The 72,089-nt window shown below is 42.1% G+C and overlaps 2 protein-coding genes across 3 annotated transcripts in view; both read right to left on the bottom strand.

Annotated features, from left to right (window-relative positions):
- LOC112231477 (mannosyl-oligosaccharide 1,2-alpha-mannosidase IA) overlaps nucleotides 1–5,934 on the bottom strand; it is a 203,395-nt gene extending 197,461 nt beyond the window's left edge. Inside the window, exon 1 of one of the 2 annotated variants that reach the window (XM_024398233.2) lies at nucleotides 4,231–5,934. In XM_024398233.2, the coding sequence (XP_024254001.1) occupies nucleotides 4,231–4,800 (570 nt within the window). In that variant the 5' untranslated portion in view covers nucleotides 4,801–5,934. The remainder of the gene's footprint in view (nucleotides 1–4,230) is intronic. The other variant, XM_024398237.2, reaches the window with a different exon arrangement.
- A 13,299-nt stretch (nucleotides 5,935–19,233) lies between these two features.
- On the bottom strand, nucleotides 19,234–68,699 carry LOC112246138 (sodium/hydrogen exchanger 1). Its single transcript, XM_024414409.2, has 12 exons — nucleotides 67,562–68,699; nucleotides 45,411–45,874; nucleotides 39,766–40,016; nucleotides 35,366–35,583; nucleotides 34,442–34,644; nucleotides 32,181–32,270; nucleotides 30,163–30,233; nucleotides 29,235–29,411; nucleotides 28,782–28,905; nucleotides 28,115–28,216; nucleotides 26,918–26,999; nucleotides 19,234–25,778 (listed from the first exon to the last, which is right to left on the bottom strand). The coding sequence occupies exons 1-12, from the start codon at nucleotides 67,884–67,886 to the stop codon at nucleotides 25,465–25,467; spliced, it is 2,421 nt and encodes an 806-aa protein (XP_024270177.1). The 5' UTR covers nucleotides 67,887–68,699; the 3' UTR covers nucleotides 19,234–25,464.
- Nucleotides 68,700–72,089: the final 3,390 nt, after the last annotated feature.

Here is a 72,089-nt window from a genome sequence, read left to right as displayed (position 1 = left end):
TCACAACTCATGGGGGTTTTCATATGAAAGACAGTGAACATACTTTCAGAAATTGGCTGCCGGTGTTTCTTTGGGGGGAATTGAGGGGGTGGGTGACTGATAAGTGTTGGAAGTGAGTGACAACAAAACAATATGTTCTATGGTGTACAATTCTCCTGTGGTTCACCATGATGTTCCACTGGTTTCTCTGGTAGAGAACGAACTGTTGTGGGAATATTTCAGGAATGCCCTCAAAAGTACTCTCAAGAGTTTTCGTTCTGAAAAAGAGAACTGATTTGTCGTCTCCGAAAAGTCTGACAAAGCAGATGAAGCTTAAATGCTGGACTGGTGTTTGGATTTTCAGTTTGTTATGACAGTTGTGGCAACCCTTCAGTACGCAATTACCCAACATCTTATTCAAATGACAAGCAACATGGTCAAAACCCATGCAAGCAGAGATACGCACGCACACACAGACACACACACAGAGAGAGAGCCCTGGGGGAACTGTAGCCTTATCGCAACATTGGGAGGCTCTCTCTGCCACAGAAAGCCTGCAATGTGTCTGTCCCATTGCTGCAGTACTCTGAACAGCAAGCAGTGAAGCTGACCCCTTCACTGTGTTACAGTGTCCCCATACAAATATCTCTTACCGAGGCAAACCACACACACACATATACACACACATACACTGTGTCCTCACATTGCAGTCGTACGTTCAGCATACGCACATCCCCTGCCTGTATTTGCCTGTGCCGACACATCCAGCTCTAGAAAAATACATAGAGAGCAAGGAACAAATCTTTGGGAGGGAGACATTTTTAAAGGAGCTGCTTGATGTTTGGTGTGTGTGTTGTGCAGACATTACGATAAGACATATAAAAGAGGCTTCTGTGTGTGTGTGTGTGTGTGTGTGTGTGTGTGTGTGTGTGTGTGTGTGTGTGTGTGTGTGTGTGTGTGTGTGTGTGTGTGTGTGTGTGTGTGTGTGTGTGTGTGTGAGAGCCCCGCGAATGGGAGAAAAAGACGTGTGTTCCTCGATTCATGTCACGTGTTCTGTTTGCTCTGGCGATTGTGTTTGTTCTGATGTACCGCTGCACCAGCCCCTGCACCAGCCCCTGCACCAGCCCCCTGCACCAGCCCCCTCTACCAGCCCCATGCACCAGCCCCCTCTACCAGCCCCCCGCACCAGCCCCTGTACCAGCCCCTGCACCAGCCCCCTCTACCAGCCCCCTCTACCAGCCCCCTGCACCAGCCCCCTCTACCAGCCCCCTCCACCAGCCCCTTGCACCAGCCCCCTTTACCAGCCCCCTGCACCAGCCCCCTGCACCAGCCCCTACCAGCCCCCTGCACCAGCCCCCTCTACCAGCCCCCTCCACCAGCCCCCTGCACCAGCCCCCTTTACCAGCCCCTGCACCATCACTACACTGGACTTTTCTACACCGACTAATAACCTTGTCTGAAGGTAAAGTAAGAAAGATATTAACAATTTAAAAAGAGAAGAGAGGTCAACTTCCCGTTGATTCAGCAATGACTAGAACAGACTTGGGGTAATCTGCCAATGGCCCCCACCCTGATATCAGCTCTTCAAGAGCCAATGAGGCAGCAGCAAACCATGCAGGAACCCAATGAGGCAGCACCAAAACCATACAAGAACCCAATGAGGCAGAATATCAGATAGTTAGAAGAATACAGAGGGAGGAATTTCCAAATGGAGGCCATTTCCACCTGATGAGGACTAGCAAAGGAGGGGAGACTTGCTGGGATGTCTGTCCAAACAGAAACATGCACGCAAGCACACACACACCTGAACAATTGGCTTTGTTTAGAGGCATCATGTCCGTTTTGGCCAGGAAAGAGCCCTCGAACATTTACCTGCCATTGTCTCCTGTGCCATCCTGTGCCACCTTGTCTTGGCAGTTGGCACACACAGGGGGGTGCCACTTATCACCTCGGCAGTTTGTTGAGAAACTGAAGCCCATTCACATTTGGTACGATATGAGCTCAGCGGGAACATTGGGGCCATTGCTTTGGGCTGATCATAAGATCGCAAGGCAATCCTCTCGCTGCCTTCGCAAGTTATTTTCCCCTTGAATATCTAGTGTTTATAGCCCTAGCCCTGCTGTTGCAATGTCCGCCACAGCACAGTCAGACAGCAACACAATATAGCTCGTGGGGATAATTTGCTACAGCTCATTCTTCATCATACAGGAATAAGAAGGGTTTGGAGGCATGTTGTTTTTTGTGTTTATTCTTAAATCTCCATGACTATGAAGTCAGACAAACCACAGGCATGGTCTGCATCTGGAATGGCATCCTATTCCCTACACAGCACACTACTTTTGTCCGGGGCCCATTAGGTTTCTGGTCAAAAGTAGTGCACTGTGTAGGGAATAGGGTGCCATTTTGGGATACAGCCATGGGATTGGCATTGGGAATGTGAAGCACCAGGAATAGAGACGATGGTTCTGGAACTCTGCCAAATGGGCTGAAACTGTGGAATCTCATGTAACACTTGGAAACAGCAAGAACAGATACCACTCCAGGGTTCCCCAATAGGCGGCCCGCTGTCAGACATAAAAGACCATAAAATCACCAGAAGCTCAAAGTGATTTTAATTTAGGACATATGGTCCCAAGTATTCCCATGCAGAAATAGAGAGGCATATGTGATCGTATCCCAACGGAATCAAGGTTTTGTCAGATACTATATCTGTTTGGGATTCTTGTGGTCAATTTGCAGTGTACAAATGATTTATAACTGTGTTCCGGCCCAGCGACCAACAGCTCAAGGAAAAATTGGCCCATGGCTGAATATAATTGGGGATCCCTGCACTATGCTATACTGTAGATAGCCAACCACTAGAAGCAGCCAGATAGTTGTTAACCTCTATGCTTTTCTAAAACATCATTTTTTTTGGGGGGGGTGATTCATTCAGTGCTTGTTTCAAGGTTAGTGCAACGGAAACACACACTAGACTAGAGTGGACTTTCCCGCTGATTCAATACTAGGACAAAACGTTAGTGATGATGGTGTGGGACTGTTGGTGATCACTTAACAACACGACCACCAGATAGAAGAGAGGCATGTGAGGACATTGAGAGGGTGACAACAGAGTAAGTGGAAATGACAGCATGCCACATCCCTGTCACATGCAATGTCCCAAAGCCATCCATGCATACTGGACACTGCCTGTTTGTCCCAACACTATCCCCCGCCTCCTCTGCTCTCTCCCCCGCCTCCTCTGCTCTCTCCCCCGCCTCCTCTGCTCTCTCCCCCGCCTCCCCGTCTCCTCTGCTCTCCCCGTCTCCTCTGCTCTCTCCCCCGCCTCCTCTGCTCTCTCCCCCGCCTCCTCTGCTCTCTCCCCCGCCTCCTCTGCTCTCTCCCCCGCCTCCTCTGCTCTCTCCCCCGCCTCCTCTGCTCTCTCCCCGCCTCCTCTGCTCTCTCCCCCCGTCTCCTCTGCTCTCTCCCCCGTCTCCTCTGCTCTCTCCCCTGTCTCCTCTGCTCTCTCCCCCGTCTCCTCTGCTCTCTCCCCCGTCTCCTCTGCTCTCTCCCCCGTCTCCTCTGCTCTCTCCCCCGTCTCCTCTGCTCTCTCCCCTGTCTCCTCTGCCCTGAGTCAGTGAGGATGTGTGATACAGTACAGACATATGCTCTCACTCTCAGGCATTACTGAACTTCACTGAGCTGAACAGCAGGCTGATGCCATACCCCTGGAGGTAGTCCTGAGCAAGTTGGTTAGGCAAACATAATAGCAGTTGGTGTGTAGACAGTGCTGTCTGTGTGTGTGTGTGTGTGTGTGTGTGTGTGTGTGTGTGTGTGTGTGTGTGTGTGTGTGTGTGTGTGTGTGTGTGTTTGTTTGTGTGTGAGATAGCCATTAAAATCACATTCATTACCCTCAATGCCTCTATAACCATTGTTATGCACTAACAATGACGCATTCCATTTTGCATAGTCACTAACAATCTGTGTGACTAAGATGTCTAGCCTAAAACCTCATCAAAGACCACAGAGAGCAGGTACAGAACATCTTTTCCATGTTATTGGGAAGTGAACCCTCCTTCTGGCCAGGGGCCACATTAAAAACCCCTTAGGCAGCTTGATGCGTAATTACTGCACATGTTGATTACTTGTATTACATTGCAGTGGCATTTCGCATTGTGACAATTGGTCTGCAATGATTTGACAGCTTAGGACAGGGATCCCCCATCTGTTGTGTAGATAACTGTATTACACTGTGACTGCTTTTCATCTTACCTCCTTGACTTTCTCCCGACGCTGAAGGGTCTGAGGGTCGCTCGGCTTGCCATGTTCGATCCCCAAGGGCGGCTTTAGCAGACATTTTTTAAACTTGTTGTAATCGAAAGAAGTATCCGTGTTGGCACCCTGGTTAGAAGACGAGGTCACTTTCTCATCCTTAGAAGCCGAGTCCGTTTTAGACCTCGACAGCGTCATGTCCTCCAACGCTTCCCCGCCAGCGACTTTCTTATCCGTTTTAGCCTCATTGGTGACAGAGGGCTTGCGGCTCAAGGCTTTGAGTTTTGTGCTGGTCTCCCCTTTGGCCGAGGTGATGCCCCGGAGATGTTCTGGGTCCTTTGCGCCCTTCTTAAGATGCTCCCTTACATCATTCTCAGACCCTACCGTTACTGGTTGGCTCTCCGTCTTTGAGAGAAAAATACGTTTCAAACGGACAGAGTCAGGTAAGAAGAATAAGGCCCCGAAACACAGAGTTACCAAGCCCGAGAGAAAAAGTAGAAAGACGAATTTCTGGGATAGGCGAAGACCCATGCCCGATGCTGACACACCGGGCAACTTTCGGAAAACCATTGAAATTGTTTTTCTTTACGATTGCCTTAACTTATTCAGCAAGTAGTCTATAGGCTACAATGGTTGTACAACACTCCACTCTAACACTCTCTCTGCTGGTTAGTTTCCCTATGTGTCTTGTTTCATGTGTAAAAGTTGATATGAGGGGCTGAAAAAACACACCCCCGTGACAAACTGATCGCCACAACTCTCCTTATCGTGCAATCGATTGGATCTGCATAGGTAAAGTTTACCTTTCAAATTTTGCGATCACGTTTGGCTATGAAATCAATAACGCGTGGCTTACATTAGCAGGTATAGGTTATGACAGTCATAGCATAGGCATTTTAAGTTTTCTATTGTTCAATATCTCACATTCATAAAAGAAAAAGACAGGTTTATAATAACTGCCACTTGTGTTTCCGTAATCCGCACTCAAATCTATGGATGTAAAATAACGGAATATGCGGAATCTACGCTAAAATGACAGACGTTTCGTTACTTTACGTAGCCTATTGATCCTAAAATGCACCCATCACAAAGCCAAAGTAAAGTTGATCGTATCTTCATTATTCCAAGGCGTGCCCATCATTGAACAAAAACATCACCGGATGGTAAAAGCATGCGTGGAGCGTCTTTATTGGCAGGTTCGTTCATAGCGGTCCCCGTTGCTGGTGATGTGTAAAACCGAAGAAACCTAAGCATCTGGTCTTGTATCCTGTAAGGTAGGCGGATGCTGCTGCTGTATGAACGTGTATATTTATTCATGCCGCCACCGTCCGTTAGAAATAGGCACGTTCTTCAGTCTCTCATCATATCTGAATACGCAGCACACAACCCACACAGCGAAGGTGAACGAATACGGTGTCGCATACGCGCACGAATGAGTTTTAGCTTCCAAAAATCCGTCGAATGGAGACTAAAAGACAACAATCCAAGAGAAATAGTGCCGCTTGCAGTTCAATCCCATCAACACATCGTGTCTTCACGCGCTGTCTATGGCTTGTCTTCTCGTGCGCACCCTTGTTGTACAGTGTTCGCGCGCTTGCTCGCCATCAGCGCAGAGGGGGAGAAAGAATACATGAAATATAGGCTAGAGTGAAACGAATACTGTTGCTAAACCGAGTGGGTTGTTCGGTCTCTCTTGCTGGAGACACCGCAAAGGCATACGAATCCACAGTCGAAGGGAGGACCAGCAGCAGGGGGTTTATCGGGCTCTCTGGGCAGTCAATTATGAACCAAAGGGGCTGTGGGTCCTATTCCCAAAAATGCAGTATTGGATAATCTAATTTTAGCCTACCAATTGGGTGGGGCATATATATCAATACGATTGTAGATATTAACCTATTTTTTGCCATTTAGTTGTTTTTTTATTTAGGGACATAATAATTCATTGCACCGTCACCATTCCACGCATTAATAACTCAAAGTAGCCAAAAGTCTTTATAATGAATAGACTGCCAAAATGATGTTTACGTCTATAGACATTATAAGCCAACATCTAATATGAAAGATAATAACATTGACCAGATTCAACATGGGATGTGTAATGAAGAATTGTACTGCTTCTGTTGCATAGAAACAGTATGCTAATCACATGCTAAAAGTTTGGAAAGTTGTACCTCTGCATAGAAGAGAGGGAAGAGCAGATGATAAATTGCAGACATGCTGGTGTCCAGAGACAAAATAAGATAAATGGTCCCAATTAACATGGTGGTAGCTTTAACTAAAGAACTATGCACAGCACTATCAAACCAACTGGAAGATGGGGAGGGTGTGGGGAGCACCATCAGAGAGTTTACAGGACACCTATACTGCATGGAGAACAAAATTACATATTATAGTCTCTCTCTCTCTGGGCCTAATAATGCTTGGTTTGGAGAATCTTGGGTGCATCTGCTTAAGTGGCATTGGGCTCTGGATAGGGTTCAATTGTGTGTTGAGCAGTTGTTTACGTAATTCTCACACTCTATTTGACCCCAGAGTCTGACTGTCAACACATCCCACTGTAGGTGTAATTCAATCAGACTAGCTGCTTGTAATATACAGCGAGGAAAGCAAAAGAGGAGAATGAACTGTTAAATCACCCCATGTATTTCTTTGCAACGTGGTCTCAGAGCATTTCGTATTATTCTGTAGGTAAATCCGAGACACTCCATTTAGTATGATATATTATATTTTGTATGGTATGTATTAATTTGTGAATCTCATCATCCATTCCGTATGATATGTTACAAATTACAATTTGTATGATATGTTACAAATTTAAATTTGTATGATATGGTACAAATTTCAATTCGTACGATATGGTACAAATTTCAATTCGTACGATGTTTTACAAATTGCAATTCGTACATGTTACAAAGTGGGTTGTGGTACAATATGGTACAACATTTGCTAACGTACGATATGTTACAAATTCCAATTTGTTGTTGCTCATGTTGGCTAGGTGTCTAACGCTAATGAGAACTAGCTCTAAGTGTTAAGGTAAGGAGTTAAGTTAAAGGGTTGTTAGGGTTAGGGGAAGGGTTAGCTAACATGCAAAGTAGTTGCAAAGTATATTAAAAACAGTAGTAAGTAGTTACAAAGTTGCTAATTAACCAAAATGCTAAAGTTGTCCGTGATGAGATTCGAACACACAACCTTTGTGTTGCCAGACATTCATAAGGTGTCATAACCAGCCATAAATTAACACAATATGTCACAACAGGTGTAAATATAATGGTCATGACAGTGTTATGACCATATTATGACAGGTTATGACAAGTTATGACAGCTGTTATGACAATATGACATGGTTATTAAAATGTTATGACACTGGGAGTCAAGTAAAATGTTACCAATGTGTCTTAACGGTACGAGTTGCAGCTGACTTGGCATGGAGATCTGTACGTCAGCGGCAGGCTAGTTTATCATGAGGATAAACGAGATACATAACACACTCCCAGCTCTCTCATTGCAAGCAGATGTATCATTCAGTGTGTCCTTGGAAGTACATTTCTTTGTGCTTTGCTTTCTCTCATCGTTGAAACAGTACAGTTCTGAGTGGATGGGTTCGCTGCATGGATATCATGTCAAACATAGTGAATGTTGGTGATCCAGAAAACAGCCTTGACACATATGGAAACCAGTGTTATTGGCTCAATAAGGACCACATTGGATCACTAGTGCGCAGAAAATACATACTGGACATACATTCCTCACTTTAGAGGGGAGTCATATTGTCCTCTATAATCATTACCTACTGGGCACACAGTGGTTGAATCAACGTCGTTTCCACGTCTTTTCAATGAAATGACGTTGAGCCAACATGGAATAGACGTTGAATTGACGTCTGTGCCCAGTGGGTAAACAATTAAATAAACGTCATCAGGAAAGAAACCTCTTTATGATATAGAAAGAATAGAGTCTTCTGCTTGTTAACCTTCCTGTTCCTCTACATTTAGATCTATGATTTGGCATGCGGACATCACTTTACAATTGATGCTTATTTAATGATCCATCAATACGTCTATCCTCCAGAGTCGGGCTATTCTTCTGTTTGACTAGAAGACGTACGCCTTGTTCTCGTATTCAAACGTTCATCATTCCTTTACCAATGATGCAAGGTTTTAGTCATTGTTCAAGCGAGGCACAAATGAAAAAGTCCATCTCGGTGTTGTGTTCATTCTAATGCATCAAACAGTGTTGTTGTGGAGACGTATTGGCCTGTGCCAGTGTCCTCTGGATTAATAATATCACAGCCGCTGCTATTTCTTTTTTTAAGCACCCAGGCAAAATGAACCCTGACACTGGAACTGATGGATATAGAGCACGTCTGATGTTTGCAGCTCAACTACGCCAATCAATCCCGTGGGGAGTAAAAGAGGCCATTTTGACTTGTTGCACAGGGGACAGACAGAGATAGTAGTGCTGACGGCACAGTCTTAACGAGTGAGAGGAGCCAGCCAGGGCTGCACGTCAGGACAACTACAGAGGGTGAACTAAAGGAGATGGTTGGTGTAGGACAAACTGACCTAATGCAGATGTTGTGAGAGAGTCGGGAAGTCCTTCATCTCTCCAACATTGTGCGATTCATAACATGACTGTGGCTGCGCAGACATCTAACCGTTGTGTGTCCAGATGTTCCAAGGACAGGTCTTAAGTCAGGGGTTTGTAGGCCTACTGTATGTGTTGATAATTCATGACCATGTGCAAATCCCAACACGCTGAAACAAAATGGTCGGTTAGTTAGGATTTTCCTAAGTGGACAACGAATAGCAAATAGATGTTAGTCTACAGGCCTATTCATTCAGGTTACTACACGCTGGGCTATTAGATAACTGAGAAGCTGGGAACTCTGCTGAAGTCCAGTGTGTGTTTAGCGTGCTCAAATGAATTTCAAAACATTATTTTGAGGAGAATGGCTTACTGTTTTTAGTACCTAAACAACCATTAGCCAGCCACACATTACAGCAAGTATATGGACCATGGAAATGAAAAAATGGCCAAATGCAATTGCAAACCACTAATGCTATTCCCAACAGACCATTAAGCAAATGGAATGAACCGTATTACTTCTTAACTGCAGTGGTTATATATCCTTATGTGCTAGCCAGTCAGTTCTCAATCAAACAAACCAGTGGAATCTCATTTTAAAAGGTCTGCTCTGTGATACTAGGATAGGGCACAGCACCATCTTCTGGCTGCTCTTTGCCTATGTCTTTTGGAAATGTGGTCTCTTCCTGCCACGGCATTGAGCCGGTCTTGATGAATGCCATCTCATTGGACATCACTTTGTTGACCTGGCTTCCTCTAGAGACTCACTGACCTTGCAACCTCACTGCACATCAATGTGTATCATTCAGAGAATGTGCTTGCTCTGCCCCCGACTGCCCTACAAAAAGTTTATTTGTTTTTATGTCCAAAAGTACAATAAAACTTAACTGGTTCCAAAGTAGCACCCAGAGGGGTATTCCAGGAATGACAAATAAAACCCTGAAAATTATTTTCACTCCATCCCGTCGGCTATGTTTGGAAATGATGGGAAATAAAAATGACTTCAACAGCCTACGGTATTATTCCACATGAAGGACACCTACTCCCAACATTAAAAGGTGATCAAGAGGAAATAAACAGAAGTATTCATGCAAATGGTGCACATTTATCTTGTCCCACTATATTAGAGAGCATTGTGGATCCTCACGGCAAGCCGTTTGACAAGCAAATGAGTCACGGCGATTTAACTGCGGCATTATGAATGAACAGACTGATGGAGCCTAAATGAGTCGCTGCCTTCGTTCTAGGCCCCTTGTGCATATTTTGGTCATTCCACGAAATGAGTGCCTTTTGTGTCCCTTTGATATTTTAAGAAGAAATTGTGCACCAATATTTAATTTTAAAAGCCTGTTATATGGTCTATATGTTTCAAATAGACCACAAGGATAGTTCTATACATCTTATTTTCAATATGAATAAAGACTTGCCAAAATTTTTAAAAATGGCCCTCCATGAATTCTAGGAATATTTTAACCCACTTATTCCCAAAATGTCTCCAAGTTTTCACCATAATTGTAGAGCCGTGGTTATTTCGTTGCTTTCACAAAGTCATTTCTGGAGATTATTATTCCTTTGTGATTAGTGATTCATTTACGTCTGTCCCTCATTTTAAAGTCAAACCTGTTATGTGCACTGAACCGCCGTTTTAATAATGGTGAAACTATTCCTTTTAAAATATATTTATTTTTTTAAAGAATCATTGAACATCTAATAGTCAGATCATAGTGTAAGAGCAGGTGAGCTGGTTCTATTCTTTTTGGCCATTTTCTGGTGGAAAACAGAGGGAGGAGCATCACACGTCAACCCTGTCACCCATAGACATGCAAGAAATCTTTTAACAGTTAAAATTTTTTGGCTTGCATTCAATTACCCCTCGCTGTTGCACACAACACATCAAATCACATTTTATTTGTCACATACGCGGAATACAACAGGTGTATCCCTTATCGTCAAATGCTTACTTACAAGCCCTTAACCAACAATGCAGTTCAATAAATAGAATTGAGAATATATTTACTAAATAAACTAAAGTAAAAAATAAAAAGGCCATAAAGATCATCAAGGACAACAACCACCTGAGCCACTGCCTGTTCACCCCACTATCATCCAGAAGGCGAGGTCAGTACAGGTGCATCAAAGCTGGGACTGAGACTGAAAAACAGCTTCTATCTCAAGGCCATCAGACTGTTAAAAAGCCATCACTAACACAGAAGTTGCTACCCTATATATGTAATGGCCTGGGTGTAGCTGGTGCAGAGGGGTCAGGCACAGGTCAGCAGAGATGAGTAATAAAAGTAACTTTACTCAAAATGACCAAATACATGTAGTAATACCAAGCCCACACAATAGGACCGAAATACATAAAACAAACGCACAAAAACCATGGGGAAAACAGAGGGTTAAATAATGAACATGTAATTGGGGATTTGAAACCAGGTGTGTAAAACAAAGACGAAACAAATGGAAAATGAAAAGTGGATCGGCGATGGCTAGAAGGCTGGTGACGTCGACTGCCGCCCAACAAGGAGAGGGACAGACTTCGGCGGAGGTCGTGACAATATACATAGACTTGAAATCAGTGGCCACTTCAATAATATAACACTAGTCACTTTAATGTTTACATATTTTGCATTAGCCATCTCATATGTATATAGTGTATTCTATTCTATCTTATTCTGTGCCACGCTGACATTCCTCATCCAAATATTTATTTATTCTTAATTCCATTCCTTTACTTAGATGTGTGTGTGTGTATTGTTGTGAAATTGTTAGGTATTACTTATTAGATATTACTGCAGTTGGAGCTAGAAACGCAAACATTTCGCAATACCCGCAATAACATCTGCTAAATATGTGTATGTGACCAATACAATTTGATTTTGATTCCCTGTCATAAGGGAATTTTGGGCTGATTTAAGATGAGTTTATTTATTTTTGAGTTTATTTTATTTTTACAGGGACAGTGCACATTAATCAACGTTTCAGTAAAAGTGCCGGTTTTAGCCAACCGGCTCATTTTCAACCACAGTCCCTGGGCAGTTTATTAAAAACAATTACAATATAGACAATCATTGAGCAGTGAGCACACGCTGAGCAACATAGGACAAGCAAGACATAGCATATACACAGAGCAACATAGAACAAAAAGCAGCAATACAAAAGTAATAAAAGCAACAAAGTGTTTCCACGCCTCACAAGCTACAGACATGAAAATGGGAACACACAGCTAGGGATTATGTTCACAAATCTGATTGACCTTTAGCCATGTCTTCAAGCAATTTGTGAAAGTGTGATATGTGGTGCAGTTATGCATGTCTGATGGCAGTGTATTCCAGACATGGGAAGCACTCACAGAGACAGCGGATTTACTAAAGGTGCTTTTCCTTAAGGGAACTATACATTCACCTCTCATGGCAGACCTTGTGGATCTGCTGCCATGTGTTTGGGTTTTCTGTTTAACAAAAATTCTGAGTGGATTTTATTCGGCACTTACTGTAGTCCTTTTTTATTTAACCTCTTGTTGGGATTTTTTTTAATGAAGTTGAACATGAGCTCTTTATTATCACAGAATGTTAAATGTGAATTTTTTTTTTTTTTTTTCAAGTTACACTTCTCAAAAAAGCACAGAATCGGTGGAATGACCCATCTCACACTCCAAATGTGAATTGGCAGTGCTATGCCAGGATGCCAGTTCAATTTTAGCAAGGCAGTCAACACAATCTGGGTTTAATTCGGAGTGTCAAAAACAAATATAGGGTACATCAAATTAGACCAAGTCAAGCATCCACAGTTTGTTCCAAAAGTAGGAACTTGATTGAACTTTTCAAATGTTTCCTAAACTCAAAAAGTTCACAAAAGTCACTATGAGTGACTGGGCTATCACATCACATTCACCCCTTCTCTTTTTTACTGCTCCCTCTACACTCTCAAATATGAAGGGTTAAAAACAACACAACTTGGGTTATAGCCACAATCTCCATTGTGTATATTCCGTAAGAAATACACTCATTGACATTGCATCCCAGAAACACAATCCTTTTACAAAAGGTATTGTCCCTCCTTTGTAAAGCAAGTGCAGGCAACGCCATAGGGTTGAACATTCTCTATCATGATAGGTAGGCCCAGATAGTTCCTCCCAGCATGTTGTGCTGCCGTCTGTCCTGAGCTGTGTAGTAGCAGGCCTGTCTGTATTGCAGGTCTGAAGTGGACCAGCAGCCAGTTTATTAATGGCTGCCCTTTATTTTCATCTGGTCCAGGGGTAGTGGTTTACACACTGGGGGCTCGTTGTATTTCCTGCTGGTCAATACTCTGCTCTTTTAACCCTTTACAGCGGAGTGGCTTGTTGTGACCCAGGGGTTGATGTGTCGATGTTATAGGTTGCTGTATTTGACGCGTCAGGAAGAGTTATCTTCAGCTAGTTTGATGTGGAGTAGCTAATTTCTCCCAGAGCCTTTCGACAGAAGAGCCGACGGTTGCGAGGTCTCATTAACGGAAGGAAAACAAAAATGTCTGGAACGATTTTCTTTGCTCATCATGTTGTATTTGGTAAGATCAAAAGGAAGGGTGTTGTGTTTTTCCCTGGAGATTTCAATAGACTCCTATGTTGCTATAACTTGTAAATAGTCACTAAAATGCTCACTGTCGTTTGTTTTTCATCCTGGCAGTTGTCGTGCCTTGATCCTCGAGAGCCAGATTAGCAGCATTGACTTCTGACATCGGGGGATGGAATTTCCAAGTTGAATCATGATCGATCCCCGATTTGTTTTAACCGCTGGTAATAACTATGATATTGACCAATATTTGCGCCACGAACAGCTAATTAGATACAAAGAACATCCAATGGCATCCTGTTTAATTATACTTTATTTACCCCATCCTGTTCATTTAGATCTTATTTACCCCATCCTGTTTATTTAGATCTTATTTACCCAATCCTGTTTATTTAGATCTTATTTACCCCATCCTGTTTATTTAGATCTTACAGTGCCTTGCGAAAGTATTCGGCCCCCTTGAACTTTGCGACCTTTTGCCACATTTCAGGCTTCAAACATAAAGATATAAAACTGTATTTTTGTGTGAAGAATCAACAACAAGTGGGACACAATCATGAAGTGGAACGACATTTATTGGATATTTCAAACTTTTTTAACAAATCAAAAACTGAAAAATTGGGCGTGCAAAATTATTCAGCCCCCTTAAGTTAATACTTTGTAGTGCCACCTTTTGCTGCGATTACAGCTGTAAGTCGCTTGGGGTGTCTCTATCAGTTTTGCACATCGAGAGACTGACATTTTTTCCCATTCCTCCTTGCAAAACAGCTCGAGCTCAGTGAGGTTGGATGGAGAGCATTTGTGAACAGCAGTTTTCAGTTCTTTCCACAGATTCTCGATTGGATTCAGGTCTGGACTTTGACTTGGCCATTCTAACACCTGGATATGTTTATTTTTGAACCATTCCATTGTAGATTTTGCTTTATGTTTTGGATCTTTGTCTTGTTGGAAGACAAATCTCCGTCCCAGTCTCAGGTCTTTTGCAGACTCCATCAGGTTTTCTTCCAGAATGGTCCTTTATTTGGCTCCATCCATCTTCCCATCAATTTTAACCATCTTCCCTGTCCCTTGCTGAAGAAAAGCAGGCCCAAACCATGATGCTGCCACCACCATGTTTGACAGTGGGGATGGTGTGTTCAGGATGAGCTGTGTTGCTTTTACGCCAAACATAACATTTTGCATTGTTGCCAAAAAGTTCAATTTTGGTTTCATCTGACCAGAGCACCTTCTTCCACATGTTTGGTGTGTCTCCCAGGTGGCTTGTGGCAAACTTTAAACAACACTTTTTATGGATATCTTTAAGAAATGGCTTTCTTGCCACTCTTCCATAAAGGCCAGATTTGTGCAATATACGACTGATTGTTGTCCTATGGACAGAGTCTCCCACCTCAGCTGTAGATCTCTGCAGTTCATCCAGAGTGATCATGGGCCTCTTGGCTGCATCTCTGATCAGTCTTCTCCTTGTATGAGCTGAAAGTTTAGAGGGACGGCCAGGTCTTGGTAGATTTGCAGTGGTCTGATACTCCTTCCATTTCAATATTATCGCTTGCACAGTGCTCCTTGGGATGTTTAAAGCTTGGGAAATCTTTTTGTATCCAAATCCGGCTTTAAACTTCTTCACAACAGTATCTCGGACCTGCCTGGTGTGTTCCTTGTTCTTCATGATGCTCTCTGCGCTTTTAACGGACCTCTGAGACATTCACAGTGCAGGTGCATTTATACGGAGACTTGATTACACACAGGTGGATTGTATTTATCATCATTAGTCATTTAGGTCAACATTGGATCATTCAGAGATCCTCACTGAACTTCTGGAGAGAGTTTGCTGCACTGAAAGTAAAGGGGCTGAATAATTTTGCACGCCCAATTTTTCAGTTTTTGATTTGTTAAAAAAGTTTGAAATATTCAATAAATGTCATTCCACTTCATGATTGTGTCCCACTTGTTGTTGATTCTTCACAAAAAAATAGGTTTTATATCTTTATGTTTGAAGCCTGAAATGTGGCAAAAGGTCGCAAAGTTCAAGGGGGCCGAATACTTTCGCAAGGCACTGTATTTACCCCATCCTGTTTATTTAGATCTTATTTACCCCATCCTGTTTATTTATGTTTTATTTACCCCCGTGAGCACCCCCCATCTATTTCCACCCAAAGGTTGCCTCGGGGGTGGCGTGCTGGGGCTGTTGTGGCTGCCCTCGAATGGTGCCGTCTGTCTTCTGTGCATTGGTGATGACTGAAGGGGCATTACTCCTGTGATCCTTGAACTCTCATGGTTTCTAATGATCATGACTAACTTCTTACGGACTAGAACTGGTAAAGCATGCGTCTATTGCCCCCTTCTCTTTGTCATGGTCCTTCGAGATGGATATGAAAAACTACCCCAGAACAACGACCGACTGACATGAGTCTCAGTCCATTCTCCCATTAGCAGATTATCCAACTCTTCTTTTTCAATGGAATCCATTTCAATTAAGAACGTTGAGTTTTCCAAAGGGATGGTGAACCTTCTGGCACAAAATCTATTTAGCAGGGGCAGTTGGGGGATTCTGAATCCCATTGTTTAGATGTGTGGCTTATGTGTGACAATTGCATGCTTGTAAATGTAATCCACAGCAAATCAATAATCCATCCCTGACATTGGCGTCTACCCCAGTCCAATTTAATTACGGTCATTGTTGGAACCAGAAGGGCATTAAAGCAGGATCAATTAGTTAGTCAGCTAACTTTGATAAACAACCAGGAATAACAGTTGATTTTCTGCTTCATTTAAAAAGCTAAAACATAGGTATTTTAATAAATTAGACCATACCCATTTCAAGCTTATGATTCTAAAAACAAAAAAGTTATTATTTCAGAATATTCAGGCACATTAGATGGCTAACTGCTTTGTTGCAGGGCGTCAGTTTAGTGCCCTGTTCCTTCGCTTCTGGTCTTCATTTCGGATGCACAACTGACCAAGGCAATCATTTTGGCTGAGTGATGGTTATCGACCAGGGGCTAACAGCCCCCCACAGCTTTCTCTCAGCCTTCTCTAATGTTTAGTCCTCATGCGTTGGAATAAAATAACCGAGGAAATAATCCTCTCATATTGGAGAAGAGACATTTTACACCCACACAACTTCTTTAGTAGACCTCTAGAGGCTGTTTGGTTCGCTCAATTCAATTCCAAAACACTCTTGATAGGAACATTCAAGCAATGGCTTTTTAACGGCTAAAACAACAATTAGCCATACTTTGCAGCAGGTATATGGACCATAGAAATTAGAATAGAATGCAGTAAACAGACCATTACCCCGATGGAATTTGAACACTGTAAACCGTATTCCCTATCAACTGCAGTGATGAAATGTCCGTGTTTGCTAGGTAGTTCTAAAATACCAAATGGGATACAATCTAAAAAATGGTAAACGCCTGCTCTGTGATACTAGGATAGGGCTCACCCATCAGCAAAACACAAGTCCATTTTTGGTTGCACAGCTCCATCTTCTGGCTGTTCCTGCCTTTGTCTCCCAGGCAGGACAGATAAACCCTGCCTTTAAAAACTCATTTTCCCTGGCTCTTCTTCTGAATGTAAAAAATTATCAAATATATGACAAACAGTCAAATGTATTATTCCACCTACTCCAACATTAAAAGGTGATCGAGAGAAAATAAACAGGATGTATTCATGGTAACCGAGCACATTTGATCTTGTCCCACCATATTCGGGAGAGTATTGTGGGTCCTCACGCAAGCCGTTTGGGCAAGCAAGAGTCACACGAATTTAACTGCGGTATAAATCAGTGAACAGGATCAAACAGACGGGATAAATCGACAGAGTCAAATGTGTTGCTAGTATTGCATATTTAGCAGTCTCGATGACTGCGAATTCGCTGCAACACCAGAGAATGTAAGCTCATTTAAATCTCGTCAGGGCAGCCAATTCATTCTAGGAGGGTCAAAAACAAATAGAGCACATCAAATTAGAGTAGGGCAAGCATCCAGTGCTGTATTGTGTTCCAAAAGTAAGAAATGATTGACAAAAATGGTCAAAACCCTAGAGAGAAAATGCATAAAAGTGCTGTGTTTACTTTGTCTAAAGTTATTGTACAGGTTTGCTGTAATATGATGGTACATCACTCCCCCTTCTGCAAAGATTAAGAATGACATGTTAATAATGTACTGGGAAAGTATACAGAAGTGAAGTGGGAGTAAAAGGTATGTGAACCCTTTGGAATTACCTGGATTTCTGCATGAATTGGTCATAAGATTTGATCTGATCTTCATCTAAGTCACAACAATAGACAAACGGTGTGCTTAAACTAATAACACACAAATTATTGTATTTTTCTTGTCTATATTGAATACATCATTTAAACATTCACAGTGTAGGTTGGAAAAAAGTATGTGAACTCCTAAGCTAATGACTTCTCCAAAAGCTAATTGGAGTCAGGAGTCAGCTAACCTGGAGTCCAATCAATGAGACCGGATTGGAGATGTTGGTTGCTACCTTGCCTTAGATTTTTTTTTTTTAAACTCACAAAATTTGAGTTTGCTATTCACAAGAAGCATTGCCTAATGTGAACCATGCCTCAAACAAAAAGAGATCTCAGAAGACCTAAGATTAAGAATTGTTGACTTCCATAAAGCTGGAAAAGGTTACAAAAGTATCTCTAAAAGCCTTGATGTTCATCAGTCCATGGTAAGACAAATTGTCTACAACTGGAGAAAGTTCAGCATTGTTGCTACTCTCCCTATTATTGTATAAATAAAGAAAAACATTGAATGAGTAGGTGTGTCCAAACTTTTGACTGGTACTGTAGTTGTAGCGTACGTTGGCCGGGATTCAATGCAAGGCGCGTCAACAACTTTAGTCCGCAATTTACGCTTGAGAGGAAATGGGCAGCGTTTACCATAAATGTGATCTCCGCAAATGTTATGGAAATGACTTTAAAAAAACATTGTTGGCTGTATATTGCTACACGCTATAACACCTCTTGCAGCCAGCCTTTTTCTTTGTAGCTGACCTTTGAAGCAAATTAGGCCTACTTTTACTGGAGAATCAATAGTAATTGTATTGCAGAAAGAAAAAAACATTGTGTCAGAGAAACATATATTTTGATAAATTACAACTTTAATTTGGTATAGTTTCATTTCAACATTACTGCATTAGTTTGTTTTCGTAATCCAAGGTTTGGAATGCTTAAGCTAGGCTAACCAACAATACAGTGCACAGTTGTCACTAGTGTCATTTTTCCATACAGTTTGATATTTTACAGTAACATTATATATTTATATAACATATTGACTTATAGATTTGAATTCACTTGTATAGAAAATTAAATATTTGTATTATTGCGAAGTACACATTGCAAATCACTGGAGATCAATTAGCCGACATTAAAACAGATCTACGAGAGGAAGAAAAAAACACAAAAAAAAGATGAGTGGCTGGTGGGAAATACAATCGCCATGCTGTGGACGCCATCTGTAGTAGAGCAAGGGAATTCATGAAGAAAAGCATTCATCCTAGTCTTATTTAAGTCAACGTTAGACTGCATCCCTGCATCTGTCTTGCATGTGGCATAGACAGATCCAAATTTGTACCGGACCTTACCGTAAACTATTAATGCCACACATACATCCCGTGTTACACTAGCCATGCAAAGCCTGTGTGAACAAAATACCCGTTCTTATTGCTCCTTGCTTTAACGTGAGTGATTTGAGTTAAAGGTATCAGTTAAAGTGCTTTTATCAATATGGTGTAGCAAATTGTTAGACTCAGAGGTAAGAAAAGGAAGTCGACATACATTGCTCTGCTTTGTTGATCGCTTATAATGTTCCAGGCTGCAGTATGTTTAATTAAGATGTTATATCCACATGTGCACGTCAGGAGTGAGATCACTCTGAGATGTTTTTTTTTTTTTGGACAATCAAATTCCTTTGGACATATGCAAATGATGACTGTGGAATAATTATTCAAGTCCAACCACCTGTCCATTCTCAGCAGGAGAAAAGAAAACAAGCTCTTTTACAGTACAGCCAGTAACAGGTCAGGCCATAATAAACATGACCTTCTGACAGATCGTCAACCATCATAGTCCTATAGAGGTTGTTTTTATACCCATGATCTAGTGCTCCGGCAGGGTAGCCTAGTGGTTAGAGCGTTGGACTAGTAACTGGAAGGTTACAAGTTCAAATCCCCGAGCTGACAAGGTACAAATCTGTTGTTCTGCCCCTGAACAGGCAGTTAAACCACTGTTCCTAGGCCGTCATTGAAAATAAGAATTTGTTCTTAACTGACTTGCCTAGTTAAATAAAGGTTTAAAAAAAATATATATAAAAAAATGCAAGGAGAACAATCATTTTGTAACGACACTAGTTCAGATGAAAGAAGCGTTTGGTCTCTTAATGTCAGTCTGGTTCGGTTCCAGTAAGGTAGCCAACCATAAGATGGAGTGACTTTAAAAAGCACATGGAGCAATATAATGCACATGGAGCCAATGTAAAAAAAAGTGTATGAAACCAAATAAAGCATGTGAACCAAATATAAAGTACTAGAAGCAATATAAAGCAAATTAACCCAAATGAAGCACATTAACACATCGTAGAACACATGAAGAAATACAAAGCAACGGATCCCAAATAAAGCATGTGAACCGAATGGAGAAGAAGAAAAAAATCACATGTAGCAGCAATTATACAAATACAAATAAACACATGTAAAGCACACATAATGCAGACAGAACCACAAGCATGGCCAAACTTAGTCCTGGGTAACCCTCCTCCTTGCGATTCCTGAACCCACTTCCAAACGAGGCCAGAGAATTTATACAGACATAGCTTCAACAATCCATTAAATGTGAAAAATTATTCAGCGTGGAGCTGAGAAAGGAAACAAAAATTAATTTGCATTTGAACAATTAAGGAAGTCAGTGAAGCAAGACATTGAAGCCACTTATAAATGTTCACCTTCCTTCCCTACAGGAAATATTGAACAAAGGCTGCTGCAACGTGACAGACATAGCATTGTCACACACCAATTAATATTAAAGTCCCTAGACAGGTTGTATGGCTTGAGATTTAGTTGTCTGCAAGGAACGAAAACATAACGATGCCGAGAGTGTTACAAACACACTGCATGATTTTCAGACACCAACCAGGGCTTCAATACAAAAACTGTTTGGATGGAAAAATCTGTGTTTAAACCATTGGTGCACAATATGGTTGGGTGAGAAACACCCTGACTATGATTTTAAGATTAAGCCTACATGCACCGGGCAACTAGACTGAACAAAAATATAAACGCAACATGTAAAGTGTTGGTCCAATGTCTTATGAGCTGAAATAAAAGATCCCAGAAATGTTATATACGCACAAAAAGGTTATTTCGCCAAAGATTGTGCACATATTAGTTTTACATCCCTGTTAGTGAGCATTTCTCCTTTGCCAAGATAATCCATCCACCTGATAGGTATGGCATATCAAGAAGGTGATTAAACAGCATGATCATTACACAAGTGCACCTTGTGCGGGGGACAATAAAAGGCCACTCTAAAAAATGTGCAGTTGTGTCACACAACAATGCCACAGATGTCTCAAGTTGAGGGAGTGTGCAATTGTCATGCTGACTGCAGGAATGTCCACCAGAGCCTTTGCCAGAGAATTGAATGTTCATTTCTCTACCATAGCCCACCTCCAATGTCGTTTTAGAGAATTTGTCAGTACGTCCAACCAGCCTCACAACCACACATCATATGTAGGGTGTTGTGTGGGCGAGTGGTTTGCTGACGACAATGTTGTGAACAGAATGTCCCATGGTGTTGGTGGGGTTCTGATATGGGCAGGCATAAGCTACGGATAACGAACACAATTGCATTTTATCAATGGCATTTTGAATGCTCAAAAACAAATACGGTGACAAATTCGTGAGGCCCATTTATTTTTTATTTTTTTAAGTTATCTGTGACCAACAGATGTATATCTGTATTCCCAGTCATGTGAAATCCATAGATTAGAGCCTAATGAATTGCTTTCAATTGACTGATTTCCTTATGTGAACTGTAACTCTGTAAAATCTTTGAAATTGTTGCATGTTGCACTTATATTTTTGTTCAGTATACATTTAAAGATCGGTCTTCTGAACACTCATGATAACAGTAGTTCCTCCTTTCCAGCAGGAAACCATTGAAGGTCTTTAAGTGGTGGCCAAATAAAAGAGCGATTGGAAAGCGTTGAGGTAAACTGCTCTTCCACTAGCATGAAGGCTAATAAAAAAAAAAAGGGGGCTTAGAAACAATCTCCAAGGCTAGTTGCCAAGCTAACGTTGAGTTTCTATGGCTGCACTTACAGAACCTGTTTTGGAAACCTTGTAAATGTCATGTTCATACTATACTACATTTCTGGTCGTTTAAATAACAATACAATGGAGAGAAAAATCTGCCAGGGAAGTATCAAATGTCAATCATTACGTAAAGCTTCATTTTAAACCCCTCTCTGATCAATAAGACCTTGTCCTCGTCTAACTCTCACAGCCGAAGCAGCCTGTCCTTGACAACAAGCTCTGACATTTCAACATATCATTCATTCAATTTGGTTTCAAGTGAAGATCTATTTTACCTTCCTGGACTCAACCTACAAGAATCCGCCACTGCAATGCCCATGTGAGGGAATGGGGACATGAAAGGAGAACACCACGCACACACACACACGATGTAGTACTTTATGTGCACGAGTGGCCACAGTTTCTTAGAAGCACACCATTACGTCGTCACCCCGTCCTCATGTTCGCCTCACCGTAACCTCAGTAACCACCGTGCACCTCTCCCTCCCTCTCGCTCTCCTCCCCTAAGCTGTAAGGAGACCCCTCTCTCTCCTCAGCTGTAACAAGACTCTCTCGCTCGCTCTCTTTATGGGCGTAAAGTGACAATACACAGAGGTCAGAGAGGAAGGTGACAACCAGCAAACTAGGCCACGGTCTTGGACATCTTAGGCTTCTCTAGTTGAGACAGTTACAGACTCCAGCTAAAGTAGTCACTCACGCTACAAATCTAAGATGGTTGTACAGTAGATGGGTTGAGGGGTTGCTATGCTATTGAATCAATGTTAGGTGCAATGTACTTTGCACCTAAAAGTGGTTGAATGTCCCCTTGAGATGTTCAGATCGATGAGCGACTGTAATCACATTGACAATATAGCAAGCAGTCTTTTGAATCAAAATCAAATCAATTATTCAATTGTTCCTTTTGATCTTATGGCTTTGTGTAGAAAAGAGAAGCAATGTACTGTATACATAATACCTATACAACCATATACTGTACACGTCAAGGTTTTCATAGTCTTACGCAAACCCTAGATTAGCTTTACGCTGTCGTGCGAGCAGAATAGGTGTTGGCTCTTGGTGTGAATTTGCTTACAACTAGCTAGCGCACTGCCCGTGATGGTTATAGACCTCAATGTTAGCAGAGGAGCGATGACCTCTTCGTTTGCGTCGACATTACAGCATGGCATTTGCTTTAAAGGGCATCGTTCAATTAAAAAATGGTTATAATCAAAATAATCACTATGCACATTTTACACCAATATACTGCATTGAATAGTTTTGCCCATGTCCTCAAGCCTGTATCTCCAGGCCATCATTCACCGGCCATGTGGTGCTCGCTCGTGTGACGAAGGGTCTGCGTAGCCAAGAGCTAAAATACAACTTTGTTCTATTAGAGTCGCGCGCTGCAAGTCCCCTCCTCATTGGATATCAGGAAGACACAAACCCACGCAAAGCTTGAGACAAAACGAGGAGAGATTCACTAAAGATAACGAACTAGGTTTCTCTTTTTCATCTACGGATTAGACGTCAGAGTAGAGAAACACTCCGGGTCAAAAGTTCTACAAAGAACCAGCTAATAATAGGACCATATGCATGTCGGGTAAAATAACAACCCGATGTCCATCTCCTAGGACAAACTACCTAGCAAGAGCTAGCTGGCTAAATGTCCATCTCCTAGGACAAACTACCTAGCAAGAGCTAGCTGGCTAAATGTCCATCTCCTAGGACAAACTACCTAGCAAGAGCTAGCTGGCTAAATGTCCATCTCCTAGGACAAACTACCTAGCAAGAGCTAGCTGGCTAAATGTCCATGAATGTTTCTTGTTTCGACTTGCCCCAAATGAACATAGTTGGTTTTGATATTTTAACCTGCGTGTCATGATCACGTCTGGTGTGGATCGACAAAAACTCAACATACGCACGATGGTGGACGCATGCACAGCCGGTGTAGTCCGAGTGTAAGAATTTGTTTTCAGTAGACTCGCCTGGATAAATGAAGGTTAAATTAATTATATATTATTGGCCATTGAGGTGGTTGGACGATAAACATCCATAGTCCCCTCACACCTCATATCCTTTACAGCGATGCCTAAAACCCCAAATGTCTATGGAACACTAGATTTTCAAAAGGGGAGTGCTAAGAACCAATGGGGAACGTTAAACTGGCAACAGGGTCTTTTAAAAATGTCAAAAACAGCTGATGTAAATAAGGTGCAAGAGAGTAAAGAATAGATCAAACCCGTAAGATGAATTGTAAGATGCGACTACCGGCAAGCGAATATGGAGAAAACACCACAAAATGGTTCTGAAATGGTACTAGAGCATTTTCTTAAAGGGAACATATCCTCCTGAGACCCACCAATTCATTTTTGTACACTCTCTTTAACATGCCACTGCATTAAGTCCTATTGTACCTGAGAGGACATTCTGTGTTTTTCAATGATATCACATGAGTGGATAACTTTCTCTTCCTGGGGTTTTAAAATGGCTGCCAACACAATTAGCATGTGTTGTGGTAAGAAGATAAGTGTGCGTAATTATAATCTTTGTGAGTTTGATATTCAAATTGCTTCGAGTAAATATCTTAGAAATAATTTGGTGAGTTTTCAGAGCAGTGTAATCATTTTCCCACGTTTAAATAAGAGCTGGATTATAAATGTCCTCTGTAGAGGACCACATGATGTGACAAATATGTTTACCTACTGTACCCATTTACTGTAATAAACATTTTTCATATTTATTATCAACCGTTTCTTTTTGTCCACTACAGCGCACGTACAAATTTGTCTTTGTCAATTATTTGAACTCAAAACACAAAATTAAGACATTACAAAACCTTTTTTGGCTGGGTGTCAGGAGGAGAACAGTATTTGGTGTGATTTTAGGGATTGGCTTATATATAGGGGAGTTAAGTACACTCAAGATCAACAAATCTCTTGGTGTTGCATCACAATCCTTCTTTTATTTAAATGAGCTAATACTGCACAGCATACACGTCTCGGTGATGCTGCCGATTTCGTACGTTCGATTAAAATAGAGGCGGCGCTTGAAGCGGCGATGCCAGGTTTGCATCTCAACATTTCCAAGCCTGCGCTTGCCTTAGGGTCTCCATAGGCGAGGATGTGAAGAGAGAGGTCCGTCGAGATTAGCACAGTGAAAACATCCAGTGTGAAGTACATCCAGTGTACAGCACCGAGTACACCAAGTAGAACTCTGACCAACTGAATGACAAACGATGACAAAAGACAGCCACATAAACAACAGTCTCATATTAACCCTGAAATTCAAAACAAGCAGTTAATTGCGTGATCAAATGCACCAAGTGAAAAGGAGTTTGTGTCTGACAAAAAGAATAAGGCTAACTTTTCTTGAAAGTAGAAGAACAATCGTAAACGTTATGAAAACAAATGTGAAACTTTGTCACCAGTCCAAAACTTTGGTAACGCATAATTATGTTCCCCCGTCATTCGGGCTAATTCCCACTAAACCAAAGATCACCCAAGGCGGCGATCTTCCTTCCTATCACTTAAAAAATGAAAAAAGAGCAATGACAACTATTGAAAAAAGATGGCTATTTAGTCTCATTTTCTCTTTTGGTTCATAAAACAAGTTATGTCCTAAGTCCTTAACAGTTTTGGCTTTATTGGTTCCTCAACCAATGGGATAGCAAACTCAAATGAGGTGGTGGTGGAGTGAAAGGAGGAGGACCTTTCCCCTGTAGTGCCCCGCTCAGGGGGAGGAGCTGTTGCAACCAGGCCCCTCCCTATTCCTCACAATGGGAGGAGCTAGTTGTTTTTTAGGGAAGGAATGGTTCATCCTCCTCATCCTCATTACTAGGGCCCGGGTCACTCAGACACCTCATCAGCCCTGGGTTCTTGTTTCCCCCCTCTTCCTTCTCCTCTTTCCCGGCTGAGGACAGCTTCATCATCAGGCCTTGGTCCTCATCCCGGGTGGCCCCCTCCCTCTGACCCAGGCCCTGGTCCGTGGCACCCCGCTTGGAGAACTCGTTCAGCATGTTGACAGAGTCCGGGGACTGGGGGGAGGCTAGGTCCACCTGGATGGTGGGGACGCCGTCTGAAGACGCCTTGATGTTGTAGAAGGCGTTGGGGTCTGCGCGGGGCAGGCAAGGAAGGGGTTAGCACACGGTACATTACTCCAAACAGGGGAGGCCAACCCGAGCACACGTTGAGTAGGCAAACGCTGTGTAACGTCGCAGATAGAAATGTCATGAATAGAGTTTAACTAATTCCTATTCTACACGTCAGGTGTATGTTTGTTCCATATATCTGTATTTGTGAACGTTCCACAGTCATGGCATGGCTTGTTTAGTAGAAGCAGGTGTGCTAGTGTTGAGCTGGGCTAGAACAGCAGCTCACACTGTGCCTCTCTACGACTAGGGTTGGCCAACCCTGACTAGAACAAATACTTAAACTGTTCCCCAAACAAAAATAGATGTACAATACACATTCACAAAGTCACAAAAACACATGTATATATACACACAATCACACACAATCACACCACAACTGTGGTGCTGGATCATTCCGTAACCTGATCGTGTCAACCACATGAAAAATGCAGGCTAGAATCATGCATATTGCATTTATAAATGGAAACAAGCAACAGTTACATGCATATACAGTAAGTTTGTAGTCAAGGCTATTGGCCGCCACAGCCCATCACCTTCTACACTCACTAGAACTGTACTACATACCTGGAATGACTTTGGCCCCTGCCTTTTCAGCTTTGAAATCACTGTCTAAAATAAAAACCAAGCGCAATGCTGCTTTACATGCCAACTTACACATGCAAACCTATTTCCAGTAGAAATACAATAAAAGGGGGAGCGGCCTACTGCATAACAGAGTAATGTAATCGTGCATTCTGTAGATAGCATCACTGTCAGCCATTTCAACGTTATTAACTGGAACAATCTTGCCAAACTAAGTATACTACATTTGAAGCAAATTGCATTCCTTTCGACTCATAACTCCCCCAAATAATTTGAAGTGATAAAGTGCAAAGGTGCCCAAAAAGGTCTGAGATGGAACAAGTCCGTTTCCATCATCTTTCCTGTTGATTCACACTACCAAGCCAACCTGCTTACACAACCACCATAGTTCCTGGAACCATGCGGGAAAAGACCATTTGAATAGAAATATCAGCGCCAGACCAGTAATGGTAGAGGTCGGCACGAAAGTGTAAAAAAGGGAGTGTCAGGGTGTGATGTGGGTGTAGGATGGACTCACCCGAGGCCAGTCTGGCTCTGCACATGGTGGGGGAGTCGGGAGGTGCGGCAGGGACCGTGAGGTAGTTACTCATCTCTGTCATCTGTTCACACGCACACACAAGCAACCCTTTCAATATACAAGGGTTGTGGGTTCGATTCCCGCATCAGACATACAGTATTCACTACGTGCATGAGTTGTCGGCGACTGCCAGTCACTTTAGATGAAAGCATAGTGCCATACAGCCATATTATTTACAATACAATAGGGATACTTTATTGTCCGTTTTAATGGAAATTCTTTTAGTGAGGTCAGCAATACAGAAATCAATGCATTACAGCAATACTTCCAAACACTAGATAGGCCAATATCATAAAACCCAACCAAAACACATCTTGAATACAAAAGTGCTATTAAAGTTTGACAGGTCAGTAAATTGTGTTTAACCGGTCTGTTGGGATCAGCGTTTTCCTCCACTCTACAGTGTCCTTTTAAAAAGTTATAATCAATTCAAATGTTACTTCATTTCCAAAATTAACTATTCTGCTAGGATCCGCATAGTCCTCAGTCTAGTGTCCTCAGTCTACAGTGTCCTCGGCCCACAGTGTCCTTTTTAATCAAACAGTTCTATTTAATCAAGATGTTGCTTCCATTTTCATTACATAATTAGAGACGGATTAAATGCAAGTTGGCCTTCGGCCACAAAGCTGCATAAATTAATCAGGATCTGATTGTGTCAGGCAAATTCATTGAGTGGGGGGGGCAATTTATGGAACACTGACTAAATCCATAATAGTTAGGCTAAATTAATGCGATTGTTTAAAAAAAAGTTTACAACTGAGTAATGAGAGAACTTTGTGTCTGGTTGTCTGTTGAAGTTCTGTCTATGTCTGGGGGAGGCTTAGCATGGCTTCCAAAACTGATTTTGCTACATTTTGTTGTTTCATCCAGTAGAATAACTGTTTTGACCAAATCCAAAAGAGCAGAGTTTGGCCATGTGGGCTTCCATCCTTAATCCACCCTCTTTCAGAAAATAGGCTGTTTGTTATTTTGGGGAGGATCCCTTGTATCTGTCTATTTATGTTTTGTTTGCCCTTGAGGCGATAAATATAGTTCTATTGAACTGAATTAGTGGAATTCCAGACTAAGTGAGCACAACAATGGTGAACACAGTGTTCAATCTGGTTTAACCAGGCCAGGAGAGTCTGCTAGTCTTACCTTCTTCTCTAGCTCGATCATCCTCTGCTTCTTCAGGAGGAAGTCGTTCCATCCATCCTCGAAAGGATCAGCCACGAGAGTGTGTCGGTTGTAGGAGCGCAGCTGGAGGGAGAGACGACACACACAACACACACTATGGGACAGGAATGCTATAGAGCTAGGATCACACAATAATAATAATAATAATAATACACTTTTCAGGCACCAGAGTGGATCTGTTGTAGGAGCGCATCTGGGAGGAAGGAGAGACTAAACACATTCATTCAACTCGCACCACGGGACAGGGAGGTCTAAGCTAGGACCACACAGCAACAATGCACACTTGTATTCATGATGATGCAGGCTTATGTCTACTTTAGTACTATAATCTTAAGAGATTTAACGTTTGACAATACTAATGAGGAAATGTCAAACAAAGCAATGTAAAATGTATGCAAGCATGACTGAGACGCTATGGATAAAAGCATCTGCTAAATGGCATAATTATAATATGTAAAACTGTCTTCTCTCTTCACAAACAGAGTGAGCATCTGAATTCCTACATTAGTAGCTGAGAGCAAACCCCAAATCGAGAACAAACAGATCTGAGATCAGCTTTGCAGTTGCCCTCCTAATGTCACCCCTCAGATTAGCGGAGGGGGAAATCTGATCCTATATCAGCGCTCACCCTCTGGCGGGTCTTCTGCAGGTTACTCCTGAGGATCTTCCTGATCTCCTCCTCACGGCCCTTGGTGAACTGAGGCAGGGCCCGCTCTGCTACAGCGGGCGGCAGCTTCTTGGGCTGGATGTTCCTGGGAGAGAGGAAGGAGAAAAACAAGAGACATGTTGACTGTGGCTCTACGGATAACTATGGTTGATTTTGGCCATTACCAAGCATTACCAAGCACTTAGAAATTACTTCCTGTAACACCCACGAGAAAGATTTCAGGCACTTTCTCCCATACCAGTTATTTACAGGAAGTAATTGCTAGTTCAGCCTCTTGACCTTCAGACCTCTCTGGCACTCGACACACACACGGGCTTACGAGGATATAGGCTAACGCAACAATGTGGAAATTGGCTATCAAGTGTAGAGCTGGTGAGCTAAAAGGAGCTGGAGGGGGAAAGAGGGAGCACTCACTGCATGGAGACCTGCGAGGGCATGGCGGAGGGCAGCTTGACGCCCCCGCCGCTCTCCACCAGCTCGATGGCCTGCTTGAACTCCATCTTGTGGTAGAAGGCGATGAGCTGCGGCTCCTTGTAGCGTTCGCCCGCTATCAGGCACTTCTTTATGTACTTCTTGTTGAAGCGGTTTAGCCTGCGGGGAGAGAGGGAGATCGGGAGAGACAAGAAAACAAGTCAACCTTGGAGCCTTTTTATCCCATTGCCTCCATTTCTTGCCCCTCTATATTACACAGCCATTACCAGCCTCATTAAACCCTTATAAAGGTTAATTGATGAAAAGCTCTTGAATATGAGTAGAGCACACACACACACACACACACAACATTGGAGACAGTGCTGTCACTGGCAGGAACACACATTGTGAAAACAGACCGCTGTAGGATGAGCCCAGTGTTTTCATCATAATGCTCTAAATCCATGGAGGGACTCTACACTAGAGATCGATCCAGTTATCGCAAAGCTCTAAAGTCTGTCTGGGAACTGGATCTGAAGGTGAAATATGACAACTCTCGGGTGATACAAAAAAATAAATACAAAAAAATAAAAAAACGGCTTACAGAGCTGTCTGAACAAATCTTACACGTGGTTCTCTTTCATTGAAGGACAACCATCGGTTCTGAAAGATAATCCACTTAAGGTGCTACTGCCAACGCCTGGTGGATCGCAGCTTCACCGCCACGTTGCGGAGTTAGCCTTGGGATCTTTGTTAAAGTCAAACAGAAGGCAATAGACCACAAACAGAGATGACTGGACTGTGTAATAGAAAGTTGTCATGGTTAAGGATCTTCAACCTAAGAGGTAATCAAATGTTTTTTAATACAGTGAAAAATATAAATACAGCGCTCGTCACCGCGACCTTTTAAGTCCATCCTTTTGCTACGTACTTGTCTTTCCAGTGATGATGGCCGTAGTGTCCACAGATGTCCTCAATGCCAGTCAGCAGATGGTCCAGGAACTAGAAGGGGAGAAAACAACGTTTACGTCCAAATATTGTATCTACGCTAACCAACAAGAGAAGCAGATATTTGAAATGCTTTTTAAAAAGGTGAAGTGAAAAGTGTAACCAAGCCTAATCCGTTACTACTTTTTGTGTTTCTATTACATGTAAATACTATATTTTCCACATCACACAGGCCACCATTTTGTCATTTTTGGATTATCCCTTAAGTAGCCTTTTCCCCAAGGAGATTCTGTTGCATTGCAACAGGAATTGGCCACAATCTGGCCAATAGAGAGAGCATTAGCCCTAGATGATGTCCATCACACTCACAGATTAAAGCAGAGAAATAGGCACTGACAGAGGACGTTCAGTCGGTGGTCAGTTTTGTTCCTGTATTTTGATTATGGCCACCGCTGTGACAGTTCTGCACAGGGACAGTTTGACATGCAGAGTTGCTATGGGAACACGCAGTTTGGTCGTGCCACTGAATTTATTTCAATTCGCATCGAAAATCGACATGCATAGCAATATTTTCGGGCAGCGAAGGGACTTTCCTGACAGTCGTTTCTGCATTAGTTCTTCTTGTGAGAAACTTCACAATTTCTCACAATAGATGGTAATATTATAATGAAAGCCTCAGGCAAGGTGACACACAGTGCGTCAGGGTCAGCCCCTGGTGCCAACTAGGCAAGAGATAAGACTTTCTAAAGTAAAACAACTGCAACCTCAAATATCCATTCATCAAAACAACCTACTGAGCAATTTGTGAGAAGACAAACACAATAGTTCTGACATTAAAGCCCTGAGGGACTCCACCGGGCTCTTAAGACACCCTCATCCACTCCCGGTGCACTCCAGGAGTCCTAGAACCGCTCTGTTTATTTTCATCACTGCCATTTACATTGGAGAAGAAGCTATAAGCGGCTAACCAGGGCATCTAGCCTAGAGCGCCGGTGACTCATCGCTCCTCTGTGCACCAGAGAACCAACAGAGCCCCGTAGAGAGACACTGTGTGTGTGTGTGTACAGTACGTGCTGTTATTCTGTGGCTATTATTAGCAACAGGAGCTGCCGAGTGACGGTGTGCCGTGCTGCTCAGAGGTCACTCCAGGGCAGAGCGAGAATGATCAGTAGCATCAGAGGAAGCTCGGCCTACGCAGGGGGATTTCACTTGCCAATCTGGCACCCATGGTGGATGAGTCAGTGGAGACAGTGGAGAATGAGAGGATGGTCCATTGGGAGCCACGGAGCAATGCAGGACGTTTAATTAGTCGGAGTTAAGAGGAAGCAGGGGAATGCTGCGTTCCATTATTAAAACCACCCAGCAAGGCAATGTCAGCAAGACAAAATACATTAGAAGATCATTCCATTAATGGCAGACAGGGGGGGAAGTGCAGAGAAATATTTTGCACTCAACATTTATTTATTTTATTTTACCTTTATTTAACTAGGCAAGTCAGTTAAGAACAAATTCTTATTTTCAATGATGGCCTAGGAACAGTGGGTTAACTGCCTGTTCAGGGGCAGAACGACAGATTTGTACATGTAATGACAGTACTGTAATCTGGACAGATACTTAATTTCAAAGTCAAATGGACATCCCTCAGATTGAAATAACCAAATCATTCATTTAACCACAGCCATTAATGCAATAGCCCATTTTACAGGGCAAGCTGGTTAGACAATTACAGTGAACAACACCATCCTTGCAGTGCAGCTTCAGTTTCTTGCTCTTGTACTGAAAATGTCATAACCTGACCAGGGCCCGTGGGCCTGTATTTATAAAGTGTCTCAGAGTAGCAGTGCAGATATAGGATCAGTTTTGCCATGTGGATCCTAAAATATCAGCACTCTTACTATATCCTAGGAGGAAATGAACTTGTCTGATGGGTGGTCCGGCTAGAGGAGCGGTTAGAGAAGGAGAGGCCAGGATGTGAGGGGGTTGACAGGGTTTAAAGGTCACCTGGGTGTGGATCTCCTCATTGATGGAGCGCTTGGCCTCCTGCTTCTTCTTCACGGCCAACAGGTCCACCAGGGGTTTGATAGTCATGCCCTGCGAGGGTGAGGAGGAGGAGAGAAAGAGAGAAGGGAGAGGTTACTAAGGTAACATTTGTGATCCTGAAGCACAAATGATCAAATGTCCATCTTTAAAATCTACGCGACACCAGTGACCCAAGAGAAGCCTGTAATGTCCATTTCAACACCTTCCATTCGTGTGCATGGTGTTTACTCTGTCCCTTTCCTCAAAGTCACTGCACAGAGAAGCACTGGCTGAGGGGCGACTTTCATGTTGTTTATTTCCACAGCTACTGTATTCTGTATCCATTTTGTGTATTTAGACAGTCAAGCAACATTTGCATTTAAATGAAGTTATGCGCAGGCGGTTGGTGGTTTGTGCATAAGGCCGTTCCATCCACGACTGAGGCATGCTGGGAAAAGGATTTCTCAGTGCTGGTTACAATACCATTTGGCATACTGGTTCTATCAATCTCTTTCATCCTGTTCCACTGTGTGTGTCCGTGTGTGTGTCTGTGTGTGTGTCCGTGTGTGTAGGCTTTAGCGTATCATTCTCTCTCTCATAAGGAGATTAAGTATATCTGGTTAACTATTATACCCTAAGTGGATGACAACAGACTCTGGCCCTTAAATAATACCCCTGCCAGCACGCACGCACACACCCAATCCATCCCAGACTGCCAGCGCTGAGTGAAAAATGAAGAAGTCATTTACTGAAGACATTTGTTTCACAAAAGGCTTATAGAAGGCTTTATTTTAGTAGCTGCCATTTTGGGGATATTCTGCCAGATGACGAGTGTCCTACTGCTTCAGCATGCATCAACAGCTTCACTGTAAGATGAGTTTGCTCTGCAGGACTGGGGAATATCTGACGCGCAGAGCTTCAAACGGACTACGTGTGTGTGTGTGTGTGTGTGTGTGTGTGTGTGTGTGTGTGTTTCAAAGTAGTAGCTCCAGTGACCTTTTGTCACACTAGCATACAGTAGCAATGGGTACCAACAAACCATGAAAATCTTTGAACACTTTAGGCCTTAAAATATACTAGGGACAAGAGAGCAACAGCACAATGTAGCAGCAAAGCAACCCATTTTGACCCAAAAGCACTCTGTAATATAGTCAACTTCCTATTAGGGCTGGGTGATATATATCGTGTGACGATAGAAAAACATCTGTCGTTTAATATTATGCTCTATCGTTTATTTCGTTGTGTCGGAAATCACACTCTTCACGGCAATATTTTTCATCAATTGGACGTCACTTTGCGTGTGGAAGGAAATTTGCAACACAAAAAAATGTGGAGGGGAGTGAACGTGACACAGAGCACGGAGTTCGTACCTAAGAGAGGGGCTACTTCGGTCACATGGACGTGGTTTGGGTATGAAAAGTCTGGTACGGAATAGAAAACTGTCCCCTGCAAAATATGCCGCAGGCCGGTCCCGACGACAGGCTCAAACACCACTAACCTCTAACCACCTGCGTAAGAATCATGTGAAACAGTGCGGAGAGAGTCTACCGATGAGACCCAGAAAAGTACAGTCAAGTGCTCAAACAAACCCCCGACTCAGACATTGCAAGAGGCTTTTGCCCGCGGCACACCATATGGTAAAGAACCACGAAGATGGAAGGAGATAACAGCTGCCGTTACAACTTACATCTGCAAAGACACGGCCCCAATATACACGGTTGAGAAACGGGGGTACCGTGAGTTGGTGCTAACGCTCGACCCAGGGTACCAAATACCTTTTATTTGTGGAGTATAATTCAAAATGTAATACGAAATAGGCCTTTAGATGTGGTCATTGTATATAAACTATTTATTCATCAAAATGTATTAAAAAAATGTGCTATATCGTCATATTATCGTTATGGGTATTTGAAATTACCTATATCAGGATATGAGATTTTGGCCAGATCGCCGAGCCCTACTTCCTATATTTAGTGTTCACTCAGTGACACATTTTATCTGATAGTCTTTAACTTGCCATAATTTAAAGAGTGCCTTCGATTTCATTATAAATCTGAAGACATAAGCAGAATTCGAGGGTTGCTAGCCAGGTACCAGCTCTTTTTGTGCCGTCTTGCCAACTCCTATGGTCATTGGCGTGGCAACCATGGCCGGCATGACAACTGTGGTCATTGGCGTGACAAGGTGCTTAGACAGCACAAATCAGATCAGGGACAAGGCTAAAGGACTGGCCCAGTACCCACCTGTACAAACACGGTGAAGAAGATTTCGGTGATGATGGCGGTGAGGAACATGGTCCTCATGGGGAAGAGGTCCTTGTCTAGCAGGTAGCCCAGGGAGAAGGCAATGGCCCCTCGCAGGCCACCGTAGGCCACAATGAACTGGTCCTTGGTGGTCAGCTTGACGATGCGGAACTTGTTGATGATAAAGGTAAGGCCCACCACGCCTTAGAGAGAGAAGGAGAGGGGGAGGGAGAGAGCAGAAGCGAGTCAACCTTCAAGGCCTTTTATCTGACTGACTCCATGTTTGCTCCCTCCTTACACACAGACAATACCAGCCTCATTAGAACCTAAGAAAGGTTAAGGATTCCCTTTCCAAATTGATCAAAAGCTTCTGAGAAAGAGGAGTAGAGCCCACACACTACATTGGAAACATTGGAACACACATTGTGAAACTAGCATATTATAGGAATCAGAAAACTATAGGATGTTTGGTGAGAATAGAGAATGGTCAATGGGGATATAGTGCAATGTCAAGTCACCAGGTTTCAAACTAGGCTAAAGTCAGATGAAGGTCTGCTTTGGGTCTATCTATAACTGCAGAAATGACATAATACTTGAAGAAATATTTACGCTTCCTTTTTTTAGGGACGTGTATCTGACAAGTTTTGAAACCTGGGCTTCCTCGATGTGAGGACTAAGCAGAGGTTGGTCTCATTACCTAACAAATGTAGTGACTGGTATTTCAGTCTGGCTCCAAGAATTACTTGCCCGTGTCAAATTGAGGATGTTAAAAATCTGTATCGCATCCTCTACTGAAACAACTTAATCAAATTATAACTAACTATGAGAAAGTTGGGCCGGTCACGTCATTTCTCTCACTATCTTTTGGAATCTGATGTAGAGACTGGTACAGTACAGTGAAGAAGGTGTCCGTGTCCGACTCACCAATGACACGTGACACCAGACAAAGGATGACGGTGACTGAGACAAAGGTCCAGTTCCAGGCGTGCGGCCCGGCCACCGTGGCCACGCCCAGGAAGATGAAGATGAGGGTCTCGCTCACGCTGCTCCACATCTTCAGGAAGTACTTGACAGTGGTGTGGGACTTGTGGGATATGTTGGCCTCCACGTAGGGTCGCATCACAGCGCCGCATGCAATCAGCCTGGGGGAAGAGAGAGAGAGGATGATTATAAATTTGTTCTCTGAGAAAGAAACCTTTTCTCGTTTTCCATCATTTAATGTCTATTCTGAATTGTAGCATCTTAGAATGAAAACTCCAGACACAAGTACATTTTAGTATTTAATTGGAACTTAAACTATTAATTTACTGGCTGCACCTGGCGTAAGCTACCCGAGGTTCCCTGAGCCAGGAAATATGGCAGATATTTAAAGGGCTACGGATATCAGGAAGCAAACTCTATATAGTAACATGCGCATTTTGCTACACCTGCTATAAGACGTGCTTAAGTGTCTACGTGACCAATACATTTTGATTGGATTTGATATTGATGCAATATAGTGATGGGGGGGGATCGTTACAGTTAGACGTCGCAATATTATTTCTGGATGATATTACATCGATATTTGACTCCGAGTATCGATTTTTGCTACTGTAGGTAGCGTTAGATGGCGCTAGTCAGTTGTACTTGCACCAAATAGTGGGCCAACATGTTTTTAAAAAACTTTTATGTCCCTGATGTGTTCAAAACTAGTTGTTTTCTCATGCCCTCACTTGTCTCTCTGCAGCCGACGTATAGTGAGCAATATGTTTGGGAACATCCAATTGCCGTACCGGAAAGCAATACATATAGAATCGTGAGAATCGCAAGACATATCCTATCAATACGTGATTATGTTTACATCTCTTGCCTTGGTATAGGTTCAGATTATATAGGCTGTCGTCGCACTGCTATCGCACAGCACTGTAGCCTACACATACTGTCAAATAGGTGACCGGTCTATTTACTTTCGAGCATTCTTGGCTATTGAATGAGCAGTTGGTAAATGGTAGTCTACTATTTGTTGTGTGGCGGGAATAAACCAGATGTCAGAAAAGGAGAGACATGTCCTGCCATAGGATTATGACTTAGACCTATATGACAAATGTAAAAGAAATAGGTTAAGACTACACAATGCTATTTGATCGCCTTAGCAACGGCAAAGGAATCCGTTTTATCATTAGGCCTACATTTTACCGATTTCTACGAGCCTACCAGTAAAATAATTCCTGTGCATCAAACACTTCCCTTTCCTCCAAACGATAAAACTACATTTGCTTGCAGTACAATTAATCAACCACGAGAAGTTGTGCATAAGTAATGTCTGAGCTGTACGTGGAGAAACATACACTTTCCCTTCAACCTTTGTGGGACAACTGAGCACGAAATGTGTCTTTTTTGTGCGCACACACTTTTGGTAAATGAGGCCCCATGTTACTACATGAATCCAACTACCTACATTGTAAATATAGGCTATAGTCTCGTACTTCATTGACATGGCATAGAAAGTAGTCACATCAATTAAATTGGTTAAAAAAACCAATACAGTATAGATCAGTATTTACATGCTAAGAGAGCAAGTATTTCACGTATAGTAGAACCATTGCAACAAGGATACACAGTTTCCAAAACAAACTGATGTAAGAGCTTATGAACCAAGGGCTCCATTTCCTCAGCTTGTTCCACGAGTTTGTTCCACGTGTGAACCAATGACTCAGTGTGATTGGACATACGGAACCAGAGTTAAGATGTCCACATCCACTCCCCTGTATAGCATTGCAACCACTTCTCTATTCCTCATGTCTAGCGTGAGGCAACCCTCCTCAGTGACTAAGGGCAGCTAGCTACAGTGCCTTGCGAAAGTATTCGGCCCCCTTGAACTTTGCGACCTTTTGCCACATTTCAGGCTTCAAACAAAGATATAAAACTGTATTTTTTTGTGAAGAATCAACAACAAGTGGGACACAATCATGAAGTGGAACGACATTTATTGGATATTTCAAACTTTTTTAACAAATCAAAAACTGAAAAATTGGGCGTGCAAAATTATTCAGCCCCTTTACTTTCAGTGCAGCAAACCCTCTCCAGAAGTTCAGTGAGGACCTCTGAATGATCCAATGTTGACCTAAATGACTAATGATGATAAATACAATCCACCTGTGTGTAATCAAGTCTCCGTATAAATGCACCTGCACTGTGATAGTCTCAGAGGTCCGTTAAAAGCGCAGAGAGCATCATGAAGAACAAGGAACACACCAGACAGGTCCGAGATACTGTTGTGAAGAAGTTTAAAGCCGGATTTGGATACAAAAAGATTTCCCAAGCTTTAAACATCCCAAGGAGCACTGTGCAAGCGATAATATTGAAATGGAAGGAGTATCAGACCACTGCAAATCTACCAAGACCTGGCCGTCCCTCTAAACATTCAGCTCATACAAGGAGAAGACTGATCAGAGATGCAGCCAAGAGGCCCATGATCACTCTGGATGAACTGCAGAGATCTACAGCTGAGGTGGGAGACTCTGTCCATAGGACAACAATCAGTCGTATATTGCACAAATCTGGCCTTTATGGAAGAGTGGCAAGAAAAAGCCATTTCTTAAAGATATCCATAAAAGTGTTGTTTAAAGTTTGCCACAAGCCACCTGGGAGACACACCAAACATGTGGAAGAAGGTGCTCTGGTCAGATGAAACCAAAATTGAACTTTTTGGCAACAATGCAAAACGTTATGTTTGGCGTAAAAGCAACACAGCTCATCATCCTGAACACACCACATCCCCACTGTCAAACATGGTGGTGGCAGCATCATGGTTTGGGCCTGCTTTTCTTCAGCAGGGACAGGGAAGATGGTTAAAATTGATGGGAAGATGGATGGAGCCAAATACAGGACCATTCTGGAAGAAAACCTGATGGAGTCTGCAAAAGACCTGAGACTGGGACGGAGATTTGTCTTCCAACAAGACAATGATCCAAAACATAAAGCAAAATCTACAATGGAATGGTTCAAAAATAAACATATCCAGGTGTTAGAATGGCCAAGTCAAAGTCCAGACCTGAATCCAATCGAGAATCTGTGGAAAGAACTGAAAACTGCTGTTCACAAATGCTCTCCATCCAACCTCACTGAGCTCGAGCTGTTTTGCAAGGAGGAATGGGAAAAAATTTCAGTCTCTCGATGTGCAAAACTGATAAAGACATACCCCAAGCGACTTACAGCTGTAATCGCAGCAAAAGGTGGCGCTACAAAGTATTACCTTAAGGGGGCTGAATAATTTTGCACGCCCAATATTTCAGTTTTTGATTTGTTAAAAAAAGTTTGAAATATCCAATAAATGTCGTTCCACTTCATGATTGTGTCCCACTTGTTGTTGATTCTTCACAAAAAAATACAGTTTTATATCTTTGTGTTTGAAGCCTGAAATGTCGCAAAGTTCAAGGGGGCCGAATACTTTCGCAAGGCACTGTACCTCATTCCCTTACACAACACACTGCAGCTGTCCATCATTCCGCTCAATTTCACTCCGGGGGGGCGAGATCTCATATACAAGCACTGGACAAAAAGCACCATATACTAATCCAAATCCTATTTAGGATGGAAGGCACGGACAGAGTGCCAACAGGCCTGGGAACAGACTGTCCTACAGTCCTACCATCGCTCCTGTAAAACCCGCCGACAGGTAACTCAATTCATCAGCAGCACCGATGTTTATGATCCATATTCCATACCTCACCACCTTTTAGGAGACGAAAGCGGAAGAGAGGAGAGGAAGGGAGATGAGAATGATATGTATCACAGGAGGTGTTCGGGCCAGAGGCGTGACAGGGGGCTGTAAATTGAGCGTTGTGTATCCCTGCTCTGGGCTGCACATCCATGTCGTGACAGGCCAACGGAAGTGAGTTACTGATGTTTTGATAGAATTCGCATAGACGTCCTTGGCTGGGACAGACCCGGTACCATTTGATTTATTTGACCATTTAGTCAGGAATATTGCTAAGAAGCTAATTCAGTGTACACTTTATAAGTGAGATCTTTTTCCAAGGAAACGTAGAAGATAATGCAGGAATTAAACATGGTCATACTTTTCCGTTAGCTAAACACAGAATCAATGGTGTTGCTGGACCAGCCGGACAGGTTCAAAAGGTCATGTATCACAGACACTCTGTCAATGCATTATAAACACTAAACCAGCCTAAGCAGAACTCTCATAAAAACCTTTTTTATTCTAAACAATATCTATGATTCATGACAGAGAAACTCATAAAACCTTGGCCACTAGAAAGATTGTGTGTATGTGTGCGTGTGTCTGTCTGTGAGCGTGTGTGTGCCCCACACTCCCTACTTACGCCATAATTCCAGACAGGTGGAACATCTCGGCCGAGAGGTAGGCCATGTAGCTGTAAACGAACACGAAGAGGGGCTCGATGACGCGGGTGTGCGAGGTGAACCGGGAGGTGAAGGCCGCCAGGATACCGTAGATGGCGCCCACGGCGATGCCGCCCAGCGACACAATCAGGAAGCAGATGACCCCAAGGATCACGTCCGTTGGCGTTACCTCACCAGCACCAGAGTACTCCTCAAACAGGTGGTATAAGACCTGGAGTAGAGAAAGAGAGTGAGTGAGTGAGTGAGTGAGTGAGTGAGTGAGTGAGTGAGTGAGTGAGTGAGTGAGTGAGTGAGTGAGTGAGTGAGTGAGACCTTCGAGACATGGCTCAAGTGTACAGAGAATAACAGAGCCCACGCCCGAGTGCTCCTCAAACAGGCAGTATAAGACCTACAGAGAATGGAGGGGGGTTTGAAAATAAACAACTGGTTTGGATTCCGTTGGTAAAAGCATGGTGCTAGCACGCCAGGGTCATGGGTTTGATACCCGCTGGGGCCCCAATAAAATGCATACACTCCCTGTACTGTGGATAAAAGTGTCTACTGAGTGGCATAAAAACCAGTGATATTATCTGGCCTAACGTGTCGGTATAATCACTGCAGAAAAGATAAATAAATGTTCCCAATCTCTCGTGGACAGATGCACTTAACAGAAATGGTATCATAGCAACAGACTGGGATGCGACAACTAACAAGGAACTTTATTCGGGGGGCCCTGATTTGTCTTCACTGATCATTTGGACAAATCACAATTTCACAGGTGGTTGCATTTTTTTTTTGGGGGGGCATATGGCACATAGACTTGCCCAAAACCTGCAGAGAGAGGGGGTGGAGCAACTGCCCTACTTCCACTCTTCCATGATCTTTTCCAACACATCTGCCCTCAGAACTTAAGCATATGATGCAAAAAGGTGAGGTTTTAGTTCTGGGTTTCCGAGAAGAATGTTTTTACAACATGTTGTCCTGGTATTGCAAACAACCTGAAGATAGCAGAACAATTCTGCACACGGGTGCCTGTCTGCCCCACAATATTAAAATGGTTCAGCTGAACTATCGTTCATTTAAGTCTCATGACTCCAAGGCTATTTTAAGTGAACTGGTCCTATCAAAACAGTCAGTGTGTGGGGACAGTATAATCACTAAATATAGCAACAGGAACCACTGTGCCTCACAATATATTCAGAATATATGCCACACTTAACCAAAGCTACTTACAGAACAGTAGTGTATTTTTAGTAGGCCTATGTGATGCCTGCTTCATGCAAGGACGCAAACAGTAAAAGAAAAGATATATTTTCAATGACCAACCCATAAGAGAGAGATGGTCCATCTCTAAACTGTTACAGCAGAGGAAAGAGAAGGAAGTCATGAGAGAAAACATTGGAAATAGATTTGGCCCACTAAACTGGGTCAGCTTTCACACAAAAGGTCACAAAAATCACCAAAAACCTAACCAATCAATCACTGGTGAGGAGCTAAATATGTTAGCTAGAAGGTATGAATTCAATATCTAGTGACAGAAGTATGGTGGGATTTGCCTAAAAAGACTAGGACCAATTCAAAATCAGGCTAATTTGGTAGTAGGCTATTCTGATTTCTTGTGGCAGTCCAAACCAATATCCTGTCCACAGAAAGAAGAACACGATCAACTAACTGAGTCCTCTTCATATGGAGGATGAATGTAGCCTACTTCTGAAAATATAGTTTGGTTTTATTATATTGTACTGCATGGCATAGTGCTGTACAGTATTGTACTGCATGGCATAGTGCTGTACAGTATTGTACTGCATGGCATAGTGCTGTATAGTATTGTACTGCATGGCATAGTGCTGTATAGTATTGTACTGCATGGCATAGTGCTGTATAGTATTGTACTGCATGGCATAGTGCTGTATAGTATTGTACTGCATGTTTGCATAGCATAGTGCATGTATAGTATTGTGCTGTACTGCTGCATGGCATAGTGCTGTATAGTATTGTACTGCATGGCATAGTGCTGTACAGTATTGTACTGCATGGCATAGTGCTGTATAGTATTGTACTGCATGGCATAGTGCTGTACAGTATTGTACTGCATGGCATAGTGCTGTACAGTTTGTACTGCATGGCATAGTGCTGTATTGTACTGTGCATGCTGTATAGTATTGTACTGCATGGCATAGTGCTGTATATATTGGCATAGTGCTGCATGGCATAGTATAGTATTGTACTGCATAGCGCTGTATAGTATTGTACTGCATGGCATAGTGCTGTATAGTATTGTACTGCATGGCATAGTGCTGTATAGTATTGTACTGCATGGCATAGTGCTGTATAGTATTGTACTGCATATAGCTGCTGTATAGTATTGTACTGCATGGCATAGTGCTGTATAGTATTGTACTGCATAGCGCTGTATAGTATTGTACTGCATGGCATAGTGCTGTATATAGTATTGTACTGCATGGCATAGTGCATGTATAGTATTGTACTGCATGGCATAGTGCTGTATAGTATTGTACTGCATGGCATAGTGCTGTACAGTATTGTACTGCATGGCATAGTGCTGTACAGTATTGTACTGCATGGCATAGTGCTGTACAGTATTGTACTGCATGGCATAGTGCTGTACAGTATTGTACTGCATGGCATAGTGCTGTATAGTATTGTACTGCATGGCATAGTGCTGTATAGTATTGTACTGCATGGCATAGTGCTGTATAGTATTGTACTGCATGGCATAGTGCTGTATAGTATTGTACTGCATGGCATAGTGCTGTATAGTATTGTACTGCACTGCATGGCATAGTGCTGTAGTGCTGTATAGTATTGTACTGCATGGCATAGTGCTGTATAGTATTGTACTGCATGGCATAGTGCTGTATAGTATTGTACTGCATGGCATAGTGCTGTATAGTATTGTACTGCATGGCATAGTGCTGTATAGTATTGTACTGCATGGCATAGTGCTGTAGTGCTGTGGCATAGTGCTGTAGTATTGCATAGCATAGTGCTGTATAGTATTGTACTGCTGTATAGTATTGTACTGCATGGCATAGTGCTGTATAGTATTGTACTGCATGGCATAGTGCTGTATAGTATTGTACTGCATGGCTGTAGTGCTGTATAGTATTGTACTGCACTGCATAGTGCTGTATAGTATTGTACTGCATAGCATAGTGCTGTATAGTATTGTACTGCATAGTATTGTACTGCATAGTGCTGTATAGTATTGTACTGCATGGCATAGTGCTGTACAGTATTGTACTGCATGGCATAGTGCTGTACAGTATTGTACTGCATGGCATAGTGCTGTACAGTATTGTACAGTGCTGTATAGTATTGTACTGCATGGCATAGTGCTGTATAGTATTGAACTGCATAGCGCTGTATAGTATTGTACTGCATAGCGCTGTATAGTATTGTACTGCATAGCGCTGTATAGTATTGTACTGAATGGCTGTATAGTGCTGTACAGTATTGTACATAGTGCTGTATAGTATTGTACTGCATGGCATAGTGCTGTATAGTATTGAATGGCTGCATAGTATTGTACGCTGTAGTATAGTATTGTACTGCATAGCGCTGTATAGTATTGTACTGCATGGCATAGTGCTGTATAGTATTGTACTGCATAGCGCTGCTATAGTATTGTACTGAATGGCATAGTGCTGTATTGTATTGTACAGCATAGTGCTGTATAGTATTGTACTGCATGGCATAGTGCTGTATAGTATTGTACTGCATGGCATAGTGCCGTATAGTATTGTACTGCATAGTGCTGTATAGTGCATAGCATAGTGCTGTATAGTATTGTACTGCATGGCATAGTGCATAGCATAGTATAGTATTGTACTGCATGGCATAGTGCTGTATAGTATTGTACTGCATAGCATAGTGCTGTATAGTATTGTACTGCATGGCATAGTGCTGCTGTATAGTATTGTACTGCATGGCATAGTGCTGTATAGTATTGTACTGCATAGCGCTGTATAGTATTGTACTGCATAGTGCTGTATAGTGCTGTATAGTATTGTACTGCATGGCATAGTGCTGCTGTATAGTATTGTACTGCATGGCATAGTGCTGTATAGTATTGTACTGCATAGCGCTGTATAGTATTGTACTGAATGGCATAGTGCTGTATAGTATTGTACTGCATAGCGCTGTATAGTATTGTACTGAATGGCATAGTGCTGTATAGTATTGTACTGCATAGCGCTGTATAGTATTGTACTGCATGGCATAGTGCTGTATAGTATTGTACTGCATAGCGCTGTATAGTATTGTACTGAATGGCATAGTGCTGTATAGTATTGTACTGCATAGCGCTGTATAGTATTGTACTGCATGGCATAGTGCTGTATAGTATTGTACTGCATGGCATAGTGCTGTATAGTATTGTACTGCATGGCATAGTGCTGTATAGTATTGTACTGCATGGCATAGTGCTGTATAGTATTGTACTGCATAGCATAGTGCTGTATAGTATTGTACTGCATAGCGCTGTATAGTATTGTACTGAATGGCATAGTGCTGTATAGTATTGTACAGTGCTGTATAGTATTGTACTGCATGGCATAGTGCTGTATAGTATTGTACTGAATGGCATAGTGCATAGTGCTGTATGTAGTATTGTACTGCATAGTGCTGTAGTGCTGTATAGTATTGTACTGCATGGCATAGTGCCGTATAGTATTGCATGGCATAGTGCCGTATAGGATTGTACTGCATGGCATAGTGCCGTATAGTATTGTACTGCATAGCATAGTGCTGTATAGTATTGTACTGCATAGCGCTGTATAGTATTGTACTGAATGGCACAGTGCTGTATAGTATTGTACAGTGCTGTATAGTATTGTACTGAATGGCACAGTGCTGTATAGTATTGTACTGCATGGCATAGTGCTGTATAGTATTGTATTGCATAGCATAGTGCTGTATAGTATTGTATTGCATAGCATAGTGCTGTATAGTATTGTATTGCATAGCATAGTGCTGTATAGTATTGTATTGCATAGCATAGTGCTGTATAGTATTGTATTGCATAGCATAGTGCTGTATAGTATTGTATTGCATAGCATAGTGCTGTATAGTATTGTACTGCATAGCATAGTGCTGTATAGTATTGTATTGCATAGCATAGTGCTGTATAGTATTGTACTGCATGGCATAGTGCTGTATAGTATTGTACTGCATGGCATAGTGCTGTATAGTATTGTATTGCATAGCATAGCATAGTGCTGTATAGTATTGTATTGCATAGCATAGTGCTGTATAGTATTGTATTGCATAGCATAGTGCTGTATAGTATTGTATTGCATAGCATAGTGCTGTATAGTATTGTATTGCATGGCATAGTGCTGTATAGTATTGTACTGCATGGCATAGTGCTGTATAGTATTGTACTGCATGGCATAGTGCTGTATAGTATTGTACTGCATGGCATAGTGCTGTATAGTATTGTACTGCATGGCATAGTGCTGTATAGTATTGTACTGCATGGCCTTATCTATTATTGGGGGAAACCCTGAGGTGATTGTACTGTAATTCATTCATTGACTGTCTAGAAATGCATTGTACTGTATTGCCCTGCATAACACTGCATACCACCCCATCCACCACTCACCACAGTGACGGCATCATTGAGCAGCGACTCTCCGAACACCAGAATGTGCAGCAGCTCGTTGATGTGGATCTCCTCAAACACAGCCAGCACGGCCACCGGGTCCACGGCCGAGATGATGCTCCCGAACAGCAGGCAGGGCAGCAGCTCCACCTGGCTCAGGTATGTGCCCTCGATCTGGCACACGGCGTAGAGGAGACCCCCTACAAAGAAGGCGTTCCACAGGGTGCCGACCACGGCGAACATCAGGATGGTGCCGATGTTCTCCATGAATGGCCGGATGGGCAGGAAGTAGCCCGCATCCAGGATGATCGGGGGGAGGAGGCACAGGAAGAAGAGGTTGGAGTCCAGCACGGGGGGTACCTCCTCGCCCGCCAGCTTGATGAGGCCGCCGACCAGAAGGCCCACCACAATGAGCAGACAGGACTCGGGCACGATGCTGGACAGCCGGGGGATCAGGTGGAACCCTGAGGGAGGGAGAAGGTGATTAGATGCATTGTTCTCGTTCATTGTTCTCAAGGTTTACACTTTCTAGGCGGGATCTGGAATGTACCAGTCACTTGAAGCTACAAACTCATTGAAGATAAGGACCAGAAAACAAACACCAGTGACTCACTGAACCGGTTTGAGTTGAAAGCCCCACCAAATGCATATTCAGAATAGACTTAAGTGGAACAGAATCACATTATTTGTTCTCTTTTTCAGAGCTAATTTAACATGCCAGTGCTTGCTTGCACAAGTGCCATTTCAACAGACCAGAACATATCTAGGCCTCGTAGATATGGCTGGTGGGTGTGAAAACGCACAGAGGAAACAAACTTGATATCTGGCCAGAATCTGCAAGTCAGAACACGAGAAGAATGGGCCGCATTTTCAATGTCACACAACCACAGTAATCACATGTATTTTGTCAGAGGTGGAAATAGTTATGCAAAGCAAATTCCTCATAATATGAATCATGTGACTCCATTCAGAGAGAAACCACACACAAACCATTCTCGTTGTGACCATATGACATTATCACTGAAGAATACTTGACTGAAAAAGGTTAACTTCAACTTCACATTAACTAGACCTAGTATGGGGCCTCCCGAGTGGCGCAGTGGTCTAAGGCACTGCATTGCCGTGCTAGCTGTGTCACTAGAGATTCTGGGTTCGAGTCCAGGCTCTGCCGCACAATTGGCCCAGCGTCGTCCGGGTTAGGGGAGGGTTTGGCCGGCAGGGATGTCCTTGTCCCATCACGCTCTAGCGATTCCTGTGGCGGAGCGCAGTGCACGCTGACACGTACACCAGGTGTACGGTTTTTCCCCGACACACGGCTGGCATCCGGGTTAGGTGGGCATTGTGTCAAGAAGCAGTGCGGATTGGTTGGGTTGTGCTTTGGAGGACGCACACCTCTCCTGAGTCCATACGGGAGATGCAGCAATGAGACAAGACTAAATACCAATTGAATACCACGAAAAAGGGTTAGATATATATATATATATATATATATATATATAACTAGTCCTAGTATAACAGAAAAAGATGGTCCTTTTTCTCTGATAGTTTATTTCCTAATCCGATTTCCTTATTTCAACAAAGCTATTACAATTAGCTGCCATGGCAACACAGTTTGGTTGTCTCAACATTGGCTAATGCAGGCTCAGACAGGCTAGCTTAGTCCCAGGGCCCAGTTTTTCAAAACGCTTAATCTGGATCAGAATGAATGATCCTGTAATCCTATTTTCTTGCTATCCAGGATCAGATTGATCTGGCTGTTTTTGAGACAATAAATCAGATAGGATCTTTCTGATCCGGATACCACAATATCATGGTCACAGAATCAGGATTTTCAGTGCTTTGAACAGGCCTACACCTTGCCATCTACTAGACAGGTTGTGGTATTACCTCTAAACTGTCATAAGGGGAAAACAGAGATGAGTAAACCACATTAATAATAAAAGTGACCTTGAGTGACCTAAAGTGACCTTTGACACTTCTCAATAACAAAATGACCACTTAGGCCAACCCAAACTGTGGTCAATTTAACACAATGAAACTTTGGTTTTCAGATATAAGAATGTTTTTTAAAACATCCTTACTTTAGTTACATTGAAATGTCTTGAAATGTCTGGGCCCGGGAAACTGCTAAACGAATGCCTTTTCAAGCCTTAAGTGGAAACTACCTGACAAATGTTTTCAAGGGGGGGCAATAGAACGAGACATTTGAACTGACAGGCTAGCCCATCAATGGAGGGCATCTGAAACTATGACCCATCAAATCCCATTACTCCTAAAGCCTTTCTGTAGTCTGACCACGAAAACCTGACACAGAATCAACACAGTGTATATTTACATTGCTGCCGCATGAGGGTAAGGGTGGCACGTTGGCAGCACCATCTGGCCTGGCTAACACAGGGTGTGATCCCACTGGGACATAGAGAGGAGATGAGAGGCAGGCAGTCAAGTAAGTAAACTGCCCTTCAACGCTCACACCCTGAGCATAGCTAATTAGCATGTCATCATTTGCAGACTGTACTGTTAGTTACGTAATGGTCCGTGTTCTTCATCACTGTCAGAGGTTTTCAAGGATAAGGGGTCGGGAGAGGAAGGTGTAAAACAGCAGGAGTCTAGCGCTTACGGTGGAAAACAGTAAAGAGTCTGCAAATTATAGAAACAATGAACTTTGTCAATGTCTTCACAGATGATGCCTTCTTGAACGTACAAAAAAAAACTGCAATCTCCCGGGTATACAGGGAATCTGATGTTTTTCCATCAACTCAGTCAGCTGGAAGGCACTCTCAGTCAGTTGGACACACTCTTTCACGGGCTAAACAAATCCATCAATGGAGTCCAGAACACTTCCACGCACTGCTGCCGTTTTAAAGCACTACTGCTCTAGCGCAGAGGAAAGTCCAGTGAGAAACGGCCAAAAGAGGCCTAATCTTCACAGAAAGAGATGTGTGGTGCTAGGGGCACTCTTCGCCTTTCAACCGGCCTCGTCAGGAAACTGGCACCATTCCACAATTCCCAGGAAGCATCTCCATGTGGGAAAACAAAGGAGTTAAGATAACACTGACTAATTGGAAGACACTACAAAAGGCTCAGGCCACCTGGCTCAGCCTTTTTTGTGGAGATATGAGCATCCCTCTTGCGAAGAGGGGTTTGTGAGCTTGACGTGTAGCCTACCGTGTTCTCTCAGAGACTTGTGTTTATGCACAATATGCAGAGAAAATAATTAACCCCTAACCGATTTGATAGAGTGCGGGCTGTTTTAATTAGACAGACATTAGCTTACATCTCAGCCCCAGCCAACCACATTACACAGTTAGGCTTAAGCAAGTGGTGACTGAATAGAAGCTTGAGAAACAACCTGTACCAAACTACTTCTGAGGAGCTGTCAGAATTCCTAAGTCATGCTGGTACTAGTACATAAGACAGTGTGGTATTCAAACAGGGGACCCTGTTTTTTTTTTTTGTTTTTTTTAACCCAATAATTTCCCATGACTAAAAGACACATTTCGATTTTCACATCAACAAATAGCCTTGAATTCATAGCATTTTCATTCATTTTCAATACAATCAATCAATATTTTTTCTGTTTATCTTTCTCAAACTTTTGTATATTGCCCCATACAACAATTGGTACTCCCCCAAAAAATAAGGAACAAAAAATATGTTAACAAAAGATAAATAAATAGGTGACCCCACAGCAGTTCCCCCCTTGCAACCCCGACATAAGAGCTTGTTGGATGTGTTGCCGGGTGAAAGAAAACAGTGGGACACAGCGTTTCCTCTGGAAATGTCCTAAAAAGCAATAACGAGAATTGGAATGTGTGTCCTTCCAGAATTGACTAACATTGAAGTGGAATTGACCCCAACCCTGATGCATATCCTGCAAAACATAGCTTCGGTCCCTAAGGGAAGTGCGCCTTCTATTTCCTTTGAGTAGTGACTCTGATCCAGAGAGACTTCGGGTTCCCAGACTTCCAAATTCTGAATCACAATCCATAAATAACCTGGCTGCAGCAAGTTGTCAAATCCCAGAGCATCGACAGGGAACGGGACACCAAGGTTGTATGCGTGTCAGTTACTGCACGTGTTTGGAAAGGTTTGAGCTGTCAGCACTAGGTCTGACGCATCTCCTCAATGCATTCTCTCCTATCTAAAGTTGTCACTATATCATGACATTTTTCAATGCAATGTTTATTTCAGTCTATGGCGTCAGTGAAAAGACTGTTTGAGAATACAAGTCTGTTCTTTGACAGCAAGGTTTCCCATCTGAGGTCACACATCTAGTTTTAAACACATTGTTCAAATATAGGCAGAGTTGGAGAGTAATTGATTACATGTAACGGATTACAAAAAACTAACTGTAATCCGTTTCCAGCTAAAATATTGTACTAAGATTAGAGATACTTTTGAAAAACATTACTTCTAGGATTACTTTTAAATTCAGACAGGATGTTGGTGAAAGAAATCATTGACACCTTTGTTTTCTCAAAGACATTCCAATTAGCATTGACAAATGGCGCAAGTTTAAGTTTGTTCCGCCTGAGCGAGTCTGACTAAAAGTCGGACCACTCTGATGACACACCAAATGCATTTGATGGATCGCTGGAAAAGAGCAGGAATAGGCTTTTGTAGGCTACAGTCCAAGCTATGTCTTCCAATGTTGCGACTGGTGTCGGCATTCAAAGCTTGATATCTACTCGATGTGACTCACACTGTCGCTCTCTCATTTAGCTATTTGCGCCTTATGGATTGTGGTTGATGTGGATGGCGGTTCACAAATGTGTGTGTAATGTCAGTGTCACCAATAAAAGGTCAATAATAATAGGTCTATAGCAAATGCAACATATGGTATTCATTTTTCACATGCAAATTGCACTTTTCAGTAGTGCTCAAAGCACGCCATTCCATAAGAGCAGAATTTATTTTTCAACTGGAATCAATGAGCCCAATCAGTCCTCCAAAACAACAATATCATAAACAAAGAAGCAGGCTAATAAGTCCGTCGTTTCTGGGTTATACTCAGGTAAAACAATTTGGCTAATCTATTCTTACATCATTTCAAATCCTATTCTTGAAGATCAAGGGGTATTACATTATTTTTAAATGACTGGAAATCTGACAGACTGGTTTTTAATCGAAATAGAAAGATAACCTAATCACACCTAATCATATTATAAGTAGTAGAGAGCAATGGACTAGAAGAAGCCTACATAACTGACCCATAAAGTAAAATGTAACATCCATTTATGGCCAGCAATGTGAACTTTAACATTGATTTATCCTGAAATAGATGTCGTTCAATTGGTAAAATTAATTTTTGTCTTCTTCTAATGCCTCTTAAGGGGAAACGTATCTGTGAAAGTAACCTGATTACCTACCATTACTGATTACAATTCTAAGGTAGCAGATTACATTTAAAAAGTAACCTACCCAACCCTGAATATAGGCATACAGTATATATATTACAAAAAGAGCAGCAGGTTCCTGTTGCCAGGCTATTCTAACCTCTTGCAATGACATTGCAAATATTTTATCTCAAGGAAAAATGCCACAATGTCTTGAGAGAAATTAATTACAGATACTTTCAAGGAAATAAAAGCTCAGACACACAGGTAGAATTGTCAAATGTTTACCTGAGTGTCGGCCATCAGTCTCTTGTGTTCAAACAGCAAAGACCTTGGAAGTCGTCAGCCACTCAACCTTGATAAAATAGTCCAAACCAGAAGGTGAACGTAGCGTTGCTTGGCAATGTTATACAGTTGAAGTCAGAAGTTTACATACACCTTAGCCAAATACATTTAAACTCAGATTCACAATTCCTGACATTTAATCCTAGTAAAATTTCCCTGTCTTAGGTCAGCTAGGATCACCACTTTATTTTAAGAATGTGAAATGTCAGAATAGTAGTAGAGAGAATGATTTATTCCTTTCCTCACATTCCCAGTGGATCAGAAGTTTACATACACTCAATTAGTATTTGGTAGCATTGCCTTTAAATTGTTTAACTTGGGTCAAACGTTTCAGGTAGCCTTCCACAAGCTTCACACAATAAGTTGATTGAGTTTTGGCCCATTCCTCCTGATAGAGCTGGTGTAACGGAGTCAGGGTTGTAGGCCTCCTTGCTTTTTCAGTTCTGCCAACATATTTTCTATAGGATTGAGGTCAGGGCTTTGTGATGGCCACTCCATTAACTTGCCTTTGTCGTCCTTAAGCCATTTTGCCACAACTGTGGAAGTATGCTTGGGGTCATTGTCCATTTGCGACCAAGCTTTAACTTTCTGACTGTCTTGAGATGTTGCTTCAATATATCCACATCATTTTTCTTCATGATGCCATCTATTTTGTGAAGTGCACCAGTCCCTCCTGGAGCAAAGCACACCCACAACATGATACTGCCACCCCCGTGCTTCATGGATGGTGTTCTTCAGCTTGCAAGACCCACCCTTTTTCCTCCAAACATAACAGTGGACATTATGGCCAAACAGTTCTATTTTTGTTTCATCAGACCAACGGACATTTCTCCAAAAAGTACGATCTTTGTCCACATGTGCAGTTGCAAACCGTAGTCTGGCTTTTTTAAATGGCAGTTTTGGAGCAGTGGCTTCTTCCTTGGTGAGCAGCCTTTCAGGTTATGTCGATATTTATTTTACCTTTATTTAACCAGGCAAGTCAGTTAAGAACAAATTCTTATTTTCAATGACGGCCTAGGAACAGTGGGTTAACTGCCTGTTCAGGGGCAGAACGACAGATTTGTACCTTGTCAGCTCGGGGGTTTGAACTTGCAACCTTCCGGTTACTAGTCCAACGCTCTAACCACTAGGCTACCCTTGATATAGGACTCGTTTTACTGTGGATATAGATATTTTTGTACCGGTTTCTTCCAGCATCTTCACAAGGTCCTGTGCTGCCGTTCTGGGATTGAATTGCACTTTTCGCACCAAAGTAAATGAATCTCTAGGAGACAGAACACGTCTCCTTCCTGAGCGGTATGACGGCTGCGTGGTCCCATGGTGTTTATACTTGGAATTGTCCAAGCTGTTTAAAAGGCACAGTCAACTTAGTGTATGTAAACTTCTGACCCACTGGAATTGTGATACAGTGAATTATATGTGAACTAATCTGTCTGTAAACAATTGTTGGAAAAATTACTGGTATCCTGCACAAATTAGATGTCTTAACTGACTTGCCAAAACTATAGTTTGTTAACAAGAAATTTGTGGAGTGGTTGAAAAACAAGTTAATGGCTCCAACCTAAGTGTATGTTAACTTCTGACTTCAACTGTACGTGCGTATTGCTTATGGTCTAGATGCCAAGCCATCTGCGCAAATGTTCCTATTTAGTAGAAACCCCTTGTAGGTACTAGGCAGATGGCCACAGCTAGATAACTACCTTGCAAGACAACGAAGAAACAATTTAATTCACTCTCCATAATCCCATACTGCCAGTGCCAGCCTAAAGCCAAATGTTTAGCTAGCTAGCTAACATTAGCATATTCGCTGGCTAGCACAACATAGCAGCTGTTTCATGGAAACTAGCTAATCCATTGTGATTTAAGTATAATGTGAAAACTAGCTAGAGGTTAGCTAGCTTGGAGGAAGCATTTACTGTTGTGTGCATTGCGTCTGTGCACTTAGCTATCTAGCTAGCTACCAACCCATAGCCTACATTGCATATGAAGAGTGACTGGCTCATCCGTGGATGAATGGAGAAAATTACCTCTTTTAAAAATACATTTGATGGCTCCCCCATGTGAAGGTTTGTGCTCTCTGACTGGCTCAAAGTCAAGTTCTTGGCCACTGACAAGTGTTGCGATAGGTTCGTCTCTACCGGGTCAGAACGCAGCAGGTACAACTTGTTCTAGCAAGAGAAGGAACGGCGATTGAGATACTCTGTGCGTTTCATGCTTAAGACATAGCCTGCAGGAAAAGGGCAGACCAGTCATAGTTGGATGGACTAAAGTGGTTACGACTGCAACCACTAAACCGCCAGATATCAAACCGTCAATTCAGGACTGGAACGCTAAATTACCCATTATCCCTCATGTGTGACTGTGGGGGACAAGGGTTTGTGTGAAGACTGGCTGACGAGGAAGGGAATGACTCATCGCCCCTGGACAAGGAGCTCTTTCACCTCGAAAGGTCTGTGTTAGTCCTCCTAGCTAGGTCACACCCAAAGGCTTAAGGACAATACAAACACAAAAGAGGGCAGGTAGCAAGCAGAGCTGAAAAACAAAGGTATACTGTATTACATATTGTTGAGCTCCTTTCAGAAAACGGTTTGGCCTAAACACTGGAGGCACTTTTGATGTGCCTGAAGCTCCTAGCCAGATGGATGACAGCTCACACATTCTCTAGCGCGGGGGGGGGTGGTCAAACACACGGCCCACTTGGTTTTAGAAAAAACGTTATTTAACATTTTTGATCACCGAAATGAAAGCAAGACAGTAAGGGTGGATCGGACATTCCAAAAACGAGAGGACAATTTACAAATTGAGAAGAAAAAAACATTTTCAGTGCGGCCCTCTGGACCTTGAAGAGCGAATGCAGCCCACGTGGAAAAACGTGTTTGACCACCCCTCTGCTCTAGTGGCTCGCTCTAATCATGGCCTCCAGTAGTATTCACCCTCTTCAGTGGCAAGTACATATCACATCTGGAGATAAGGGTGAACATTGGGATCAAAGACCGCTTCCAGTGACTGATTGCTGGTATCCCACCACCAACACCTATGACACAGCTTCAGTGAGCAGCATGGTACTGATAAGCCATGGTGGGGTCAATAGAATGTCCCTTCCTAACCTTATTTCCTTTCTGGTGTTTATCACATTTGGTCTCTATCATTACTGTGCCTCAAACTGACACCATGTTGGGTATTTGTTATTTATTTAAATAGGTCATGGCTGCAATGACAGATTTTTCGACCCCGCTCCTCTGGAAACGTCTTTCTCAAAGCTACGGATCTGGATCTGTGTTATTTTACACAATGATTTTTCTACGTAGCTGCTACTCACACTCCACCTCCATGTCTCTCTTTACTCACTCTGTTTTGAACCATGATGATGATGTAAGCTGATGTAGGCTATATTTGATCAAAGTACCAAGAATAACGTCTGACTACTTTATTCAAATAAGACACTTCCAAGCCATCATGCCAAAACATCATCCTGTCAGGGTCAGTGACCAAACGCTACCCCGATGCACAGGCTGAAATAAACAGACGAAAAGAGGCAGAGAGAAAGAAGTGTCTGAGTGCTCTTTGTGAAAGTGGGTATTATTATTTACTTAAACAACCTCGTCATTAAACAAAGATCTCATCCTGGAGTATTTTGGCAATGGTGGTATTTCGAAGCCAGACATTCTTGATTAGAGGTCGACTGGCATGGCCGATTAATTAGGGCTGATTTCAAGTTATCATAACAATCGGTAATCTGCCTTTTTGGACGCCGATTATGGCCGATTACATTGCAATCCATGAGGAAATTGTGTGGCAGGCTGACCACCTGTTACGCGAGTGCAGCGTCAAAAGGACCGTGTGCCTGCAAGGAGCCAAGGTAAGTTGCTAGCTAGCATTAAACTTATCTTATAAAAAACAATCTATCTTCACATAATCACTAGTTAACTACACATGGTTGATGATATTAATAGCTTAACTAGCTTGTCCTACATTGCATATAATCAATGTGGTGTCTTAATTTATCATTAATTAACAGGCAACAGCCTACTTCAAATTCACCAAACGGGTGATGATTTAACAAAAGCGCATTCGTGAAAAAAGCACAATCGTTGCACAAATGTACCCAACCATAAACATCAATGCCTTTCTTAAAATCAATACACAGAAGTATATATATTTTTTTACCTTCATATTTAGTTAAAAAGAAATTCATGTTCGCGGGCAATATTAACTAGAACATTTGTGTCACTTCTCTTGCATTCAGTGCAAGCAGAGTCAGGGTATATGCAACAGTTTGGGCCGCCTGGCTCGTTGCGAACTGTGTGAAAACCGTAATTAATTTGCCAGAATTTTACATAATTATGACATAACATTGAAGGTTGTGCAATGTAACAGCAATATTTAGATTTAGGGTTGCCACCTGTTCGGTGAAATACGGAACGGTTCCTGAAAGAACAAACGTTTTGTTTTCGAAATGATAGTTTCCGGATTTTACCATATTAATGACCAAAGGCTCGTATTTCTGTGTTTATTATATTAAAATGAAGTGTGATTTGACTGAGCGGTGGTAGGCAGCAGCAGGCTCGTAAGCATTCATTCAAACACTTTACTGCGTTTGCCAGCAGTTCTTAGCAATCTTTGAAGCACAGCGCTGTTTATGACTTAAAGCCTATCAACTCAAGAGATTAGGCTGGCAATACTAAAGTGCCTATAAGAACATCCAACAGTCAAAGGTATATGAAATACAAATGGTATGGAGAGAAATAGTCGACGCATCATAATAACATTATTTAAGCCAAATTGAACAGGTTTCATTATTTATGTTATTTGTTATTATTATTTATATTAAGTTCAAATAAAAGTGTTCATTCAGTATTGTTGTAATTGTCATTATTACAAATTATATATATATAAAAATAAATTGGCCGATTAATCGGTATCGGCTTTTTTTGGTCGACTTCTATTCTTGATGCTCATAAAATTTCAGATGGACAAATCATTATTATTTTTCTTGCCAATGAGGTGCATGCCTTGGATTTTAGACAGATGTCAAATCAAGATCTTCTGTGGCAGAAGTCTATTGAGACAGTCTTTAGTGTTGTCACAATACAGAAATTTGACTGTGATACCCAATGCCATCACGATTCCAAAATTATACCACTGCAAAAAAAGAAGCCGTATTAGCCATTCACAGAATGACTCTTAATCAAGACAGATAAAAACGTAGCTACTGCTGTGTACAATTGTCGGGCATCTTTTGAGTTAAATATCAATCAGACAGTCATGTGTGCATTAATGCAAGTACTCTCTGGTCAGGGGTACGCCAAATAAAAATGTGATTCGCATTTTTTTAAAGATATGTTTTTAAAACAATAAAATGTTTCACATTTTCAAACAGTCCATTTAGTATGGCCCGCGTCCACATACCAGCTGTACTGGTAGTACTGCAAATACCAGCAGTACTACACCTGCACCTGTCGATGACACCGGTTGTTCTGCTTCCACGAGCACATCCAATGCTAGCATCAGTAATTCTTCATTTGTTGTAAGCCCAGCTAGCATGGACACTGACAGTTGTGAATCTGATGCAGCCGAGGAGCTACTGCTCCCTTACCCGGGAAAGCACCCAACAACAGACAGGGATGTTGGACCATCGAAGAGGCGCAAATATGATGAGAACTACATTGATTTGGGGTTCACTTATACTGGGAGTAGTGCCTTTCGTCAGTCACAGTGTGTTATATGTGCAAAAGTACTATCTCACAGCTTGATGAAACCTTCACTCTTGCACAGACATTTAGAAACAAAACATGCCAATTTGAAAAATAAGCCACAGAAGTTAAGACTTTCGAGTAGAAGACCTGTATAAAAGCAACAGATACCATTAATAAGAAGGGGCTAGAAGCGTCTTATATGGTGAGCTACCGAGTGGCTAGGACAGGCAAGCCCTATACTATTGTGGAGGACTTCATTCTTCCTGCTGCTGCAGATATGGCTGGGACAATGTTGAAGGAAAAGGCAAAAAAAAAACAATACAGACAATTCTTTCATCAAACACTGTTTCACGACCCATCAGTGACATGGCAGGAGATATTTTGAAACAATCACTGCTTCGCATACAAGCCAGTGAAATATATGCGTTACAGCTGGATGAGTCAACAGACGTGGCGGGCCTGGCACAGCGCCTGGTATTTGTCCGTTATGTTTATGGGGTGTCAATTAAGGAAGACATCCTCTTCTGCAAGCCACTGGAAACCAGGACAACAGGAGAGGATATTTTTAAAGTACTGGACAGCTTTGTGACATCAAATGGAATTTGGTGGTCAAGATGTGTTGGTATCTGTACTAATGGCGTAAAAGCCATGACAGGGAGACATAGTGGAGTGGTAACGAGCGTGCAAGCAGTTGCTCCCGACGCGACTTGGGTACACTGCAGCATCCACCGAGAGGCTCTTGCTGCCAACGGAATGCCTGTCAGCTTGAAAGACGTTTTGGACACCACAGTGAAAATGATTAACTTTGTTAAAGCAAGGCCCCTGAACTCATGTATTTTCTGCACTATGCAATGATATGGGCAGCGACCATGGAACACTTTTACAACACATAGAAGTGTGCTGGTTATCAAGGGGCAAAGTTTTCTTTACTGGCCATAATTTTCACTTGTTTGACCGCTTGCATGATGACGAGTTTCTCACACGACTGGCCTATCTGGGTGATGTTTCTCGCCTGAATGATCTAAATCTCGGCAACTATAATCAATGTGAGGGACAAAATTGAGGCTATGGTTAAGAAGTTGGAGCTCTTCTGTCTGTATTAACAAGGACAACACACAGGTCTTTCCATCATTGTATGATTTTTTGGTGTGCAAATTAACTTAAGCTTACGGAAAATGTAAAATGTGATATCGCGAAGCACCGGAGTTGGGTGCGCAATTATGCAGGTCCTTTCTCGAAATGGATGACACAAACAACTGGATTCGTTATCCTTTTCAAACTCTGCCTCCAGTCCACTTACCGATATCTGAACAAGAGAGCCACATCGAAATTGCAACAAGCAGTTCTGTGAAAATTGAATTTAAATCAGAAGCTGTTGCCAGATTTCTGGATTGGGCTGCGCTCAGAGTATCCTGCATTGGCAAATCGCACTGTTAAGACACTGATGCCCCTTTCAACCACATATCTATGTGAGTGGATTCTCGGCCCTCACTAGCATGAAAACTAAATACAGGCACAGAATGTGTGTGGAAAATGATTTAAGACCGAGACGCTCTCCAATACAACCCAACATTGCAGAGTTATGAGCATCCTTTCAAGCACACCCTTCTCATTAACCTGTGGTGAGTTATTCACGATTTTTGATGAACAAATAAGGTTTTATATGTAAGATGGTTAAATAAAGAGCAACATTTTAGATTATTATTATATTATTAATTTGTGCCCTGGTCCTATAAGTGCTCTTTGTCACTAACCACAAGCCGGGTTGTGACAAAAAAAAGTCATTCTTATGTTTAATAAATGTATCGTATTGTGTGTGTGTGTGTGGCAGGCTTACAATGATGGCAAAAAACAACATTTGAGAGTGCGCTGTCCCTGGTGCTGGAGGGGGTACGCAGCTGGAGGTTGAATGTTTGAAGGGGTACGGGACTATGAAACATTTAGGAACCACTGCATTAATGAATCAATTATACAATGAATTTGACTTAGTTTTTACCAATCAACAACATAACAGTAATCATTCATTTGAATGGTAAATCTCGATTGATAAAAATGGGTAAATCTATTGGATAGGCATATTAAGAGCAAAGGTGAATGCATTGCCTACTCAATAAGAGTGTGTGCATGCATTGAGTTATTGAGCTTGTCTTGGCTGGATTCTATCTGTTTCCCTTCCAATGTATACTTATTTTTACTTACATAGTACTAGGGGTAGTGAATTGATGTTAGCTTCAACTGTAAGCTAGCAAGGAAAGTTAGCCTAAAAAGCTATATAGCTAGCAAGCTAACATTACCGTTATCTTCTTGCATTGTAAAGTGCTGTAGCTGTATACAGAGGTTGTTTTTGCGAACAGTAATTAACGTTTTCAACATTTCATGTTGCATTATTCGAGTGTCTTAACTTGTGCAGCAGGAGTTGGGAGTGAACATGTTGCAGCCCAGACTCAGTGGTTCCTCAGGACAGGCTGGCTAGCAATTTCTGTATACCGTGCAACACTGGTGGGATCTTACGCAACACACCTCTTACTGGAAGTCCTATTTGAAGGAACTGGTTCAGAAATTGTTTGTGTCCTTTACACTTCTTATACTCAGTTCACATATTTCTGCACCAGAGGTTTGTTTTCATAATGATTTTTGGCAGGACTCTGATACTATGCAATGTTAACCATCAGTGAGAAATGTAATTGTTGCTCTGTCGACAAATTCCAACTTCCGACTGTCACATCCATCCATCCAATGCCGCAACCAATTGATGAGATCAGTCCGAGAAGACGCAAATCAAATAGAATTCTAATCAAAGCTCAACGGCAAACTAATTGATGTTTACAGATCTCCATCGATGTTTAAGATACCGGAGCATTAGCCTATTGCCCTCTGAAGATTAGTCATGCCTCAGTGACAAACTGTGAAGATAAAATGTTCAATGTTGACATGTGAAGCCATCAGCACGTCCCCCACAAGGGTTCCCTTGTGTTCATGGTAAGGAGTGGCTCTATGGCCTAATCCATCAGATGAAGGTGGATCTCTTTCTTCCCCTATGCTATCGGTGACAGATTACAGTGAGCCACAGGGATGAGAAGAATGCAAAAGATAATGTCTGAGACAAAGACAAGACTAAAGCGTAGGCTATCCAACACTATTCACTGCAATAATTGTAGGTCTGTATCCCGAAGACGACAATGATGAACCCGATTCAATTAGGATATTTGTTCATATGGACAATCAACCTGTGAATATCCTGGTAATACATAGACTAGTCAAGTTTTTTTTTTTTTTTTAAATCTGTCGATGGGATGTAAAAAGTTAAAGAACCATATAAGCAAATAATGGGAAAACCTTTAAAGTCGTAACACTTTGGCAGGAAAGGGAAGTGTCATTTTAGTTCATGATATAGGCTTACTTGTTCTCTCTCCCAGACTTCCACACAGTCATTAAATATTAGGTCTGAAGGCCAGTGACAAATAGGGCAAAGGTTGCATCTTCTGAATCCACTGTCACATTACTCAGCTATGGGCTAAAGACCACCTAAACGTTTCAGTGCTAGGCTGGCTTGCAGAGCCGAACGTGTAATCTTTTACACTTCGTACACTGGAGTCGTGTCCGGGTAATTAAGCTTTTAAATACTCACGCCAGAAGCAGTGCTTAGACAAACGGATTATGTAGGCCAGGTTTCTCATTACAGCACTCATTTGGAAGGCATAAATCTCATGTTTACACAGAAAACCAACCTTGAGCAAACTGAGATAAAATGACAAACCTGGTATTTGAGCCCACTGGAGCCATTTATCCTATTAGCTCTACTTTCAGACCACTCCTTGTTCCTGACAACTCAAGGCGATTGTAACAAGGTGACTGGGTTTGATGTTGTAAAATTATTAGGCCTAATCTCATTATGGTTTCCATTGGCAGGCCACGGTTCCGGTAGTAATAGATTATACTGCTTCGTGACGTACAACATCTCCATATTGTTACAGTATGCCCAGCAGTTGTGCTGTCCGCCTCTCAGGCTTATCATCCATCTCAGTTGTATGTTTACTGTAGATAATGGCCTCTTAAATCTTCTGAAAGAATGCCTTGATCTTTCAGTGAACCATTTGTGGTAGAAACAACATTTTACGAGAGATACAGGCTCCAAGTGTAAACTCGTGAAAAGAAACAAATAGGGCTGGACCTACAGGGCTGCCCGCTGGCCCGGGGAAGTTTTGGAAATCCTCCATGCCAGTCAATCTACATCAATAGGCCAGTGAAAAATACATATAGTGCTAGGTCAAGGGGTCTGAATAATTTCCGAATGCACTGTATTTATGAATGTACGCACACACAGCAAAAGTTTGGACACACCTAGTCATTCAAGGGTTTTTCTTTAGTTTTTACTATTTTCTACATTGTAGAATAATAGTGAAGACATCAAAACTATGAAATCATGTACAGTAGTAACCAAAAGTGTTGAGATTCTTTCAAGTAGCCACCCTTGCCTCGATGACGGATTTGCACACTCCTGGCACTCTCAGCCAGCTTCATGAGGTAGTCACCTGGAATGCATTTCTATTTACAGGTGTGCTTTGTTAAAAAATTGTATTTGTGGAATTTCCTTCTTAGTGCGTTTGAGCCAATAAGATGTGTTGTGACAAGGTAGGGGTGATATACAAAAGATAGGGCTATTTGGTAAAAGACCAAGTCCATATTATGGCAAGAACAGCTCAAATAAGCAAAGAGAAACAACAGTCCATTATTACTTTAAGACATTAAGGTCAGTCAAACTCTGGAAATGTTTTATAACTGAACGTTTCTTCAAGTGAAATTGCAAAAACCATCAAGCTCTATGATGAATCTGGCTCTCATGAGGACCACCACAGGAAAGGAAGACCCAGAGTTAACTCTGCTGCAGAGAATGTTCTTTAGAGTTATCAGACTCAGATTGCAGCCCAAATCAATGCTTGAGTTCAAGTAACAGACACATCATCATCAACTGTTCAGAGACTGTCAAATCAGGCTTTCATGGTTGAATTGCTGCAAAGAAACCACTACTAAAGGACACCAATAATAATAATAATAATAATAATAATAATAATAATAATAATGAGACTTGCTTGGGCCAAGAAACACGAGCAATGAACATTAGACTGGTGGAAATCTGTCCTTCGGTCTGATATTTGGTTCCAACAGGCGTGTCTTTGTGAGATGCAGAGCAGGTGAACGGATGATCTCCGCATGTGTGGTTCCCACCGTGAAGCATGGGGGAGGTGTGATGGTGCTTCGCTGGTGACAGTGTCTGATTTATTTCAATTTCAAAAAAAGGCACACAACCAGCATGGCTGCCACAACATTCTGCAGCGATACACCATCCCATCTGGTTTGCACTGAGTGGGATGTTCATTTGTTTTTTACAGGACAATGACCCAACATTCCTCCAGGCTGTGTAATGGCTATTTGACCAAGGAGAGTGATGGAGTGCTGCATCAGATGACCTGGCCTCCACAATCACCTGACCTCAACCCAATTGAGACGATTTGGGATGAGTTGGACCGCAGCGTGAAGGCAGGCAACAAGTGCTCAGCATATGTGGGAACTCCTTCAAGACTGTTGGGAAAGCATTCCGCATGAAGCTGGTTGAGAGAATGCCAAGAGTCTGCAAAGCTGTCAAGGCAAAAGGTGGCTACTTTGAAGAATCTAAAATATATTTTGATGTTGTTTTTTTTGGTTACATGATTCGGTGTGTCATTTCATAGTTTTGATGTCTTCACTATTACTCTAACTAAGCTGTTAGTTTGTTATGTAGATTATTTACCAAACACGAGCCACACAAATAGCCTAGATTGAGCAGAATATCATCTGTCGGGCAGAAAAAACATGCAGCTCTCAAACAACTGGTGGTCACACGGAGTAGCCAACAGTGCCTTCAGAAAGTATACATTTATCCACAATTTGTTGTGTTATAGTCAGAATTTAAAATGGATTCAATTAAGATTGTGTCACTGGCCTAAACGCAATACCCCATGATGTCAAAGTGGAATAAGGTACAAACTAATTAAAAATGAAAAGCCTAAATGTCTTGAGTCAAGTATTCAGCCCCTTTGTTATTGCAAAACTAAATAAGTTCAAGAGTAAAAATGTACTTAACAAGTCACATAATAAGCTGCATGGACTTACTCTGTGTACAGCAATAGTGTTTAACATTATTTTTGAATGACTACCTCATCTCTGTACCCCACACGTACAATTATCTGTAAGGTCCTTCAGTTGATTTCAAACAAATTCAACCACAAAGACCAGGGATGCCTTGCAAAGGTGATCATGAATTTGTAGATGGTAAAAAAAAATATATATATATATAAATATATAAAACTGTAAGAAATGTAGTAATTAACTTTATGTTCTGAATACAAAGCATTAAGTTTGGGGCAAATCCAAGACAACACATCACTGAGTATTCATATTTTCAAGTATGGTGGTGGCTGCATCATGTTATAGGAAGCTTGTCATCAGCAAGGACTAGATCTTTTTTTTTTTTTAAATAAAAATAAACAGGATAGAGTTAAGCAATTCTAGAGGAAAACCAGGTTCAGTCTGCTTTCCACCAGACACTGGGAGATGAATGGCTTAGTTCCAGTTTACTTTTTACATTTTTTATTTAAAGGGCCTCCAGAGTGGTGCAGTGGTCTAAGGCACTGCACCGCAGTGCTAGCTGTGCAACTAGAGATCCTGGTTCGAGTTCAGGCTCTGTCTCAGTGGTCTAAGGCACTGTGCAACTAGAGATCCTGGTTCGAGTTCAGGCTCTGTCTCAGTGGTCTAAGGCACTGCACCGCTGTGCAACTAGAGATCCTGGTTCGAGTTCAGGCGCTGTCTCAGTGGTCTAAGGCACTGCATCGCAGTGCTAGCTGTGCAACTAGAGATCCTGGTTCGAGTTCAGGCTCTGTCTCAGTGGTCTAAGGCACTGCATCGCAGTGCTAGCTGTGCAACTAGAGATCCTGGTTCGAGTTCTTAAATGGCTGTCAAGCAATGATCAACAACCAACTAGACGAGTTTTAGACCATTTTTTAAATAATAAAGATTGTACAATCCAGGTGTGCAAAGCTCTTATTAGAGACTTACCTAGAAAGACTCAAAGCTGTAATTGCTGCCAAAGCAGATTCTAACGTGTATTGACTCAGGGGTGTGAATACTTATGAAAAGGACATTACATTTTCATTAAATTTGCAGATTTCAAAAAACATGGTTTTCACTTTGCCATTATGGGGCATTGTATTTAATACATTTCGAATTCAGGCTGTAACAAAATGTGGAATAAGTCAAGGGGTATGAATACTTTCTGAAGGCAGAGATTAGACAGATTTTTTGAAAGACCTTGAAAGTGGTCTCCTGATGTCGTTTAAGCATCGTTGTGGACTTTCAATAATAGCCTTGGGAAACTCTCACTCTATGTACGTGCCCTCAATGTGACCTTAGTATCACCTGTGTATCAATACTGAATAGAGCCTGAAACATTCCTCTGTGACTCTTGCTGCAGGTTTTCCCTCTGATTGACAGTCGGTGAAGAGCCACAGTAAAAGCTGAACAATGTATAACAGGACAAAACTCAAATAGAAAACAACTCTGTGCCGTGACTTGCATTAGATGGGGAAGGAGAGATATTTTTGGCTTGTATATTGGGTCATTCAAGGTGAGCATGGTTGCCGTCAATCAATTGAATAGTTGACTAGGGCCAATTATTTTCCCAAATTAATTGTCTATCAACAGTGTCCTTGGCTTTATTTATTGCAGAACAATTGTCTATGAAAATGTATTTACACAGTAGCATCAGCATGTCATTGTGTGACGTGAATGGATATATTGAGTGAAAAGGTGCATTGAAGGGCCAACTATGCAATCTTATGCATTGTGAGTATTGCAAGAGTGAGCCGAGCGGAAAAGAACTTAGCACAGACGCTCTCCATCTATTTTTCTTCCATTTCCATTCAAAGCACCTCTGTTCCAGGTGGCAGTTGGTTTACCCCAGACAAATATTGACCACAGATTAGACCAACGGCCCAGAAGGTGGGTGAGTAGGACTCGGGCTCTCAGCAGAACAGAACAGGACAGTTTGAGCTGCCATGTTTGCATTACAAATGGAGGTGTGACAAACTTGAGTCGCCAGGCATATATCAGAGGTTATTGTACCTACCTGGTCACCTGTTGCCTAAACATACTGTCGGAGTAGACCTAACCGAGCTGCAAAGCCATGTAGGCCTACCAATGTAGTCCAGTCTGCAGCCTAACTCTTCAGATATAGGCCTTATCATATCAACCCTACAGCCTATATTTATTAGTGTTGTATAATACTACCGCCATGACCCTTCGGAGACGCCGGGTTCTACCTAGCATATAAATCATCTACTAGTTGAACTGAACGCCAAACTACTTGTGCTTTGATGCGTTACACATTAAAATGCGGAACAGGGTAATTTATAGCAGTGTGTTAGTAGCTTGTTAACACACATTCCCTCTGTTAATGGTTGGATATTAACTGGTGCTAACCGGTGCTCCTGCACATCGACTCTGTACCAGTACCCTCTGTAAATAACCTCGCTATTGTTATTTTACTGCTGCTCTTAATTATTACTTTAATTTGTTTTCTTTTTTGTGTGTCTTTTTTCTGAAAATGGCATTGTTGGTTAAGGGCTGGTAAGTAAGTATTTCACTATAAAAAAGGTACAAACCGGTTGTATTCGGAGCATGTGACAGACAAAATTAGATTTGACAGCATTTACGAGAGACAAATATCTAGGCCAAGTCCAATACATGTCTTCCAATGTACAGTACAGATTGTTGAGGTAAAACCATAGGCTCGTCCTGAATGTGGGCCACAACTCACATGAACAATACTTGTATTGAGGACTTGAATGTTAAGTGTAGCTAGGCCAATACATTGTTATCAGTCAATATGGCCTGTACTCCTCAGACCTATATCAGTGCTGGCACACTTGCTAGAACGTTTAATAATCTGAGGATCTCTATCACCACACTCTCTGCTACAATAAATCATATGTATCCCAAGGCTATATTGACACATATGAAGAGCTATTGCTTAGGGGAATAAGGGATATTGATTGTAGGTTCTTCTTATCAAATGAAGGAAGTCTAGTCTTGGAGAAAAAGACCAGAGCAAGCAAAGCCAGTCTGACAGGGCAGCAAAAGAACATTTAAATAGACAATGGATGCAGCTTTAGGCTTAAAAAAAAAAGAGAGAGAATGCGATCTCTGAGCAGGACACGGGCAGGAACCTGGGGCTGAGCATTGCAGCTGCCACAGCAGATTATAAACACAGGGGTTTCAGCATAATCAGAAGGCGAAGGTCACCACTGCTGTTCCTGTTTGTTTCGCTCACGCTCACTCAATCTTTCCCACCTGCCTCTCTCCTCCTTTCCCTGCTATCCTGCATTCTCCTTTCTACCCATTTCCCTGTCTTTCTGTCGCTCACCTCTACAATTTCCTCCCTGTTCCTCTCCATCTTCTTTCTCCATCTAGACAGTCACCTTGCCTCATCCTCACTCCCTTCCTCCCTCCAAACCACTGCACCCAGCTGGGCGCTCTCCCAATCTTCCCCCAGGACAGTGGGCCTCCCACCCTGGGTAAGTGGGACAGTCCCTCTCTGGCCTGGCCACAGGCTGGCACTCACCCATATTTATCCCAAGGCTATATTGACACAGGCTTAATATTATGTTGCGGAGAAAATGGCATGCTGCTGGATCTTAGCAAATGGCAGCAGGGGACGCAGCAGGGAACACTGCAGGGGCATGAGAGCACACCACATACAGGAAGAGGAGAAACAGAGAGAGGGAGGGAGTGGGAGATGAGAATGAGGGAGTGGGAGATGAGAATGAGGGAGTGGGAGATGAGAATGAGGGAGTGGGAGATGAGAATAAGGGAGTGGGAGATGGGAGATGGGACGAGCACTGCATGAAGAGAAACAAACAAGTAAAGGAGGTGAGAAGTAGCAGTGCGAGATGAAATGATTGCAGTAAGGAGAAAGACAGGGAGTGGAGAGGGGACCACAACCAGTGACAAGGAAAAGGGAAGAGGATAGAAGTTAGACTACACGTGAGTGTGTGTTTCCCATTGCCAAACATCCTGTGTCAACAAAAACAGCTTTTTAACAGGAACAGTGGTCAAAGATGTCCCCTTGATGAGAACTTGCAATGATTTCAGTCTAGCCTATGCACAAAACTGCAACAAAAATGTGCTTAGTCACACATCACATTGTGTCAAGGAGCACTGATTGCGCCTTCCCACTTCAAAACATGAGCTAAGCGTATGATCATCATTCCCAGGAAGATCACTTACTATGCAGAATACAGGAAAACAAGTCCAACCAGTACAAGAGTCACCTAAGACTAACAATGAGTATATCTGTGACATCTTTATGCAGAGTACAAGGGAATGTCACATTATGGACTACCCCTCCATAATCACTTATTGACTTCAATATGTAGTATTTTCCCATCTCACATGGCATAATCCCCTGCTAGGGAACAAACCATATATTATTTAAACTTTAACATTTGATTTGGGTTCAAAGGGTATATACTCAAGAGTATCAGGAAAGACATTTCTCTTGATAATGCTGAAATTAAATGGTAACCAATTGCATTCTTCAAACACCTAGATTGCCTGCTCACCTCACGGAACTGGTAAGAGAAACATGGGTGCTTTACTTTTTCCTCTGTATAGGCTACGAGAATAAAACTCAAGCTGAACCACAAAGCAAATAAACCAGCCTAACAGTGCAACTCACCCAATTTCATTAATGAGGCCAGCAACACCCACAACGAGATCTCGAAAGGCACCTGTATGTGATGGTAATCTAGAGACAGAACGGGGAAGGCCTTTTTTGTGTACGTGTAGTTAGTATGTTCGTGGCTGCCTGCTATCCCTCGGTGGTCGTCGCGGCGGTCGTGTCCTCCTCCAGTGTTGTCCTGAGCGCTGATGTCCGGTGAGCTGGCAGCTCCAAGCGTCAGTACGGTACCCTCCAGAAAGATCAACATCACCAGAAGTAGGAGTCCCCGCTCCAGAAAACTTCTGGAGCCAGTGGGTGAGTGTAAAGCTACGCGAACAGACATGTTGCAATTCGTTTTTATAACTTAAAATAATTTAGGGGGTGAGCTGGAAATCTTGTAGTTAGCGTGTAATGAACACACTTTCCTCACTAGCAACTGGTTTTCCAAAGGACCGACAAGATATCCATGTTCGACAACTGGCTGGCTAGCTAGGCAACTTTAGTGAGATGGATGCGGCAGTTCCAGGTACTGTAGCAAGCTGGCTAACAACGTTCGCGAAAGCAGGAAACGTCGAAGGTCCCTGAGCTAGCTATCCGTCCAGGCAACCGAGAGCTCAAGACACGGCTACGGCGCTGTGTTAGTTAGCAAGTTACACACCCTCTCCTAAATATCACAACTTTGAATTGAAAACTTGGTCCGAAATATTGCTTCAGATACTGACAGCGTAGGTTAAATCTCTTCCGCGAAAGATGTCATTGCTCACCGCAGACCGGTAAAAAAAAAAAAGTGCTGCTCATACAATTTCTGTACCACCAGAAGATAAATATCATCGATAATGTCCGCGGTTACAGCTGACCGAAGTCCAATGTTGACCTTGAATGAAACGTTTAGAACTGTCACGTTGCAATTGTGTGGGGGGGATCATAGATATTTGAACTGCGTTCCATGCTTTCGCATCCGTGTATTCGCCGTACCCTGTCCCGACAAGACCTTACTTGAACTCAGTCAGTATGAGGAGCTGTGGCTCCATCCATCACACCGTTTTCTAGCTCCAACAGTGGCTTCGAATGCTATCCCTCCGCAAGTGTACTCCTTGTAATGTGATGTTAGCGAGATAAATACAACCTTCAAAACGCACACCCCTTCGCGGAGGGAGGAGAATGGGGAGGGAGCCCTTTTTTAATTTCGACCACAGTGACATCTATTGGAGAGGAGGTATTTGATACCTTATATCTTATATTCACGTATGGAAAACCATACATTTCCTGTTCATAAATCTGACTAGGCCCAGTGGGTAGTCGCGCCCATCACATTCTGTCACAGGAGGCTTCGAGGGCGTGAACTGCTATGGCTGATCTGCCTGGATTGCAGGGCAGAACAAAGCCATGGCTATCCTAGTATCTGGCATCTGTTGGAGCTGATTGCACCATAAACTCCATGTTATTTAAGTCTTCAGTGTAGGCTAACTCAAATTGTACCTCTAAAATGAGAATATCTAGTAAATACATTTGTTGAAAAGATATCCAACTGCAATCTTTATTTTTTTTTAAAATGATTTTCAATTCAATATCAACATTTTGTTATGGAAATGGTGTGTGTTTTTGTGCGAGTCCAGCCAAACACATTTCACCATCCCTTCAATATCAAATGGGTGTTATATGGAAATGGGTGTGTTTTCTTGCGAGTACCCCAAAACATTTTGTCATCCATTTCGTAATTACAATAGGGCTATGCCTTGGGTGGTGACACTATGTCACGAATAGCGTACTGTACACAACCTATTTTTGTTGGTTTACTTTGACTTTTAGTGTAGTCTGTCATTGTGTTTAGTGTCTCCCTGTGGCACTTTAACCCCCACAGCTTGCCAAATACAGTTGTACCATACCACTGAAGGTGTCTGGCTTGTAATTACTGTGGTGGGAAATGGTATGGTCATTGAGAGCTCTTTGCACCTAAAAAACAAAATATGAACTGCTCACAACAATTAGTGTAATAAGACACATGAGGATGAGTAGATCGGATGCTGCTGATGATGATCATTTTGGGTGTCATAAAGTATTTAAAGGAGGTGAAGGTAGTTGAACAAGTGCTTTTTATATGAAGCACTTTGAAGCACACAGTGATCATTGTGAACATTCTTATTCATTTACAGTATTGTATATTGTACTGTAAAAGTTGTAATTAATCCAAGGGGATTAGTTAGTGTAGCCTCTGTCTGACCTGCCAACACCTGTATGCAGTCTACCACAATAGCTGCATTTATAAGTTATGATGAATACCAATCACATGCCCGTGTTTCTGCACTTCATGCCTCTGGGGCTTAGGCACACACATTGGCATGGGGAAGTGTCCCTGCATGCACCCTTGCACTCTGTTCCTGCAATTCCATAAAATATTGAAGTGCAGCACGATAGTGAGACACACACACACACACACACACACACACACACAGAGGTTTGCTGTGCCTATTTTTAAAATACTTCTTCAAGTGATGTTGCACAATAGATTTTTCTAATTTGCTTGAGATAAAGAGTACGATTAAAGTCAGGTAATGCACACATTTTCAGGACAGGAGAAAGTTAATTGAAAGTGATTTCCACCATCCAAAATCCATTTGTCTGTATATGAACAGTTGCATAAATGGCCCAGCTTACTTTTATGGGTCGTTCCATTCGATTTCAATCACTTTTCGACTGCACCCCTTTTGATTTGAACAAAACGTTCTATACATATTTTCCAATGGTAGAAGTGTTCAGAAAGTCACTTTTTGGACCTGAATGCCAAAACATTTAGGAGATAGAGGTCCTCATAGTTGACCCATTTTGCATACCCCATCCTACCATGAGACATCCATGTCTTCATCTCTGGAAAAGATACATGATTGAGTTTGATATAACTGTATATTTCAAAGTTTACAAACAGGGTTGTACTATTTGATTATTTATTTATTTTTAAATCTATTTTCTTTCAATTTTTTTATCCTTAAATGTCAATTATCTAGACACAGCATGCTCTTGAATACAGGGTGTCATGTTTGGCTTATACATTTATTAAAATGGGAATACATTTGAAAATGCAACTTTCAAATGGTAGCGCAAAGATGGTTGGAGGTCCACACATCAGAGAGTGTTGTTGACTTGAATATGAATAAGTCAAAATTCGTCAGTGGGTGGACCGGCGGCCATCTTTGGGGTATTAATTGGGAGTTAAACATTTTATTTAAATGTCAATGGTGTACCAGCTAAGTTGCTTTGGTCTGAAGGGATATCTCCATTCTATTAATTGTATTTCTATGATTGAAATGACACCCACCCTGTATTCAAGAGTAAGCTGTGTCTCAACCAATGGCGGGCACAACACAAAAACCTCAGATTATGTAAAATAGCGTCTAAAATACAACATGTGCGAGAATTTTTTTTTCGTAGTTGAAGTGTTTTTAGATCATTTACGTTAAATATAAAGAAATAAATGATAAAATAGTTTGACAATCCTGTTTGTAAGCTTGATATTACACTCCAGAGATGAAGACATTGATGTCTCATGGTAGGGTGGGGTATGTACAATGGGTCAACTTTGAGCATCTCCATCTCCTAAATGTTTTAGCATTCAGGTCCAAAAAGTTGCTTTCTGACCACTTCGCCATGGGCAAATATGTATGGAAGGTTTCGTTCAAATCAAAAGGGGTGCAGTCAAAAAGTGATTGAAATCAAATGGAACGACCCTTATGCAAGGCTCTTTAGTCATGGCATGATGCTCTCATTTGCATAGTTTGGAAAGTTCATTACGTTTGCCCTCATTTCAATCATGGAGAGCGAAGCCAACATTTTGGAAAGTCTGGTCTATATTTGTACACATAAATGTGTACATTTATTCTCTCCTCTCTATTGTGGCTAAGGTCATGGTGCCAGTGTTTGCTTCAAGGACTCAAATTGCTACAACATGACTCCAAACTACATCAAACACTTTGAGGAAATAAAAAGAGACATGTCGTTTTGGTACGTGGATATGAACCAAATTACCAAGGACGCTTAAGTTAAACACATGTTTGGTTTGTCTTGTGTATTTCTTCAGCTTGGTTTGTGCACATATGTACATTGTGTGTTTCAAAGGGCACATTAACCCAAAGGCCTCAGGGCTCAATTCTGAAATCTAATTTGCATTGGAACCAAGATAACCCCAAGACAAATATGATTGTTTGATGTCTTTTTGGATGAATTTTTGTACCTTTGAGCCTTGTTTTACAACCCTAACTCAATAAACTAAATTTTGTCACAAACATCACATGATTCTTTTAGAAACCAAATGACTCCAAAATTGCAAAGAACTTCACTAAAAGAACGCATTCCCTTCCATTTTCAGGTTACCAAAACCAAAGACAGTATAGCATGAAGCCTTTTTGGGGTCACATGATAGCTTTAAAGAGTATATTTTTTGCCTGTCTCTTCATGGAGTTAACAGGTCACCATGTCTTCTCCTCCAACCACATCATGTGGAACAAAACAAGCCAATTACACCCAGGCAGCATTTCAACCTGCAGATGGGGAC

This window comes from Oncorhynchus tshawytscha, linkage group LG03, assembly GCF_018296145.1.
Source record: "Oncorhynchus tshawytscha isolate Ot180627B linkage group LG03, Otsh_v2.0, whole genome shotgun sequence".
Classification (NCBI taxonomy): domain Eukaryota; kingdom Metazoa; phylum Chordata; class Actinopteri; order Salmoniformes; family Salmonidae; genus Oncorhynchus; species Oncorhynchus tshawytscha.
This window is presented reverse-complemented; position numbering and strand designations above follow the sequence as displayed.

What these genes read in the sequence shown, in the direction of transcription:
- LOC112246138 (XM_024414409.2), bottom strand. Translation starts at nt 67,886, where the DNA reads ATGTCTGTTCGCGTAGCTTTACACTCACCCACTGGCTCCAGAAGTTTT. An exon ending in ATGAGGAGATCCACACCCAG is followed by an intron (nt 30,234 to 32,180) that starts GTGACCTTTAAA and finishes CTCCCCTTCTAG; the next exon opens with TTCCTGGACCATCTGCTGAC. An exon ending in CAGAGCCAGACTGGCCTCGG is followed by an intron (nt 25,779 to 26,917) that starts GTGAGTCCATCC and finishes TGCCCCGCGCAG; the next exon opens with ACCCCAACGCCTTCTACAAC.